The sequence below is a fragment of the Salmo salar genome, chromosome 08, assembly GCF_965601325.2.
Source record: "Salmo salar chromosome 08, fSalSal1, whole genome shotgun sequence".
Lineage (NCBI taxonomy): Eukaryota > Metazoa > Chordata > Actinopteri > Salmoniformes > Salmonidae > Salmo > Salmo salar.
In genome coordinates this window covers 24,958,930-25,031,018 of record NC_138298.1, presented here as the reverse complement: position 1 = coordinate 25,031,018, position 72,089 = coordinate 24,958,930, and the positions used below count along the sequence as shown (strand labels likewise).

Genomic DNA, 72,089 nt, shown 5'->3' with positions numbered 1-72,089 from the left:
TTATTGGCCTAGTACACTCAAGCTCACTTCTGGACCTCGAAGCCAGTTAAACACACTTCCACTGCATTTTTTAAATTGTTCCCCTTTAAAAATCGGGGACTGGTTTAGACCTGGGACACAAGATGGGTGCTATTAATTATCAGGAAGAACAGAAAAGAGTTGAATACACCTGGCCTGGTAGATAAAATGTTTAGCTCTAAAGACTCAAGTTCTGCGTCTCTTTTGAATGTTCAAAAATAACAGGGTCTCTTATTAATCACCAGGTAGTTTTGATGTTACTTTGAAAATGTAGTTCACTACAAGTTAAACCAACTACACTATACACACAAAACTATGTTGACAGGCCTTCAAATTAGTGGATTCGGCTATTTCAGTCACACCCTTTGCTGACAGGTGTATAAAATCGAGCAAACAGCCATGCAATCTCCATAGACAAACATTGGCAGTAGAATGACCTTACTGAAGAGCTCAGAGACTTTCAACGTGGCACTGTCATAGGATTTATTCCAGTGTAAAGTAATTGGTAGCTTGGTAAACTATATTTCAGAGTAGCTTCCCCAGCACTGCTGGAAAGCAGGTAGTCATGACAGTATATTTGTTATGAGTGGCCATCATATTCATTACATCTGATACATGTCAAGTTCTAGTTCAAATGTATATTATAATCATCAAGTTGCAGAAAGAAATACTATACTTCTAAAAAAAAACTACAAAAAAACTGCTCCAAAATCTACTACTGGTCAGTGGCACTTATCAGTGTCATCAGCACTTATAAGTGTCATCAGCACTTATCAGTGTCATCAGTATCCTATATGCAATCTCCTACTTTCTTGGTTTCTACATGATTCCATATCTGTTTTTCTATAGTTTTTATGTCTTCACTGTTACTTTGATTTTGACTCCCCTTTGTTCAGGGACACGTTAGTCACATGTCTGTGGAACTTGTTCAGTTTATGTCTCAGTTGCTGAATCTTGTTATGTTCATACAAATATTTACACATGTTAAGTTTGCTGAAAATAAACGCAGTTGACAGTGAGAGGACGTTTCTTTTTTTGCTGAGTTTATATATATATATATTGTAAGGCTCTGGGTTTAGTGGGTGCGAAGTCAGGCACAGGAAGCAGAGAGTACCGGGTAGTGCTTTAATAGGCACACAAAACAAATGCCCCAAACTCTGGGGACTGAAACAGTCCGGAGAAAAGCCCACGACCGAACACCCGAAAAACTCAAGCGTGCACAGTAGCCACACACAAACAATCCCGCACACAGAGCAGGCGGGCCTACTGGCTAAAATAACCAAACTAATCAGCAAAACAGGTGAGACCAATAAACAGAAAGGGGGAAAAGGAATCAGTGTCAGCTAGTAGGCCGGTGACGACGACCGCCAAGCACCACCCGAGCAGGAAGGGGAGCTACCTTCGGTAGGAGTCGTGACATACAGTGAGGGGAAAAAAGTATTTGATCCCCTGCTGATTTTGTACGTTTGCCCACTGACAAAGAAATTATCAGTTTATAATTTTAATGGCAGGTTTATTTGAACAGTGAGAGACAGAATAACAACAAAAAAATCCAGAAAAACGCATGTCAAAATGTTATAAATTGATTTGCATTTTAACCTGTTAGCGCTAGGGGGCAGTATTGACACGGCCGGATAAAAAACGAACCCGATTTAATCTGGTTACTACTCCTGCCCAGTAACTAGAATATGCATATAATTATTGGCTTTGGATAGAAAACACCCTAAAGTTTCTAAAACTGTTTGAATGGTGTCTGTGAGTATAACAGAACTCATATGGCAGGCCAAAACCTGAGAAGATTCCATGCAGGAAGTGGCCTGTCTGACAAATTGTGTTTCATCTTGGCTCTTTTTATTGAAGACTGAGGATCTTTGCAATAACGTGACACTTCCTACGGCTCCCATAGGCTCTCAGAGCCCGGGAAAAAGCTGAACGATATCGAGGCAGGCTCTGGCTGAAACACATTAGCGCTTTTGGCAAGTGGCCGATCAGAGTACTATGGGCTTAGGCGCGTGCCTGAGTCGACCCCATGCTTTATTTTCTTTCGTCTGTTTACCTAAACGCAGATTTCCGGTCGGAATATTATCGCTTTTTTATGAGAAAAATTGCATAAAAATTGATTTTAAACAGCGGTTGACATGCTTCGAAGTACGGTAATGGAATATTTAGAATTTTTTTGTCACGAATTGCGCCTTGCTCGACACCCTTATTTACCCTTTCGGATAGTGTCTTGAACGCACGAACAAAACGTCGCTGTTTGGATATAACTATGGATTATTTTGAACCAAACCAACATTTGTTATTGAAGTAGAAGTCCTGGGAGTGCATTCTGACGAAGACAGCAAAGGTAATAACATTTTTCTTATAGTAAATCTGACTTTGATGAGTGCTAAACTTGCTGGGTGTCTAAATAGCTAGCCCTGTGATGCCGGGCTATCTACTGAGAATATTGCAAAATGTGCTTTCACCGAAAAGCTATTTTAAAATCGGACATATCGAGTGCATAGAGGAGTTCTGTATCTATAATTCTTAAAATAATTGTTATGCTTTTTGTGAACGTTTATCGTGAGTAATTTAGTAAATTCACTGGCAGTGTTAGGTGGGAATGCTAGTCACATGCTAGTCACATGCTAATGTAAAAAGCTGGTTTTTGATATAAATATGAACTTGACTGAACAAAACATGCATGTATTGTATAACATAATGTCCTAGGGTTGTCATCTGATGAAGATCATCAAAGGTTAGTGCTACATTTAGCTGGGGTTTGGGTTTATGTGACATTATATGCTAGCTTGAAAAATGGGTGTCTGATTATTTCTGGCTGGGTACTCTGCTGACATAATCTAATGTTTTGCTTTCGTTGTAAAGCCTTTTTGAAATCGGACAGTGTGGTTAGATTAACGAGAGTCTTGTCTTTAAAATGGTGTAAAATAGTCATATGTTTGAGAAATTGAAGTAATAGCATTTCTAAGGTATTTGAATAACGCGCCACAGGATTCCACTGGCTGTTACGTAGGTGGGACGATTTCGTCCCGCCGACCCTAGAGAGGTTAACGTATAGAGGGCTTGCAGTTTATGTACGACACCTCCTGACGGCCATTTTGGAAGATCACCACATTAATTCTAGAAGTAGAGACTTAATGTATAGTAGACCTACATAGAAAGAAAGACCCAGGTATTGTTAAATAGCCCATAGAGGTTAATAAGGGAAATAAGTATTTGACCCCCTCTCAACCAGAAAGATTTCTGGCTCACAGGTGTCTTTTATACAGGTAACGAGCTGAGATTAGGAGCACTCCATTTAAGAGTGTGCTCCTAATCTCAGTTTGTTACCTGTATAAAAGACACCTGTCCACAGAAGCAATCAATCAATCAGATTCCAAACTCTCCACCATGGCCAAGACCAAAGAGCTCTCCAAGGATGTCAGGGACAAGATTGTAGACCTACACAAGGCTGGAATGGGCTACAAGACCATCGCCAAGCAGCATGGTGAGAAGGTGACAACAGTTGGTGCGATTATTCACAAATGGAAGAAACACAAAAGAACTGTCCATTTCCCTCGGCCTGGGGCTCCATGCAAGATCTCACCTCGTGGAGTTGCAATGATCATGAGAACGGTGAGGAATCAGCCCAGAACTACACGGGAGGATCTTGTCAATGATCTCAAGGCAGCTGGGACCATAGTCACCAAGAAAACTATTGGTAACACACTACGCCGTGAAGGACTGAAATCCTGCAGCGCCCTCAAGGTCCCCCTGCTCAAGAAAGCACATATACATGCCCGTCTGAAGTTTGCCAATGAACATCTGAATGATTCAGAGGACATCTGGGTGAAAGTCTTGTGGTCAGATGAGACCAAAATGGAGCTCTTTGGCATCAACCCAACTCACCATGTTTGGAGGACGAGGAATGCTGCCTATGACCTCAAGAACACCATCCACACCGTCAAACATGGAGGTGGAAACATTATGCTTTGGGGGTGTTTTTCTGCTAAGGGGACAGGACAACTTCACCGCATCAAAGGGACGATGGGCGGGGCCATGTACCGTCAAATCTTGGGTGAGAACCTCCTTCCCTCAGCCAGGGCATTGAAAATGGGTCGTGGATGGGTATTCCAGCATGACAATGACCCAAAACACACGGCCAAGGCAACAAAGGAGTGGCTCCAGAAGAAGCACATTAAGGACCTGGAGTGGCCTAGCCAGTCTCCAGACCTTAATAATCCCATAGAAAATCTGTGGAGGGAGCTGAAGGTTCGAGTTGCCAAACGTCAGGCTCGAAACCTTAAATGACTTGGAGAAGATCTGCAAAGAGGAGTGGGACAAAATACCTCCTGAGATGTGTGCAAACCTGGTGGCTAACTACAAGAAATGTCTGACCTCTGATTGCCAACAAGGGTTTTACCACCAAGTACTAAGTCATGTTTCGCAGAGGGGTCAAATACTTATTTCCCTTATTAAAATGCAAATCATTTTATAACATTTTTTGACATGCGTTTTTCTGGATTTTTTTGTTGTTATTCTGTCTCTCACTGTTCAAATAAACCTACCAGTAAAATTATAGACTGATCATTTGTTTGTCAGTGGGCAAACGTACAAAATCAGCAGGGGATCAAATACTTTTTTCCCTCACTGTGTGTATATATATATATATATATATATATATATATATATATTCACCCAAAAAATATATGGGGGGTTGGAAATGATGCAAACAATTACATTGATGGAAGCAACAATCTACCTGCAATATTGAAGCTGATCGACCCCCCCCCCCCCCCCCAAAAAAAGAACACTAAAGAAATAAAAATATACTGCTCAAACAAATAAAGGGAACACTTAAACAACACATCCTAGATCTGATTGAAATAAATAATCTTATTAAATACTTTTTTCTTTACATAGTTGAATGTGCTGACAACAAAATCACACAAAAATAATCAATGGAAATCCAATTTATCAACCCATGGAGGTCTGGATTTGGAGTCACACTCAAAATTAAAGTGGAAAACCACACTACAGGCTGATCCAACTTTGATGTAATGTCCTTAAAACAAGTCAAAATGAGGCTCATTAGTGTGTGTGGCCTCCACGTGCCTGTATGACCTCCCTACAACGCCTGGGCATGCTCCTGATGAGGTGGCGGATGGTCTCCTGAGGGATCTCCTCCCAGACCAGGGCTAAAGCATCCGCCAACTCCTGGACAGTCTGTGGTGCAACGTGGCGTTGGTGGATGGAGCGAGACATGATGTCCCAGATGTGCTCAATTGGATTCAGGTCTGGGGAACGGGCGGGCCAGTCCATAGCATCAATGCCTTCCTCTTGCAGGAACTGCTGACACACTCCAGCCACATGAGGTCTGTCATTGTCTTGCATTAGGAGGAACCCAGGGCCAACCGCACCAGCATATGGTCTCACAAGGGGTCTGAGGATCTCATCTCGGTACCTAATGGCAGTCAGGCTACCTCTGGCGAGCACATGGAGGGCTGTGCGGCCCCCCAAAGAAATGCCACCCCACGCCATGACTGACCCACCGCCAAACCGGTCATGCTGGAGGATGTTGCAGGCAGCAGAACGTTCTCCACGGCGTCTCCAGACTCTGTCACGTCTGTCACGTGCTCAGAGTGAACCTGCTTTCATCTGTGAAGAGCACAGGGCGCCAGTGGCGAATTTGCCAATCTTGGTGTTCTCTGGCAAATGCCAAACGTCCTGCACGGTGTTGGGCTGTAAGCACAACCCCCACCTGTGGACGTCGGGCCCTCATACCACCCTCATGGAGTCTGTTTCTGACCATTTGAGCAGACACATGCGGCATTTGTGGCCTGCTGGAGGTCATTTTGCAGGGCTCTGGCAGTGCTTCTCCTGCTCCTCCTTGCACAAAGGCGGAGGTAGCGGTCCTGCTGCTGGGTTGTTGCCCTCCTACGGCCTCCTCCACGTCTCCTGATGTACTGGCCTGTCTCCTGGTAGCGCCTCCATGCTCTGGACACTACGCTGACAGACACAGCAAACCTTCTTGCCACAGCTCGCATTGATGTGCCATCCTGGATGAGCTGCACTACCTGAGCCACGTGTGTGGGTTGTAGACTCCGTCTCATGCTACCACTAGAGTGAAAGCACCGCCAGCATTCAAAAGTGAGCAAAACATCAGCCAGGAAGCATAGGAACTGAGAAGTGGTCTGTGGTCCCCACCTGCAGAACCACTCCTTTATTGGGGGTGTCTTGCTAATTGCCTGTAATTTCCACCTGTTGTCTATCCCATTTGCACAACAACATGTGAAATTTATTGTCAATCAGTGTTGCTTCCTAAGTGGACAGTTTGATTTCACAGAAGTGTGATTGACTTGGAGTTACATTGTGTTGTTTAAGTGTTCCCTTTATTTTTTTGAGCAGTGTATATATGTAATTATAAAAAATGTTAGATGAGCAACTCACTCGAAAAGCACCCTGGGAAATACACCCTACAGTGTTAAAACAACACCCCCCCCAAAATACTGTAACTATACATGTGTAATTCCCTAACACTGGGCAAGTGTAACAGCATCAGCTCTAATAAAGTGCTAATTTAAGTCAGAGTTTGAAACACCCATAGTGTTAGCGACCCAACACTCTGGGGTGTTAGTTCATCAACATATTGAAAACTGTTAGTTTAACACCATTTCGGTGTGTCAAATAGAATTTCTAAGAAAGTATTATATTTAACACTGTGGGTGTTCAAATTGTAATCTCATTTGCTGTGTACTGGGCCAAACCGAGCCAGGCCAAACCAGGCTGTACTGAGATGGCCTGGTTACGTTGCTGGAACCAGTTTGGTTTGGGTCGGTTTGATAAAGACGACTTAAAAAAACGTAATTGTGAGTTGTGCTATAATTTCATAATTTCATAATCGTTTTATGCATGTATTTTTTTATTTAATACATGAGGGAGGTAGACAGCGCTTCAACCTAAATGAGATGAGGTGCAGGCAAATATCACAATAAGACCGGAGATAAAAAAATTATATTCGCTTTAAATTGCAAACGAGAGTCACACCTATTGTTCTCTCATATTATTCTGACACTTCTTTACCGTTAATCAACATTTCAGTGTCACATCATTTAGCAGGAGAGCTCATTTTTGCCAGCAGTCCCTGTAGTCCGTAGTTATATGGCACCAGAAATGAATCTGTAAAAAATACACTGTATCTATTAACATATAATAACATCAACAAGTTTTCTTTGTCCGTGAGAGGGACACCATGTGGAGGTGTGTGTTGGTTTAACACAGTTAACACTCATGAAACAGCGATAACATTCTGACTGAACCCATAGTGAGATTTCCATTTATCTGATAGAAGTGGGACAGTTTAGCAAAGCTCTAAAACATTGTCTAGATTGAAGGTGTGGCATGTTTACTAGTGTATGCCTCCAGAATCATTACAAGTCCTGGGTCGTGTTCATCAGGGCACACAAGTTTTTAAAAAGCTACACAAAGGACAACGAAAATAAACCTTTCTTATTGGAAAAATCCAGGTAGTTCCTCAGTTTTCCTACAATTAGTCCCTAATGAACTGGACCCTGGTCTAGGCCCTTGGCTTATCTAAATGGCCACTGTGTTCTCCACCACAGAAGGGTCCATGTAGGTGTATGGCACTGGTAGCCCAAAGTTCCAGGCATTGACGATCTCGCTGAAGACTTTCAGCTCCACTTGGAATTTCTTGATCATCCTGCAGGGTGGTACCTGCATATGGAGACCTTCCTCTGGATACTGGCCAAAGGTCACCTGCATATGGAGAATAATCAAAGTTAGAGAAATATTGCAAGTTACAATATCATTAACATTAAAAAGCACACGTAAATAGGATATTTTGTACCTAAAACCTTGCAACATTTAACATTTTAACATTCTCTCAACCAGCTTCATCAGGTAGTCACCTGGAATGCATTTCAATTAACAGGTGTGCTTTGTTAAGTTAATTTGTGGAATTTCTTTCCTTCTTAACACGTTTGAGCCAATCAGTTGTGTTGTGACAAGGTAGATGTGGTAAACAGACGATAGCCCTATTTGGTGAAAGACCAAGTCCATATTATGGCAAGAACAGCTCAAATAAGCAAAGAGAAACAACAGTCCATCATTACTTTAAGACATGAAAGTCAGTCAATCTGAAAAATATCAAGAAGTTTCTTCAAGTGCAGTCAAAAAAAACATCAAGAGCTATGATGAAACTGGCTTTCATGAGGACCGTCACAGGAAAGGAAGAACCAGAGTTACCTCTGCTGCAAAGGATAAGTTCATTAATTGCAGCCCAAATAAATGCTTCACAGAGTTAAAGTAAGACACATTTCAACATCAACTGTTCAGAGTAGACTGTGTGAATCAGGCCTTCATGGTTGAATTGCTGCAAAGAAACCACTACTAAAGGACACCAATGTTAAGAAGAGACTTGCTTGGGCCAAGTTACACGAGCAATGGACATTAGACCGGTGGAAATCTGTCCTTTGGTCTGATGAGTCCAAATTTGAGATTTTTGGTTCCAACCGCTGTTTCTTTGTGATGCAAAGTAGGTGAATGGATGATCTCATGTGTGGATCCCACCGTGAAGCATGGAGGAGGAGGTGTGATGGTGTGGGGGTGCTTTGCTGGTGACACTGTCTGTGATTTATTTAGATTTCAAGGCACACTTAACCAGCATGGCTACCACAGCATTCTGCAGCGATACGCCATCCCATCTGGTTTGCTCTTAGTGGGACTGTCATTTGTTTTTCAACAGGACAATGAACCAATACAGCTCCAGGCTGTGTAAGGGCTATTTGACCAAGAAGGAGAGTGATGGAGTGCTGCATCAGATGACATGGCCTCCACAATCACCTGACCGCAACCCAATTGGGATGGTGTGGAATGAGTTGGACCGCAGAGTGAAGGAAAAGCAGCCAACAAGGGCTCAGTATATGTGGGAACTCCTTCAAGACTGTTGGAAAAGCATTCCAAGTGAAACTGGTTGAAAGAATGCCAAGAGTGTACAAAGCTGTCATCAAGGCAAAGGGTAGCTACTTTGAAGAATCTCAAATATAAAAAATATTTTGATTTGTTTCACACTTTTTTGTTTACTACATGATTCCATGTGTTATTTCATAGTTTTGATGTCTTCACTATTATTCTACAATGTAGAAAATAGTACTAATTAAGAAAAAACCTTTGAATGAGTAGGTGTGTCCAAATTTTGGACTGGTACTGTATGTGAATCCATTCAATTTACTTTGTTATTAAATACTTGATATTCGCTTCTCATGACCATTCAAACGTTTGCTAGACTTTGTATATGCAAATTACATAGTCGGATTATGGATCTTGTTGAGGTTATTTTCCACTCGACTACATCATCTATCTAATACTAAGCATTGGATTCAATACCCATGTTTTTCGGAGTTTATGTTTACCTAATGCCTCTCTTTTTTCTGGCTCCCTCTGGCCTCAAGGGAAAAATGTACTGGAAACTGATCTTACTTTTGATAGGCAAGATCTCAAAGAGATGCTCTGTGTACTCTAGGTGAGAGTGTGGAGATGGGTCCTTTTGAAATGCTTGTGCTTTCTGATAAAATAAGCATTGGTCATAGGAGGGTTTTTCATCCTATTTAATGGGACCCATGTCATCCAAAAGGTTGACTCAAATTTGTCAAAAAACACCTGGAAGACCTTGGATGAACATCAAGACTATTGGAAGAATGTTCTATGGACAGATGAGTCAAAAGTATAACTTTTTGGACGACATGGGTCCCATTATGCCTGGCGAAAACCAAACACTGTATACAAAAGGTCAAGCATGGTGGTGGTAGTGTGATGGTTTGGGGATGCTTTGCTGCCTCAGGACCTGGACGACTTGCCTTAATAGAAGGAACCATAAATTCTACTCTGTATCAGAGAATTCTACAGGAGAATGTCAGGCCATCCGTCTGTGAGCTAAAGCTGAAGAGCAGCTGGGTAATGCAGCAAGACAATGATCCAAAACACATAATCAAGTCTACATGAAATACCTAAAAAGCAAAACATTTGAAGGTTTGGAATGGCCTAGTCAAAGTCCAGACCTAGTCCCACAATTGAGATGTGGCAGGACTTGAAACGAGCAGTTCATGCTTGAAAACCCACAAATGGTCGCTGAGTTAAAGCAGTTCTGCATGGAAGAGTGGGCCATAATTCCTCCAAAGCAACGAGAAAGACTGATAGACAACTACAGGAAGTGTTTGGTTGGAGTCATTTAAGCTAAAAGGTGGCACAACCAGTTAAGTATAAGTTGGCAATGACTTTTTCACACAGGGGCATTGGGTGTTGCATACCTTTTGTTTATGAAGTAAATCAAATAAATATGCAATTGCTGTGTTATTTGTTCACTCAGGTTCCCTTTATCTAATATTAGGTTTTGGTTGAAGAAGGCAAAAAGCAAATGCTTTTTCACGCCACTAGAATGTTCCCAGGACTAATGGAAAACTGGACACTCAAACATCAGGGGAACATTACAAAAATGTTCTCTCTCCCTATACTTGCTAGCTGGTTAAGCCCCCATTTACACCTTGCATAAACATGCAACATGTGATAGGAACATGTGGTGCATGGATCATGGCCACGTTTGACCAAATTCGGGGACATATTCATTAGCAAAATGTTTCACAACGGAAACGAAAAGACACATTTCTTATTGGACAAATTCCGCTTGGTTCGTATACGACCCTGGTGTTGTCTAGAAACATAAAGGATGCATTATGATCTGAAGAGACATATTTTAATACCAAATGTAGATACTTAAATGTGATCTAATAGTGATTCTACTTTCTTGGTGTGATAACAGTTGTTAATATAGTCACATGTGTACTGTAAACTGGGCCAACAGTTTTTTTACACTACAACAACAGGACATGATAGGTGATACGTTGTGTTGAAATCATCTGGGAGGCATGTTGGCACAAGTTAGATGAGCTCCAGAAAACAGGTGAAAACAGATTTATAAAAAGAATGGGAGTGGATAAGGAAAGAAGGGGAGATCTGGTTCTCAATATGACTAAAAGAGAGGGATGGGCAACTGACTATTTCTCATTTCAGTTGAGTCAAACTTCCACTAAACCATTCAGATCCAACAACCTTCAAGTGATGCTCTAGCTTAAAAATGTAACAATTAAACAATAACAAGTATAGTTTTTTGTTTGAAACCAAAGAGCCTTGATTGGGTTGGCATGTCATCATTTTACATTTTAATGCCACTGAGTTGGTTCCAGGCATCCTTTGTGTCAAAAATATCTCCATGTCAATTTGTGTCAAATCTTTGTATCCATTCCTAGAACTTATATGAAAGCATTTCTATGTTGAAAAGGACATTATTTTCATGAGTGTATGAGTTCAGGTCTGTGCTCTGTCTGCATAGATTGCTTTCAAGGTAAGGTTTTGCATTACCCAGAAAATGCATCAAAATAGGTAGGACATATATTATTGCAGTGTATCTCCTGCGTCGTTTTAGATTGCTACACTGTTCTCTACAGTCTCAGAGTTCACATAGGTGTAGGGCTTCATTACAGACAGAAATACTCCTCAGTTCCAACAGCTGTTCAGGTGGCTGGTCTCAGACAATCCCGCATGTGAAGATGCAAGATGTGGAGGTCCTTGGCTGGTGGGGTTATACATGGTCTGTGGTTGTGAGGCCAGTTGGACATACTGCTAAATTCTCTAAAACGACATTGGAGGCAGCTTATGGTAAAAAAAATGAACATTAAATTATCTGGCAACAGCTCTGGTGGACATTCCTGCAGTCAGGGTACCGATTGCATGCTCCCTCAAAACTTGAGACATCTGTGGCATTGTGTTGTGTGACAAAACTGCACATTTTAGAGTGGTCATTTATTATCCCCAGCACAAGGTGCACCTGTGTAATAATCATGGAGTTTAATAGGCTTCTTAATATGCCACACCTGTCAGGTGGATTGATTATCTTGGTAAAGGAGAAATGATCACTAACAGGGATATAAACATTTGTTCATGAAATTTGAGAGAAAGTTTTTAGTTCAAATGGAACATTTCTGGGATCTTTTATTTCATTTTCTGAAACATAGGATCATCATTTTACATGTTGCATTAACATTTTTGTTCAGTGTATTTGCCGCCATCTTTTCGAGGTCTAATCTCCTGTCATTGATCGAGACAGGTGGGTGTCATTCAAAGCGACTCTTGATTTCTGAGTCAGGCTCATGACATGCAGCACTTTAGGGTGGACCGTCTGTGGGGTGAACACCCATCTGTCTTGACCATGGAAGTGTAGAAGACACTAGTGCCTTCCAAGTTGAGAATTAGGTATCACCTAGTAAAGGTTCGTTGAAAAATGGTCCCCTATTCAATATCCAAAGCCATGACCCTGTTCATGGGAGTATAATCAATCACATTACAAGTTATTTCAAAAGCTGAATCATAGTGTAACATGAAGAATAATGACTGACTACTGAAAGGTATTAACCACTATAGTCTGGTGGAGATATACACGTTTCACCATCTTCACCTTTTATATCCTTGTGTGCTACGCAGTATAAGGCACCGGTGTGTAAAGGTCAACCAGTTTAACAAAACGCCTTGGGCAACATGGACAATGAACACTGACAAGGATGAAAATTAACTAAGACTTTATTGCATGAAATCAAAAAGCTGTTGATCAGCCAGCAAATAGAGTTACAAATCAGAGTTAGAGATTATAACTTTATCTTGGCTGTATGGACAGGAGTTTCCTTTTGGCTCTCACACAATTGAGTGGGTTCAAGCTACACTGCTAATAAATCAGGAACGTCACATGCAGTTCTCTCTCAGCAGCAAGGCCCTATGGGAAGTGAGGTCTGTAGGTGTTGTCCATTTGGTAGTTTACTCTCAACACTCCCCTTTTAGAGGGAGGCAGGTAGCTGAAAGAAGTTCTCCTTAAGGTCACCTGTCTCTATGGGAACCATATACCAGACCTCCTGCTGGTTTAGCTGGAAAATGGAAGGCCATGGGGAGCAGCTACAGTAGCTTCCTGTTTTGCATGTAAGATTAGGTTTTACCAATAACAGGAAGGGACCCGAGGCACAAACATTCAGTTATACAAGGGTGAAGAACCCAACTAAATACTTTGATAAAAAGGGATCAGCTAGTGGCATACAAAACAACACAGAAGTAGAAACATTTAACTTCTTATCTTGGCTGCATGTGGCTATTAAAAAGGAAAAGTGGACTGAACCGCAATAGAGTAAACTGCCTGGGTTGTAATGATTAGGGCACACCATAAGATAAATGTTTCAAAACATGTTTCAACAGAAAACAAGTTAGTCTCTCCCTGTATCAGCAAGTTTTTTTTCCATTTGGTGCCTAATAAATACGACCCCCGACTCATTTTACAGGGCCACACTGTTCTCCACATTGTTGGGATTCAGGTAGGTATATGACAGGGGCAAAGAGACATTCCTGCCTTGGATTTCAAAGTTGTATTCCTTCAGCACATTTTTAAATTCGTGAATCAGTTTCAGAGGGGTCTTCTCACTGAAGTGATCCTGATAGCCATTTCCAAGAGCAACCTAAGGAGGCAAGAGAGTTGATGAAATTTGAAATTCATGAACCACTGATATTAATTATGACTACTGAGGAAATTATTTGAGATTGTCATGAAATGCTTTAATGTCATATATACATTTTTAAATACAGTTTCTCGTATACTCACAAAGTCAGTGGACTGCGAGCTCAGAAGGTACACCGCTGCCATGCCATGGACGGTGGTATTGATGTCAGGGAAGGTCTTCAGCATGGTGCTCTCAGTACACTGCCCCTTAGTGGTGGGAGGTGGCTGTTGCAGAGCGATGGCGAAGTTGGGCATCCAGCCGCCAAAATCAAACTGGAATGACAATGGCAAAATAGAACAAACCACTGCTTTTCCAATATAATTCAACAGAAACAAACTAAAATCACATTTTGAATAACAGCGGAGAATACAGCACACAGGTTTTTGATGTTTAAATGTTCAATACCTGTCCATTGTTGACTGCAGCATGTTTGACAGTCACTGTGAAGATCACCATGGTGAGAAACTTGACCAGCTCTGTCACCAAACTGAAAGACTGAGGGATTCCTGCACAGTGGAGACAGTATGCCACAATGATCAGACACCGAATTAACAAATGATCCAGAATATAGTTTGGGAATGAGAAGCATAAGGGAATGGACACGTTTATTATCAGAAATACTGGAAGTGTAGTCTGTCAAATTGCACCCTTTTCCCTATATAGTGCACTACTTTTGACATTTGTGACGCAGATTGTGTCTTTAAATGAGAAAAGTGTAACCTGTGCTGGTTTCTGCCAGGAACCCATGGAAGAAGATATCCTTGATCCAGTTCTGCAGTTCACAGTCCTTCTGGACGTCTGAGTCACAGGTGTAGTAGTGACCAATCATATCCTGAACAAACCTATACAAAATATCAGGCATTAGCCAAAACACAATGACAACATGGCAAAAGAGCACAGATGCATTTTAGAAAACCAGGTACTAAGAAGTGTTTTTCAGTTCTCTTTTGGTGAAGACATTCTTGAGTTTACTAGCAATTATAAATATTTGGGTCTTTTTATTGATGAACATATTACCTTTCTATACGGAACATCAGCCCTAGCCAACTCAGCAAGTAGAGCTCTTGGAGTTATAGGAACAACAAAAACTCAAAGATATTGGTTATGCTACGTATTCCAAACTGTATCAGATATGTGTGTGTCCTGTTCTGGACTATTCAGCAGGAGTGTGGGGTGCTAAGAGGTATTTTAAAAACAAACATGTCCATAACAGAGCAGTACGTTACTTTTTAGGTGTTCACAAGTTTGCACCTATACTTGCAATAACTGGGGACGTGGGCTGGAAACCCTGTGAGGTGAGATGGAAGGTGTGTATGGTGAGCTTTTGGAATAGACTGATGGATATGCCAACTGTCAGAATAGCTAGTAACGTTTTTCAATGGGCTCTATCCATAGGGGGAGCCTGGGCAACTGAAATGTCCAACCTTTTTCAAGAGTCTGACTGAACATCTATACGAAAACCAAATTAAGGGAGACATAGATTATTAAAAAACAACTGTTGATGCAATATGAAAATAAATGGGTGGAGAAGATTAATTATAAACCCAAATTGAGAACCTTGTTTGATTAAAGGTGAATTTGTTTGTGAGAGATATTATGTATAACCTACCTAAAAGCAAGAGATCGCTATGTGCACTGGTAAGATCAGGGATATTGCCTCTGCGTATTTAAACAAGTCGGTATTGTGGTGAAATGGAAGAGGAAAGACTATGTAACTATTGTGACCTCGAAGAAATAGAGAATAAAACTTATCTTATCCTCTATTACGCTTTCTACCATGATATACACTTGCTCTTATTCCAGAAAGCACACCAGATATACCCTGGTATTATGTGGCTGAGTGATGAGGAGAAATTGTCCATTGTGTATTTCCATTTGCGTAATATTTAAATAAAGCTTGGACTAGAAGAAAGGGCTACCTATAATTAAATTGTAAAAATATTTAGCTGCTATGTGGTTAATGGCGTGTGTATATAGATTGTGTATACTGTAGGCTTGTCTCCCATATGAATCTTCTTTGTGCCAGACTAGGTTCAAGTGACTTCAGTTTTTTTTTCCTGTATTTATTTATATGTATATGGTATGCATGTATATTATTTTACTGCTCTAGGGATGTAATTTACTATGTATTGATTTTTACCTTTTTTTCTTTATTTTATTTTTTACTCTTTATGCAATGAGCAATGCAGAGAACACCGGAAGAAGAATTATAATTTAATTACCATAGTGAATTATTGTAATGATTGTGTCAACTATGGATGGGTTGCCAATTGAGGATTGGGGGGTGGCAGATTACAGTTTGGTAAACTGACCAATTCAGTTGCATGAAATTTTTTGCACCATGAAAATCTATAGGCCTGTACAAACATTACCTGTGGACGATGTCCCACAGCCTGAGTCCATCTTCCCTGAAGAAGAAGTTGGGGATTGACTCCAGACCGCGTGCTGTGATGTCCTCCGGCATACAGAGGGAGCTGTAGGTCAATGAGGCCACCGCTTTCTTCAGGAACTCCATCATCCCTGGACCTCCTACACTGGCATTCTTCAAGATGGGTTAAAGGAGTAGTTAACCTTGTTTTGAAGGTCTAGTTTAGGGCAGACAGAGCAAAAACTCTAGTGTGCCTGGGGACTCGCGATGAGCATTTCTAAAATCGCAGATAAAGTAAACTCAGAGGCAAACATTACATCGCAGCCCACTTTCCTGGAATTTAGATTTTTACGGGCTCCCGAGCACTCTATAGCATCCCGGTAATTTTTTGACATGTTCGAAAAATTCAGCATTATCTACAGTGTGAGTAGTACTAATCTAGTGTCAGCCATTAAGATACTAATAATTACAGTAAAACTTCCATTTCACAAGTTTAAGGACCAGACATGAAAATGGGTTTAGAATATTTGAGGATTAGAAATTAATGAGGATTAAGGAGGGAAATGAGAATGGACCGGGGGAAGCTAAAGGCTGCAGATGAAGTACCCGGAGAGGTTGACTGTAGGTTTGGCTTGGAGTCTCAGGTAGACATCAGTCAGGCCATGGTAGATAGGAATTGACTTCACCACAGAAGCCTAATAAGAGAACTCCATGTGAGTCGGACCCTGGAGGGGAAGTGAGCTGTTCTGGACTGTAGGTGCTGCATGGTTGGCGATATAGCGGAGGTAGTACAAGATGCCCATGAGTGAGCCAACCGACCCAAGGAGCAACCGTGGTAATTCCCTTCAAGTAAGGAAACCATGAGGAACCAGGCACAGCTGGGGAGCCATTCCTCTTTTGGCTGGTTGGGTACGATATGGTGCGTGAGGTAGATGGTGTGCGTGAAATGAGGCATAGACTGGAGGACTGTGCCAGAGTTAATGCAGGTTCTGAGAGACGAGAATGTTGTGGGCTGTCCTGATGTTGATGTCAGAAGAGATGTAGGAATGATAGGCTTGAGAGGACCAGCGACCAAGGAGTTGTACGGTGTTGTCTTACAGTGAGGGGGGAAAAAAGTATTTGATCCCCTGCTGATTTTGTACGTTTGCCCACTGACAAAGAAATGATCAGTCTATAATTTTAATGGTAGGTTTATTTGAACAGTGAGAGACAGAATAACAAAAAAAATACAGAAAAGCACATGTCAGAAATGTTATAAATTGATTTGCATTTTAATGAGGGAAATAAGTATTTGATCCCCTCTCAATCAGAACGATTTCTGGCTCCCAGGTGTCTTTTATACAGGTAAGGAGCTGAGATTAGGAGCACACTGTTAAAGGGAGTGCTCCTAATCTCAGCTTGTTACCTGTATAAAAGACACCTGTCCACAGAATCAATCAATCAGATTCCAAACTCTCCACCATGGCCAAGACCAAAGAGCTCTCCAAGTATGTCAGGGACAAGATTGTAGACCTGCACAAGGCTGGAATGGGCTACAAGACCATCGCCAAGAAACTTGGTGAGAAGGTGACAACAGTTGGTGTGATTATTCGCAAATGGAAGAAACACAAAAGAACTGTCAATCTCCCTATGCCTGGGGCTCCATGCAAGATCTCTCCTCGTGGAGTTGCAATGATCATGAGAACAGTGAAGAATCAGCCCAGACCTACATGGGAGGATCTTGTCAATGATCTCAAGGCAGCTGGGACCATAGTCACCAAGAAAAGAATTGTTAACACACTACGCCGTGAAGGACTGAAATCCTGCAGCGCCCGCAAGGTCCCCCTGCTCAAGAAAGCACATATACATGCCCTTCTGAAGTTTGCCAATGAACATCTGAATGATTCAGAGGACAACTGGGTGAAAGTTTTGTGGTCAGATGAGACCAAAATGGAGCTCTTTGGCATCAACTCAACTCGCCGTGTTTGGAGGAAGAGGAATGCTGCCTATGACCAAGAACACCATCCCCACCGTCAAACATGGAGGTGGAAACATTATGCTTTGGGGGTGTTTTTCTGCTAAGGGGACAGGACAACTTCACCGCATCAATGGGACGATGGACCGGGCCATGTACTGTCAAATCTTGGGTGAGAACCTCCTTCCCTCAGCCAGGGCATTGAAAATGGGTCGTGGATGGGTATTCCAGCATGACAATGACCCAAAACACACGGCCAAGGCAACAAAGGAGTGGCTCAAGAAGAAGCACATTAAGGTCCTGGAGTGGCCTAGCCAGTCTCCAGACCTTAATCCCATAGAAAATCTGTGGAGGGAGCTGAACGTTCGAGTTGCCAAACGTCAGCCTCAAAACCTTAATGACTTGGAGAAGATCTGTAAAGAGAAGTGGGACAAAATCCCTCCTGAGATGTTTGCAAACCTGGTGGCCAACTACAAGAAATGTCTGACCTCTGATTGCCAACAAGGGTTTTACCACCAAGTACTAAGTCATGTTTTGCAGAGGGGTCAAATAGTTATTTCCCTCATTAAAATGCAAATCATTTTATAACATTTTTGACATGCGTTTTACTGGATTTTTTTGTTGTTATTCTGTCTCACTGTTCAAATAAACCTACCATTAAAATTATAGACTGATCATTTCTTTGTCAGTGGGCAAACGTACAAAATCAGCAGGGGATCAAATACTTTTTTCTCTCAATGTAGATGCCATGGAAAAGGCTCCAATGCGGAAGGATTGTCCGGAGAATGGGTCAGCAGGATAGCCGGACAGGTATAGTATTAGTCTCAGATGGGAATGGAACCAGAATCTATGATGAATAGTGGATCGGATGGAGAGGCATTTTGAGATTGAGCTGCAGGAAGCAGAAGGGTGGTTCGATGGTAGACGGCAGCCAGAACAGGTAGACTACTGTGGTTCTGCCAAACTGATCGGTTTTGCTGTGTTTGATGGTGAAGTCTTTGTTGAGGATAGTTACATCTGATGTCCAGATGGAGGCTGGTATGTCCAGATGGAGGCTCTCTGCATGGAGAGGGGTGACAAAGGCAGGTAATAGATGGTATGGAAACATCTCCAGGCTGTCCAGTAAGAGGACAGTGTCCTTGGTGCAACGGCAGATAGGATGGAGTGGCTGGGAGATTAGGAGAAGGTTCACGGAAAAGTCGTCATGGTTTAAGGAGGGATTAGGGTTGGTAGGGGTTCTCCATACGGGGCCAAGCACCTGCATCTCTGAAATTGGAGACGGGACAGAGAATCAGCGAAGGAGTTACATTGACCGGGTACATGTGCAGCTCTGAGAAGGAACTAATGGGTGACGGATGGCCAGGTTAGACGTCTTAAGAAACTCATGATAGGGAGGTAGTCAGAACGGCCCTTGTTAATGAACCATGGAAGATTGTCAGAATGGATGAGTATGGCCCTTCGACCATTCGTTCCTCCAGAGAGAAGCAGCTACGACAATTAGGTACAACTCGAGAGGGGCAGAGGGGGCTGCAGGAAAGGAAGCAAGTTTGGCAGGCCATGCTGCAGCAAACCAACAACCACTGCAGAAATCCCCGTAAGGGACAGCATCGGAAAGATCGATGATACGCTTCTTGCCTGAATAGTTTTGGGTGGCAATTCCGAGGGGACTGATGCGGTAGGTGGAGAATAGCGGGAAGGAAAAGGGGCCAATCATAAACCCCTGCTTCACCTCCGTGACCAAGAGGGAGGAGACTGGCTCGTCAAGAGCAGAACAGAGGTTGGAGCAGAAGTGAGGAGACCAGAAAAATATTTCAGGCCATCAAGCAAATAAATATTGGACAAAGGATGGGTCAGGGTGAAAGTCCAAGTCCCCAGCCATGGCGGTGAAGTTGATGGAGCTGGTGAGGTTGGCTAACAGTCATTTATCAGTAGAAGGAGTGGGATTAAGGGCAGGATTTTAGAGTCCCACTACAGAATGTGTACGAGCTTGCATGACGATGTGCTGCAACCGTAGTTATTGAAATTTTGGCAGATTATGCGACCGGAGAAGAGCACAGGATGACCACAGTGGTCCTTCCTCCCACAGGACACGGCAAACGCATAATATCGTCTAGCAGGAGGAAGAGGGTATGGCGGAACAGCGAGCAGAGGCAGGGCATTTAACACTTCAGGGGCCGCTGAGCAGAAAGAGAGCATGGTGCCAGGGTGGGATGGGCAACCACAGAGGTGGTAGGCGAAGGATACTTTGCCAGCAAATATGCAACAGTAGAGCGCCACGTCAAGGGCGCCCCAGTATGTCATGATGTTCCACTGAAGGAGCCTGGAAGCAACGGCTTCCGAGAACCGGCAATGGAAGTCGTAAAAGGTTGCACCACCGAAATGGACAGCCAGATTTGTGATGATTGATGGGTAGTCATCCAACTCTAGGCGGTGAGAAGGATGGGCTGAGCAGATGACGTCTCTGTAATGGGATAAAGCCAATCAAAACTCTGGGACAGAGATCCTGGAGTGGTGAGGGTCAGTGGAGCGCAGGGGCACTTGGAAGAGGTCACGGTTGATAATGCTGGGTATGGCCTGTGCGGGAGAAGAAGTGAGGAGAGAGGCACGATTAATACCTACACCTTGTAGTATCTTCTGGCAGAGAGGGGAAGAGACTGCAGGTTGATTGAAGATCAAGGCGTTGGGTGGAGAATGAGCCGGGGTGGCCATAGAGAGAAACTGGTTGGCCAGAGCACACACAGAGAGAGATGGAAGGCGGGGGGGATGTTGAACTCCAGCGTGCAGGGCGGTGGGGAGAATGGCCTAGAGGCCAGCCATGGCATTGCAGTTATTTTTAAGGCCTGAAACAGTGATAGGACACTGAAACAATGGACGGCAGCCATCTGGTTAAAGATGGTGTGTCCTTGATAATGGAGAGTCTAGAAATTGGTCTGAAAACACATCGGAATCCGAGGCAGTGAGCTCAAACTCCATAGTAAACAAAGTAAGGACGCTAACTTAATTAATTAGAACTACGATAAAACGAGGCTTATCACATTCAGTGTCTTGCATGTGACGCAAAACAGAGAGGATGAATGACTGTTAGGTCAGATTTAAGTAAGGTGGTAGTGGTGATTAAGGAGAGTGAGAACAGGTGTTGAGGCTGAATAGCAGTTAGTAGCAGCTGGAGCTTGTTTGAGGAGTTACGTTCAAGGCAGCTAGTGTAGCCAACATTAGTTGAGGCTGATTGGCAATGGTTAGCTGCTGGTGCTTGTTGAATTGGTAGGGAGCTGCATTCAAGGCAGCTAGTTAAGTGTTACGTTCAAGTCTGGTCCTTTCTCACAAATTTTTGTTAATCATTAGCACCACTCTCTTATAAACGGCCGGGCATCATTTCATATTTTAACAAATAACACACAAGTGTAATTAGGCTTTGCATGACATATTTTGGCGGTCTGCTCCGGTGGAATCTAACAGCATTTTTATCTCATGCTGAATGATTGATTCCTGCCAAGCCAAAACGCAACTTTGTCTATAGCTAGGTTTCCATCCACTTGTCGAAAGATTTTCAAGCGAATGTTCAAATATTCACCTACAAAATAAGTGCATTTTAACTAATAGGAGTGTTTCTATCAAACTGGCTTGATTTCCATCGAAACTGGGATTGATGACCTAGTGCACATAAAATAAATTGTTTTCATGTACTGAGTAAAAAACAGAAGTTCAATGTGTTTCCATCACATTTTCAACTCTATGGTTTTGCCACCAAAACTGTTGAGATAAATAGCAAACCTCGTCTTGGCGCATGCTCTCTAGTCTAGATAACAGTTTGCTGATAAAGTGGGGAGGGTAGGATACATGATGAGATATGGATAAAAGCAAGATCATTTTTACTTGAAAATAAGTATTGGCAGCCGTGCACTGATCATCATGTCATCAGCATACACATAATACCCAAATAATACCCTTAAATTCGCATCTAACTCATCACCGTGCACTTAACCAAAATGCGTAATTCATCATAATTTATTTAATCTGTTGTCTAATAAACTCTTCATGCTTTTCCACGCTGTGGTGGGAGGACAACAAAACATATCATTGCATGTTTACTTCACCATGATAGTTATTATATCAATATTTGAGCATAAAAGCCTTTCCACAGCAATTGTGGCATAATCTATTTCACCGACAAAATTATCCACCCTTGTCTAGCATATTTTGTTTTGTCAATATTAGGATGCTTTCCTGAACATTTTGCTATTTCCTTTAGGCCTGTCAGGATTTTTTTATGCGTCAGCCAATTCAGTGTTTTCTAACGGTGATCAGTGTTTTAAAAACATCAAACGGGGTTATCGATTACAGAACATGTGAATGACCGATTCCAGGGCTGCTCCGTGGTTGAAGCAAAAACATTACAGGCTATTAATTGCATGTTTATGGCTGAGAGGTTCACATAAATGTGTCAAAACAATGCAAACCTGAAAGAGTTCAGCCCGATGATAGAATCACTCTACTGAGGTATGTGTTGCTAGGTGTACATCTCATAACGATAACCAGCTCATTACGATTTGGCTTGACTGATTCGTCAAATGTGAGATGTACCCCAATATTGAGATCGTATAATCGTATAGTCTTCAGAAGGCCTTATTTTAGATTTACCTAGTGTTGTTTCATCCTAACAGTTTTTAAACCTCTACAGGCTCGGTGTCCCCACCGCGGGACGGTTGAGCTGCCGTTCTGTACCTTGTCAGACCACCCTGGATTACTGACCTCTGCCTGCCATTGACCTGTCGTTTTGCCTGCCCCTGTTCTAGTAATAAACTTTTGTTACTTCGACACTGTCTGCATCTGGGTCTTCCCTAAAACATTATAAGCACTTGATGGTTTTTGACTGGTACTGTATATTTTCAGAGCTTTCTTAAATATCCTAGATATAGGACAGACAGTTAAAAATCGTATTCATTATGATTTATCAGCGTTTCTATGGGCAACAGTAAAGGCCAAATTCAATATTTTATGAAATAATTTGTACATATTTTGTGGGATAGCTAAAGTGGTCCTATAATTCTACCAGGTAAGCCTACTTTGCATGTAACATTTAATTAAGAAGGTTTATGGGAAAGTATTTCTGTCAACCCACAATACGGTTATCACAACTGGCTATACACGGACACAGTGATAGACAAACGCACGCGTCACACAAACAGACGGGAGCAATATTGCTGGAAATTAATTGGCAGATATTGTTTTAGGTTTCGCCTTTTAAGCCAATGGTGGCGAACCAGGGGTGAGATAATGTTGCATTGATTAGATGGTGTCTAATACTTGTGAGATTTTTTAATTAATTGTTTGGCGAGCTACTCATGTGGTCTGCGAGCTACTGGTATCTTGCGATCGACCTGTAGGAGACCCCTGTGCTAACTGATACAATCAGTTTCCACTAGCATTCAGACATTCCATAAGTATTAGCGTATTATAGAACATAACACTATAAGAATGGAAAAGGCAGTACCTCTGTGATCACCCCATTCTCTGATATGAGGGCCTGTCTAGCCAGAGTGTTGATCTGCAGAGTGTAGCGGAAGTGAGAGATCAGGAGCTATGGAGAAAGATGGAACGATCGTACATGAAATTCACACCTAAAGAAGCTATGTACTGTAGTGTACTAAAACCTACTGCAACTTTCAATTATAAAAAAATACATGCATTTTCTATAGAATTTTTTCAAATTCTTCAAGTTTCTCTTGAATTATCATGTTAAACATATTCAGTTGATTGGAAAATAACTCACACAGATATTGTTTAATAACAGTTGAAAACATGCACAGCAGTAGGTATGTACCTTGTAGACGGGATGCACCATTGGTAGATTGCGCAGTGTCGACACGGCAAACACCTCAGCCAGCAAGTGAGTCCTCAGCAGGTGAAAGTTCAGCTCGTGTTCAGCGAAGTCAGCACTCCTCACAAAGATCTTGGCCAGGAGCCAGTCATACTCAGAGTCAGTAGGAAGGAAGATGGGGTTGTCTTCTCCAGGCTCCTGCTTCAGCTGTGAAAGGAAACACAAAACACAATCATAGCTTGTTTCATTAATTGAGAATGTGTATATTATTACTATAATTAATTTAAAGACAGTACCAGTCAAACGTTTGGACACACCTACTCATTCAAGGGTTTTTCTTTATTTTACTATTTTCTACATTGTAGAATAGTAGTGAAGACATCGAAACTATAAAATAACACATATGGAATTATGTTATAAAGGGAATTGTAATTTTTGTGCTTTTCTTATAACTAATTTCTGTGTTCTATTCATGTGCTATTCTATAAACCAATTTCTGTGTTCATGCAATTAGCTGACTGTACAAATCCTCTCAGCAGCTGCAATTTGCCCAGACAGTGTTTTGAGAACAAACAAAAGATATCTGTTTCAGCTTAGAGAGAAAGAAGCCTCATGAGGTATTGGTCCGTCACATGTTATGAACCAGTATTGGTCTGTCACATGAATTAAACAAAATGGTCATGATGAATTAATTATGCTAAATCATGCAAATATAACTTGTCTGTGTATTGCCGTATATACGTAAGACAACTTCTGGGTCTGCACAGGCAGAGCTCCTGGTTGACATGTGTTCTATGGTGCATTGAGTTGGTTGGAACCTCTCCAGCGCGCTGACAAACAATGATTCATTTAATATTAATTTTGAGTGTCCCTGTGAAAGAATTTCCACAACAATGTAGTAACCAAAAAAGTGTTAAACAAATCAAAATATATTTCAGATTCTTTAAAGTAGCCATTGTCTCCTCAGACAAAGGAAATCTGTCCTTTGTCTGAAGAGTACATTTTTGATTTTTGGTTCCAACCGCCGTGTCTTTGTGAGACGCAGAGTAGATGAACGAATGTTCTGTGGGCTATTTGATCAAGAAGGAGAGTGATGGAGTGCTGCATCAGATGACCTGGCCTCCACAATCACCCAACCTCAACCAATTGAGATGGTTTGGGATGAGTTGGCCCTTTGAGTGAAGGGAAAGCAGCAAACAAGCGCTCAGCATATGTGGGAACTCCTTCAAGACGGTTGGAAAAGCATTCCTCATGAAGCTGGTTGAGAGGTTGCCAAGAGTGTGCAAAGCTGTCATCAGGGTGGCTACTTTGAAGAATCTAAAATATATAGTATTTTGATTTGTTGAACACTTTTTTGGTTACTACATGATTCCATATGTGTAATTTCATAGTTTTGATGTCTTCGCTATCATTCTACAATATAGAAAATAGTACAACTATAGAAAATACCCTTGAATGAGTAGGTGTCCAAACCTTTGACAGGTACTGGACATAAGTTTAACTGTTTACTGAAAACTTTGTTTTGAGTGTTGTCTGTATGGTACATAAGGTCATATCATATAACATTAATCAAATTCTTAACTCTTTAGTTTTAGGCTAACAGTATATGCTGTTATGTAATTTCTGGGTAATATTTCTGTCCATTTAGGGGACCCCTTTTGGTTCAAGAGCATCCCCAGTGGAAAATGTTCTGTTAAGCTTCTTCAATGTAGAGTTCGGAACTCTAAATTTGCTTCATGTGAGATGTACCTGGATTGCGATGGGCATGAGCTTATCTTCTGGAGTCATGTAGAGCAAGCAGAGAGGAGCAGCCAAGAAGTGCTGTTTCCCATTGATCACATTTGCAGTCACTCCATGCAGGTGCTTGTAGTCAACCAGGAAGATGTTGCGATTCGACATATTCTAATGGATAACAAAATAATCAAATAATGAGATGCTAATGGTTCCAGTAAACCATTTGAATCCATGACTTATTCAAGACAGACACTACTGACCAGACCTTACCATAAACATCAGTCTTGTGGCTATTGAAGACGTGACTGAGTTCATCTAGGCTCTTCCATTGCTCCTTGTTGGTGGACAGTCCTGCTAGATTCAACTCCACCAATCTGCCGGGACAGAGAAGGAAATTAACTTCAACAGGCAAAAGATTTTGTCGGATGGTGCAGTTGGTTAGAGAATGGTTTTAACAACACCAGAGTGTCCCCCAGGTGTCTGTGTTGGTTCCCTTACTCTTCATCCTCCCCCTTGGGTGGTTGATTCATGCACGGGCCACATATATTGAATATGTGTCAATCACGATTTGATGAAAATGTCTGCTCTTTGGGTTAAATGTGTTCCTATAGTCCTGTGTGGCCAGTTGGTAGACCATGGCTACAATGATAGTGGGTTTGATTACTGCTGGGGCCACAAATATGAAAAATGTATGCACACACTTTAAGTTGCTTTGGCTAACGTGTCTGCTATATGGCATATATTAATGTATTATATTTATATAAGAAATAAACATACCATATACATATCAAATCAAACTTTGTTTGTCACATGCGCCGAATACAACAAGTGTAGACCTTACCGTGAAACCCTTAACAAACAGTGCAGTTCAAGAAGAGTTAAGTAAATATTTACCAAATAAACTAAAGTAACACAATAACATAACAATAACGATGCTATATACAGGGGTTACCGGTGCCGAGTCAGTGTGCGGGGGTACAGGTTAGTTAAGGCAATTTGTATATGTAGGTAGGGGTGAAGTGACTATGCATAGATAATAAACAGTGAGTAGCAACAGTGTACAAAACAAAATGGGGAGGGGGGGGGGGGGGGGTCAATGTAAATTGTCCAGTGGCCATTTGATTAATTGTTCAGCAGTCTTATGGCTTGGGGTAGAAGCTGTTAAGGAGCCTTTTGGTCCTAGACTTGGCGCTCTGGTACCGCTTGCCGTGCGTTAGCAGAGAAAACAGTCTATGACTTGGGTGACTGGAGTTTGTGCCAATTTTATGGGCTTTCCTCTGACATCGCCTATTATATAGGTCTTGGATGGCAGGAAGCTTGGCCGCAGTGATGTACTGGGAGGTACGCACTACCCTCTGTAGCGCTTTACGGTCAGAGGCCGAACAGTTAACATACCAGGTGGTGATGCAACCGGTCAGGATGCTCTCGATTGTGCAGCTGTAGAACCTTTTGAGGATCTGGGGACTCATGCCAAATCTTTTCAGTCTCCTGAGGGGAAAAGGGTTTTGTCGTGATATCTTCACAACTGTCTTGGTGTGTTTGGACCATGATAGTTTGTTGGTGATGTGGACACCAAGGAACTTGAAACTCTCGACCCGCTCCACTACAGCCCAGTTGATGTTAATGGGGGCCTGTTCGGCTCGCCTTTTCCTGTAGTCCACGATCAGCTCCTTTGTCTTGCTCACATTGAGGGAGAGGTTGTTGTCCTGGCACCACACTGCCAGTTCTCTGACCTCCACCCTATAGGCTGTCTCATCATTGTCGGTGATCAGGCCTACCTCTGTTGTGTCGTCAGCAATCTTAATGATGGTGTTGGAGTCGTGTTTGGCCACGCAGTTACGGGTGAACAGGGAGTACAGGAGGGGACTAAGTACACACCCCTGAGGGGCCCTAGTGTCGAGGATCAGCGTGGCAGACGTGTTGTTACCTACCCTTACCACCTGGAGGCGGCCCGTCAGGAAGTCCAGGATCCAGTTGCAGAGGGAGGTGTTTAGTCCCAGAGTCCTTAGCTTAGTGATGAGCTTCGTAGGCACTATGGTGTTGAACGCTGAGCTGTAGTCAATGAACAGCATTCTCACATAGGTGTTCCTTTTGTCCAGGTGGGAAAGGGCAATGTGGATTGAGATTGCGTCATCTGTGGATCTTTTGGGGCGGTATGCGAATTGGAGTGGGTCTAGGGTATCCGGGAGGATGCTGTTGATGTGAGCCATGACCAGCCATTCAAAGCACTTCATGGCTACCGACGTGCTACGGGGCGGTAATCATTTAGGCAGGTTACCTTCGCTTCCTTGTTCACAGGGACTATGGTGGTCTGCATGAAACATGTAGGTATTACAGACTCAGTCAGGGAGTCTGTAATAACATACACTGAACAAAAATATAAATGCTACATGTAACAATTTCAAAGATTTTACTGAGTGACAGTACACATACGGAAATCAGTCAACTGAAATACTTAAATTAGGCCCTAATCAATGGATTTTACATGACTGGGAATACAGATATGCATCTGTTGGTCACAGATACCTTACAAAAAAGGTAGGGGCATGTATCAGAAAACCAGTCAGTGTCTGGTGTGACCACCATTTGCCTCAGGCAGCACGACACATCTCCATCGTTGATCACACTATTGATCATTGCCTGTGGAATGTTGTCCCACTCCTCTTCAATGGTTGTGCGAAGTTATTGGATATTTGATGGGAACTGGAACACGTTGTCGTACATGTCAATCCAGAGCATCCCAAATATGTTCAATGGGTGACATGTCCGGTGAGTATACAGGCCAAGGAAGAACTGGGACATTTTCAGCTTCCTGGAATTGTATATAAATCCTAGTGACATGGGGCTATTCATTATCATGCTGAAAAAATGAGGTGATGGTGGCGGATAAATGGCACGAAAATGGGCCTCAGGCTCTCGTCACTGCATTCAAATTGGCATCGATAAAATGCATTTGTGTTTGTTTGTTAGTTTGTTCGTAGCTTATGCCTGCTCATACCATAACCCCACCGCCACCATGGGGCACACTGTTTACAACGTTGACATCAGCCAACCGCTCGCCTACACAATGCCATACACACAGTCTGCCATCTGCCCGGTACAGTTGAAACCGGGATTAATTTGCAAAGCAAAGAGCACACTTCTCCAGCGTGCCAGAGGCCATCGAAGGTGAGCATTTGCCCACTGAAGACGGTTATGACGCCAAACTGCTGTCAGGTCAAGACCCTGGTGAGGATGACAAGCACACAGATTAGCTTCCCTGAGACGGTTTCTGACAGTTTGTGCAGAAATTCTTTGGTTGTGCAAACCCATAGTTTCATAATTTGTCCATGTGGCTGTTCTCAGATGATACCGCAGGTGAAGAAGCCGGATGTGGAGTTCCTCAGCTGGCATGGTTACACGTGGTCTGTGGTTGTGAAGCCGGTTGGACATACTGCCAAATTCTCTAAAACAACGTTGGAGGCGGCTTATGGTAGAGAAATTAACATTAAATTCTCTGGCAACAGCTCTGGTGGACATTCTTGCAGCCAGCATGCCAATTGCATGCTCCCTCAAAACTTCAGGCATCTGTGGCATTGTGTTATGTGACAAACTGCACATTTTAGAGTGGCCTTTTATTGTCCCCAGCACAAGGTGCACCTGTGTAATGATCATGCTTTTTAATCAGCTTCTTGATATGCCACAACTATCAGATGGGTGGATTATCTTGGCAAAAGAGAAATGCTCACTAACAGAGATGTAAACAAATTTCTGCACAAAATCTGAGAGAAATAAGCTTTTTTGGGCATATGGAACATTTCTGGAATCTTTTATTTCAGCTCATGAAACATGGGACCAACACTTTACATGTTGTTTATATTTTTGTTCAGTGTATATAACCTATATAACATTTCTGCTAAATGTCTTAATGGCTTGTTAGATATAGAATTTTAGACATGATTTGAGTAGCTAAATACTGTATATAAATAATTTAGGCAAACCTAGCCTGAGATGTCATTCTTGGCATCGTTGCCATATTCCGCGCTTCACACTCCTGGCGGCCAAATTCCCCTCTTCTCGGGATCTTGCAATTACCTAAACAGGTCTAGGAGAATCACACCTCATTTAAAAGGAAATATTTTCCCAGGTATGTTGGGGACATGCCAACATAGATTATGACAGATCGAATACATTTCCTGGTGTTGCCTCATGGTTCTCAACCTGGGGTCCATGTACCCCTGGGGGTTCTTGGCCTGTACTTGGGAAGATTCATAAGAAAATAAGCCTAAAGCTGAAATTCACACAAAAGGGGTACTTCAGATGTACTCCACAAAGAGCTAAATGTGATTGGAGTACAGTAAGCAGAAGAAGGTTGAGAACCAGTGATATAACTTACGCTGCGGCTAATGTGAAGTTGAACTCCAAGTCCTTGGTGAAAGAGAAGCGGACCTCAGCAGGGAGATCAGAAGCACTGTCACATTTCATTATTTGGGGTACACCCTCTGCATATATACTCCAGCTGAAGGGAATAGAGATGGTAAATCAAGACGGGATACACAGCCTGTCATTCACTATTACACAACACACTACCATACCAGACCTGGGTTGATTCTTTTAAGTGCAAACCCCGCCCACCTGCTACTCCAGGCAGGCTAAACTAAATGCTCAAAGTATTTGAAAGATTTCCAATAGTATTTGAACCCAGGCCTAAACCATGCAAAAAGGGAGGGGGCTTAAATAAAAATGATGTCGTTAATAAGCAGACACTTATCCAGAGCAATTAGGGTTAAGTGCCTTGCTCAAGGGCATATCAACAGATTGTTCAACTAGTCAGCTCAGGGATCCAAACCAGCAACCTTTCGGTTACTGGCTCAGCGCTCTTAACAGCTTGGCCACCCGCCGCTTTTATTACAATTGCACATCAATTTATCTGTGTGTAAGGGTTATGTTTTTATTTGGATGTTGTTTAAAGTTGTTATTGTATCTTTACAAATTAGTAATGTTTCCATAAAGCTTACCAGTACACCTTACAGCGACTCTGCAGCTCCTTCTTTCTCTCCTCTATGGCCTCTGGGCAGGTCTCATTGAATATTAGCTTACCTTATATACAAAAGACCAGAAATGTTAATCATTTTCATGTTTTTATGGATTGGTCAACATCTTAAGAAATCCACTGTATACACTACTGTTCAAAAGTTTTGGGTCACTTAGAAATGTCCTTGTTTTCCATGAAAATATACATGAAATTAGTTGCAAAATGAACAGCAAATATAGTCTAGACGTTGACAAGATTATAATGATTTTTTTTTTTTTTTAATAATAATTGTCCTTCAAACTATGCTTTCATCAAAGAATCCTCCATTTGCAACAATTACAGCCTTGCAGACCTTTGGCATTCTAGTTGTCAGTTTGTTGAAGTAATCTGAAGAGATTTCACCCCATGCTTCCTGAAGCACCTCCCACAAGTTGGATTGGCTTGATGGGCACTTCTTACGTACCATACGGTCAAGCTGCTCCCACAACAGCTCAATAGGGTGAGATCCGGTGACTGTGCTGGCCACGCCATTATAGACAGAATACCAGCTGACTGCTTCTTCCCTAAATAGTTATTGCATAGTTTGGAGCTGTGCTTTGGGTCATTGTTAGGAGGAAATTGGCTTCAATTAAGCACCGTCCACAGGGTATGGCATGGTGTTGCAAAATGGAGTGATAATCTTCCTTCTTAAAGATCCCTTTTACACTGTACAAATCTTCCACTTTACCAGCGCCAAAGCAGCCCCAGACAATCACATTGCCTTCATGACGCTTGACAGATGGCATCAAGCACTCCTCCAGCATTTTCTCTGCATCTCACGAATGTCCTTCTTTGTGATCCGAACACCTCAAACTTAGATTTGTCTGTCCATAACACTTTTTCCAATCTTCCTCTGTCCAGTGTCTGTGTTCTTTTGCCCATCTTAATCTTTTCTTTTTATTGGCCAGTCTGAGATGGCTTTTTCTTTGCAACTCTGCCTAGAAGGCCAGCATCACGGAGTTGCCTCTTCACTGTTGACGTTGAGACTGGTGTTTTGCTGGTAGTATTTAATGAAGCTGCCAGTGGAGGACTTGTGAGGAGTCTGTTTCTCAAACTAGACACTCTAATGTACTTGTCCTCTTGTTCAGTTCTGCACCGGGGCCTCCCATTCTTTCTATTCTGGTTAGAGCCAGTTTGCGCTGTTCTGTGAAGGGAGTAGTTCACAGCGTTGTACGAGATCTTCAGTTTCTTGGCAATATCTCTCATGGAATAGCCTTCATGTTTCAGAAGAAAGGTCTTTGTTTCTGGGCATTTTGAGCCCAGAAACATTTTGAGCCTTGAACCCACAAATGCTGATGCTCCAGATACTCAACTAGTCTAAAGAAGGCCAGTTTTATTGCTTCTTTAATCAGAACAACAGTTTTCAGCTGTGCTAACATGATTGCATAAGAGGTTTCTAATGATCAATTAGCCTTTTAAAATGATAAACTTGGATTAGCTAACGCAACGTGCCATTGGAACACAGCAGTGATGGTTGCTGATAATGGGCCTCTGTATGCCTATGTAGATATTCCATAAAAAATCATCCATCTCCAGCTACAATAGTCATTTACAACATTGATAATGTCTACACTGTATTTCTGATCAATTTGCTATTATTTTAATAGACAATTGTTTTTCTTTTCTTTCAAAAACAAGGACATTTCTAAGTGACCCCAAGCTTTTGAACGGTAGTGAATATCAACCATTATTCCATAAATATGGCCCCTTTCACACACATTTCAAAATAAACTATGACTACCCAGACTATTTGCAATGAACCCCTCTTTATTCTTATTAATACATCCACATACACTGCTGCTATTCTCTGGTCATTATCTATGCACTTTACACCTACTCTTCATGTACATAGTACTTCAATGACCTCGACAACCTGTACCCCTGCACATTGTGTCACATCCTGACCAGCAGAGGGAGCAATTGGATTAGTTTTGGTCAGGATGTGGCAGGGTTTTTGTGTGTGTAAATGGTTGTGTTGGTGATTAGGATTCCCAATTGAAGGCAGGTGTGTTAGGTTGCCTTTAATTGGGAGTCCTATATAGGAGTGTGTGTTTTTCTTTGGGGTTGTGGGTAATTGTTTCTTGTTTAGTGTGGTTGCACCTGACAGGACTGTTGGCTGTCAGTTTTCTCAGTTTGTTTTTGTTATAGTGTTCTTTCTATTAAATTCAAGATGACGAACACTAACTCTGCTGCATTTTGGTCTTTTCCTGAAGACAGCTGTGACAGAATTACCCACCAAACCAGGACCAAGCAGCAGAGGAACGAGGAGGAAGGATGGACGTGGGCAGAGCTAAGGAGGAGTGTTTCCAGGGCTATGGAGGAGTTTAGTAAACTCGAGAGGCAGCCCCAATATTTTTTTTTGGGGGGGCACAAGGGCTGTTTGGCGGGGCGAGATGGGAGCCCCAGGCCAGCTCCCCGTACCCTTGTAGGGCAGAGACAGACTGGACAGGCCCCGTGCTTTGGGGTTGGGGCTGTGGTGAGGCCTGGGATTTTCAGGCCAGTAGGCACAGTACCAGCACCCCGCATGTGCCAGGGCGAGGTGAGCATCGAGCCGGAAGGGGTGATGCCAACCCTGCGCTCAAGACCGCCAGTGCGCCTCTACGGTCCGGTGTTTCCCGCTATACACACTAGCATGGAGGTGCGTGTCTCCAGGCTGGCACATCCGGTACCAGCCCCACGCATCAGGCGTCTAGTGCGTCAGCCCAGCCTCGCCAGTCAAGAGTCACCAGAGCTGTCCGCCAGTCAAGAGTCCCCAGAGCTGTCCCGACTGCCCGGAGCCGCCAGAGCTGTCCCGACTGCCCGGAGCTGCCAGAGTGGCCCGACTTCCCGGAGCTGCCAGAGTGGCCCGACTGCCCGGAGCTGCCAGAGTGGCCCGACTGCCCGGAGCTGCCAGAGTGGCCCGACTGCCCGGAGCTGCCAGAGTGGCCCGACTGCCCTCCGGCCCAGCCCGGCCCGACTGCCCTCCGGACCAGCCCGAGTGGCCCGCCTGCCCTCCGGCCCAGCCCGAGTGGCCGGCCTGCCCTCCGGCCCAGCCCGAGTGGCCCGCCTGCCCTCCGGCCCAGCCCGAGTGGCCCGCCTGCCCTCCGGCCCAGCCCGAGTGGCCCGCCTGCCCTCCGGCCCAGCCCGAGTGGTCCGTCTGCCAGGGTCAGCCCGAGTGGCCCGTCTGCCCGGCGCAGCTATCGGCACCACCGAAGTGGGCGACGCCGAAGGTGGAGAGAGGTCCACGTCCCGCACCTGAGCCACCTCCAGGATAGGTGGGTTGGGGAGGGAGGGTGTAGCACAGTGCCGTCGTTGACGGCAGCCACCCTCCCTTCCCTCCCTTATTGTTTAGGGGTTATTGTTTATTGGTTTTGTTGGGGTATTGGGGATTTTTTGTTGTGTTTTCTTTTTGTAAGGTGCATTACGGGGTCTGCACCTTGAGGGGGGGGGGGGGGGTACTGTCACATCCTGACCAGCAGAGGGAGCAATTGGATTAGTTTTGGTCAGGATGTGGCAGGGTTTTTGTGTGTGTGAATGGTTGTGTTGGTGATTAGGATTCCCAATTGAAGGCAGGTGTGTTGAGTTGCCTTTGATTGGGAGTCCTATATAGGAGTGTGTGTTTTTCTTTGGGGTTGTGGGTAATTGTTTCTTGTTTAGTGTGGTTGCACCTGACAGGACTGTTGGCTGTCAGTTTTCTCAGTTTGTTTTTGTTATAGTGTTCTTTCTATTAAATTCAAGATGATGAACACTAACTCTGCTGCATTTTGGTCCTTTCCTGAAGACAGCTGTGACACATTGACTCGGTACCGGTACCCCTTGTACAGTGGCTTGCAAAAGTATTCACCCCCCTTGGCATTTTTCCTATTTTGTTGCCTTACAACCTGGAATTAAAATAGATTTTGGGGGGGTTTGTATCATTCGATTTACACAACATACCTACCACTTTGAAGATGCAAAATTTTGCAGCAATTACAGCTGCAAGTCTCTTGGGGTATGTCTCTATAAGCTTGGTACATCTAGCCACTGGAATTTTTGCCCATTCTTCAAGGCAAAACTGCTCCAGCACCTTCAAGTTGGATGGGTTCCGCTGGTGTACAGCAATCTTTAAGTCATACCACAGATTCTCAATTGGATTGAGGTCTGGGCTTTGACTAGGCCATTCCAAGACATTTAAATGTTTCCTCTTAAACCACTCGGGTGTTGCTTTAGTAGTATGCTTAGAGTCATTGTCCTGTTGGAAGGTGAACCGCCGTCCCAGTCTCAAATCTCTGGAAGACTAAAACCGGTTTCCCTCAAGAATTTCCCTGTATTTAGCGCCATCCATCATTCCTTCAATTCTGACCAGTTTCCCAGTCCCTGCTGATGAAAAACATCCCCACAGCATGATGCTGCCCCCACCATGCTTCACTGTGGAGATGGTGTTCTCAGGGTGATGAGAGGTGTTGGGTTTGCGCCAGCCAGCGTTTTCCTTGATGGCCAAAAAGCTACATTTTAATCTGACCAGAGTACCTTTTTCCATATGTTTGGAGAGTCTCCCACATGCCTTTTGGCGAACACCAAACGTCTCTTTGATTAATGCCCTCCTTGCTTGGTCTGTGAGTTTTGGTGGGCGGCCCTCTCTTGGCAGGTTTGTTGTTTTGCCATATTCTTTCCATTTTTTAATAATTGATTTAAATGGTGCCCCGTGGGATGTTCAACATTTCTGATATTTTTTATAACCGATCCTTGATCTGTACTTCTCCACAACTTTGTCCCTGACCTGTTGTTTGGAGAGCTCCTTGGTCTTTATGGTGCCGCTTGCTTGGTGGTGTCCCTTGCTTAGTGGTGTTGCAGACTCTGGGGCCTTTTAGAACAGGTGTATATATACTGAGATCATGTGACAGATCATGTGACACTTAAATAAAGTCCACCTGTGTGCAATCTAACTAATTATGTGACTTCTGAAGGTAATTGGTTGCACCAAATCTTATTTAGGGGCTTCATCGCAAAGGGGGTGAATACATATGGACGCACCACTTTTCCGTTTTTTATTTTTAGAATCTTTGAAACGTTATTTTTTTTCATTTCATTTCACCGACTATTTTGTGTATGTCCATTACATGAAATCCGAATAAAAATCTATTTAAATTACAGGTTGTAATGCAACAAAATAGGAAAAACGCCAAGGGGGATGAATACTTTTGCAAGGCACTGTATATAGCCTTGTTATAGTTATTTTATTGTGTTATAGTTTATTTAGCAAATATTTTAAAAAAAATTACAACTCAGATTTGTTGGTTAAGGGCTTGTAAGTAAGCATTTCACGGTAAGGTAGTATTTGGAATTTGAAGAGTAGCCAAATAAATATTTGATGTAGTATTCGGTAAGGTAGTATTCGGCATAGTATTACCTGTTGTATTCGGCACGTGACAAATAAAATTAGATTTAAACTACAAATGACATTCAGCTAGCTAGCACAGTAGTTCTACCCAAAACTAAACCTACACAATGATCTATACTGTATACCAACATACTGACCAGTGGCCTCTCTGAACACCAGACGCTCATAGCCTGAGATCCAGTGGTAACAGGGGAAGTTGGCCGTGTCTCCCTCTGGTGTGGTCACCACTACTTTAGAGCAGAACCAGTCATCGTTGATGTAGGCGAGCAGGGCATACGGCTCTGTTTCCAGCACTACAAACTCCAGAGGGCCCAGGGAGGAGGGACAGGACACATCGTGCTCAATCACCTACAGAGAGATAGATGACATGCTAGAATGATCCCAGCAAACACACAACGTTCTCTAAACGTCGACTAAGTTGAGCCTGTTTGTTTTGTTATTTTTCGAATCCCAGAATGGAGCTTTCATTTGGTATTCGCAACACCCAGATGGATTGTGGTATAATACAACTTTTCTGAGAACTTACCGATCCTTGGCAGGCGGTTTTAGGGATGTACACGCGTTTACTATTTCCCTTTGTGCCGACCAGTTTAACGTAGACACTGTTCAATGTGCCGGCAAGCAGCATTTCTCCAGTAAACACTTTCACTGTGTACTTCACCATGATGATTCTGACAAATAATCGTACACATACAGCGAGACAACATATTAGACATACAGCATTACAACTTAACTAGAACCAACTCAATGGAACCACATAAGACGATCAACTGCAACCAAATGTTTGCCACAGTAAATATTCGTAGTCTTTTTCAAGATGAAGATGTACCATACAACTTTTTCCACATTTTGTTGTGTTACAGCCTGAATTTAAAATTGATTAAATTGCGATTGTGTCACTGGTCTACACACAATACCCCATAATGTCAAAGTGGCATTATGTTTTAGAAATTATTACAAATTAATTAAAATGTAAAATCTGAAATGTCTTGACTCAATATTATATTCAACCCCTTTTTTTAGGGCAAGCCTAAACAAGTTCAGGAGTAAAAATGTGCTTAACAAGTCACATTATAGGTGACATGGACTCACTGCGTGTGTGTAATAATAGTATTTAACATGATTTTTGAGTGACGACCTCATCTATGTACCCCACACATACAATTATCTGTAAGGTCACTCAGTCGAGCAGTGAATTTCAAACCCAGATATAACCACAAAGACCAGGGAGGTTTTTCAATGCCTCGCAAAGAAGAGCACCTATTGGTAGATGGGTTCCTTTGAGCATGGTGATGTTATTAATTACACTGTGTCAATACACCCAGTCACTACACTGAAAAAACGGGACAAGGTGTGCTGTCAGATTTATGAAAATGTGTGATTTACTCAAACATGTTTTGTTTCTTCTCTCAATGCGATTTCATTGCTTGCAATCAGTGCAACACGAAGCAAAATCAGATCTAATAGTTTGAATCATGTAGGGGGACTGTGAACCAATAAAGTTAATTAATGACAAGTAAAGAGGAACGATTCAAACAGCACTAGAGAAAAATCTTCCAGAAAGAACGTTGGTGGGTTAGTGGAGAAGACAGTACCTCGAGAAGTTTGGTCAAGGTAAGCATGGTGATTGATGTTATTCAACGTTTGTCTGTGTGGTTGTTGTCAATTATAAGCAGTAACGTTATTAGTGATTGCTCCATATCCTAATTTTGTGCTCTTGAGTCTGAAACATATTGGCATGGCAGCTAAAGGTAAAATACCATGTTGCTAGCTAGCTTCTATGAACAGTAAAACAGGACTAGGTCAAGATTAACATTTTCCAAGGAGGTAAAGTTAGGTGGAGAAACACCATGATATTTACCTATTGTTCAATAACTTAGAATTTACCAAGCCAAGAACTAATTAAGTTTTGCTGAGGAGTGCACACCGCTTGAGCTAGCCAACTTGCTAGCTAACTAATGCTTTGGTGCTTGTTCACGACATCGTCTGCAATCACTTTGCAGCAGCATTTAGTGCACCAAATAGTTTTTTTGAGGTAAAAGTTAAACATCAAAACAGACATTTAAAAAACATGTTTTTCATGACATATATAAGATCTAATGATTATACACCTAATCCAATGAGATTGGTGCTTTCATGCATTTAACAGTTTTCCCATGGCTGCCTCCAGGTGACATACATACTTATTGAAATGGGATGTGGAGTTCATTTTAGCACTTGAACAGTGTTACTTTATATTATGGGTGTCCATTTATCAATACATTCAACGTATGTGAATGTGAATGTGGAAATGTAAGGGGTGTTCAGAATTGGTGTCAAGTAGGTCCCAACTTTTGCATCATTACAAGTTAAAGCACCCACATTACGGCCGTACTGTCCGTTACCCATGTACATACATTGACTGTCCATGCGCATTTAAGACCTGGAATGCCTTAATTGTGCACCAAAGTAATGTTCACTCAACACAGGTTACTAAAAATCTGACTGAGAAGTGTTCCTTCACTGTATGTGGAGGATGGAAAACCAGTTTGAAATACAAACTGGCAAACTACCGCACTCGCCTGAGAAGACTGGAATATCCAGAGGTGACAATAAACTCCTTGAAGCACAAACCTGCAGGGAAGTCTAGTGCAGCCTATGGTGTTAAAAAGCCAAAGAGAGCAGAAGTGAACTTTTGCCCCACATATCCCTCAAGAGAAACAGAAGAGAGCCTCGAGGACATGCGGAAAGCTCTGCTGTCCGATGTGAAGAAAAGGAAAAACAGAGAGACAATGAAGTTCAAAAATGGAGAATACATTTGCATACCGGAGACATGAAGTTGTGGCCCGTGATGCACCCATGGCAGAGGACTTCATGGCAAGATGGCCTGCGCTCTTTGAAGTCATTGTGGTAAGTTAGCCATACTTGTCTTATTGTTGGGTATGTTATCTGGGATTTGTTGGTGAAGGTAGAAGATTATTTTCCTTCAGCTTGCCACATAAGTGAGCCTTAATCAGAGTTATCACCATTTGTGCCGACTGCTTAGTTATTTCTCTCCCTATAGAGAACCCTCTTGTTTACTGCATGTGTGATCATCTCCAGTCTATTTTCCTTTCTGCTTTTTTTAATCTAATTTGTTTAACTACCATTTTCACGTCAATGCTGAGTTTAAGAGAATCACCACAACCCCACTCCAGTCCAAATGTCTTTCTCAACGTGATATACACTCAGTTAACCTGCTGAAGTTGTTCCAAAGAAGGAGGAGGACAGCTGGGCAGAAGACTCATATCAAGCATGGCACCTATGGCTGATGTAAGAATTCCTTATGCTTCAAAAGACATATTCATATGTGGTTCTACACCAAAAGTTTATTTAAAAATTAGACATAAATAAATAAAAAATCCTTCTCTTTTCTTAGAATAGCAATATAGATGTCGGACGAGAGTGCATCATAAAGGAAGTGTGGGTGTATATGGGTGAAGACCCAGAAAACCTTGTTCTGGAATATGTGGTATGTTATTGTTTTTATTTTTTATTATTTCACCATTATTTAACCAGGTAGGCCAGTGGAAAACAAGTTCTCATTTACAACTGCGACCTGGCCAAGATAAAGCAAAGCAGTGCGACAAAAACAACAACACAGAGTTACACATAAACAAACGTACAGTCAATAAAACAATGTTATTGTGTGTTAATAGATTGAAGCGTTTCCTTCTTCCTTCCTTTTCCTTTCCTGTTCCGTGCCACCATCATATTCTATCACTAGCTATTCTATTACTGTGTCATCTCCTCTGTCTGCCATCTTATTTCAATAGCAGTGGTTAGATGCACTTTTTTTAAATTCAGAATTGTATTATTCAGATTAGACTCCATGTCTTTTTTTGTTGCATGAATGCTGAATACAGTGATCACATTGGCTATGTCTCAAATGTAATCTGAATAGAATGAAAATCTTGGTTAGAACCACTTAATTTTAGCCTTGTAATAGGCGGTGTTCAAATATTACCAGCAGTTCTTGATTTAGTTGACACTTAAAATGACTCCAGTCTTGATTTATTTCTGTCTGTATCATACTCTGGTGCTTCATGAGCTATACTTTTTTGCAATCTAGAGTCCCTAACTGTAAACACTTCATTGATGAATGATTAATTTTGTATGATTGACAAATGTTGCCTTTGTGTCTTGTTCAGGGCATGGATGAAGAGTCCACCAAGGCAGCCATTGAGGAAACTACTGTGGGGGATCTACATTATCGAAGACCATTGCCGCGAGTGAGGAACCAGAGGATGCTAGGATTGTCCTTGAAGGCGTCAAGGTGGTGCAGGATCTGGGCAACGTAGCATTTGCTGTTCGGCCTGATGTATGGCATGAACCTCAGTTACCCTACTGAGCTCCGCCACACCTTTGAAGTCTTTCAGAAGGTTTTAATGGAGCTGAATAGGAACAAACTTTCGAACAAAGCTGTTGCATTTAAAAACAGGCTGTTTCAGTGAGTTGTTTTGTTGTGTGTTTCAGACTGTATGTTGTGTTTCACACTGTATGTTTGACTTATGTTGAACTTGTTCACAAACACTCAAAACAGAATGTGCATGTCCAAAGATGTGATTTTGTTAGATATTTTGTATAGATGCCCTTAGTTTTCTGCTTATGGAAAAAGTTCAGCTTCACTTTGTAATGACTTTTAGTCAATAGAACTAACATGAACAAATATGTACACATACCTACCTCATTCTTTGTCTGTTACTCCTTATGAAAAATAACTACTTCATTTTGTAACAAAATACATTAGAGAGAGTGCCCAATCATTGTTAGGCAACTCTTTTTTTTTATACAGTCATATAGCCTACAGCACTGTGATTTAGACCTGTGCAATTCATTGAACACTGAATGTCAGTGAATTTACATACAGTATAATTTTTGAAACGCATGCCTTTTGCCTTTGTCACTGATGCAAATGGTCTCTTGCTCCTTGGTTACACATATTTAGCATGTATTTTATATTTCCCTATTCATTTGTATGAATACAAACACTAAGGTAGAAAATGGCAGCATTTAATCTTGTGCTTACATTAATAATTATGTAGAACCTTGTCCATAATACAGAGTAATGTCATCAATAAAAGAATGTTAGTTATTAAGTAGTTATCAGGTTTAGGGAACATGATCAAATCCATTTGAAGCTACACATTTAATTCAAATAAAATTAGCTTTACCAAATCATGTTAAATTGATTTTATTCCATTACAATGCATTTATGAAAATTATTATATTTGCTTCACAAAAAGATACATTTGTGTATAACATGTTTCATTCATGTGGAACCGATGTACACATTTGAATTAAGTAAATTCAATGCACCATTCTTTTTCAGTGTACCAAGATGCAGTCATCCTTCCTAACTCAGTTGCCGGAGAGGAAGGAAACCACTCAGGGATTTCACCATGGGGACAATGATGAGTTTAAAACAATTACCGTTCATCAAAGGCTGTGATAGGAGAAAACTGAGGATGGAACAACAACATTGTAGTTACTCCACAATACTAACCTAATTGACAGAGTGAAAAGAAGGAAGCCTGTACAGAATACAAATATTCCAAAACATGCATCCTGTTTGCAACAAGGCACTAAAGTAATATTGCAAAAAATGTGGCAAAGCCATTCACTTTTTCGCCTGAATACAAGTGTTATGTTTGGGGCAAATCCAAGACAACACATTACTCTTCATATTTTCCCTTTATCAATGGTCTTGACTAGCCTATTTGATCACATTGGGCAGGACAAAAAGAAAACAGCCTTCATTGAGAAGAGGGGAGGCAATGTATGGTTTTTAATTAAATAAAATGAAATGGGGAAAAATCATTAGTCTTTGATGTTTCTAAATATTAAGTATACAGGCACCAAAAGCACATCTCGTTCCATACACATATGGGCAATGTGCGTCATGGCTGTATAACCTGCATTTCCGATGTCAAAATTCATGCCATGACCAACTGCGTTACCACTAAAACCAGCTTTGGTTGGTCTTAAATATCCCTACCAGCGCTGCCTGAAATTAGCACTTTGAATCATATTTTTAAGGACACACATCAAATATTTCCACCCCTCCCATCTGAGCGCTGATGTTAAACAGGTACATTTTTTTCTGGCAATGTTCTTATCCCTTGCTTGCTAGCTAGCCAACTTTGGCTAACACAGTCATGTCAAACAGCGCAGCCAGAATAACAACAAAGTAGCTTCATATTCATTTGTTCAAGCTGTTTTCTAGTGATGTATTTTATATACATCCATAACAATCAGCTAATGATGTGCCATTTCGCATGGCATAGAACATTTGCTCTTTCGCCAGGCCACTGTTCTTAAGAGATTGCCAACTACACAGCTAACACAATCACTTCAAACTGAAGCTGGAATGACAGCAAACTAGCTGCATTTTGTGTTTTTCTATTGATTTCTTTGTATATATGCATAAAACTCATGCTGATTCATGATTTCGCTTGGGCTGAGAAAAGCTGCCAGCCTGTCTGTCTTGTCCCGACACATTCATTACCATAGGACAGCTGGAGATCGATATTTGCAACAGTGAAATTCAGAGAGACAGACAGCAAGGTTACCACAAATCGCCGCTGTTGAAAACCAAAATGGTAGTCTAAAAGAAATGGGAGATAATGTCTAGATGCTTTTTACAGTGTAGATCTAGTATATACATTGCCTGGCTGAGCTGATGAGACAGTGGATTGTGCAGTCAGATGGAACAGAGTAATTAGGCATTTCAACATCAGATTTAGCCGGTGACTTGTGTAATACACACCAGCTGGAACGCGGTTTTAACAAATGAGCATCCAGGATTAGACCCACACGTTGTATAAAATAAATGGTATATTTAATTGAGAGACTGATGACCAATCATTTTGTTTAGCTATTGTGTCAGAAAAGGCCACACAATGATCCAAAAGGATTGTTATCTTAGTATTTTTGTTTTCTAAAACCATATGGATGACAATCAGTACAGTATACTTTATACAAAGATCCACAAATATTAGGTACAAGTAAAAAATTTGAGTCAACACTTATTGCAATATAAAGTTAAAAGTTAGTCGTATGTACGGGATACGCATGGTATACACGTCCAACGAAATGCTTACTCGCAGGTTCCTTCTGACAATGTGAAACGTTATATTCAACAGCAAAGTCAAATTAGAAAAGGCCATGGAATCCATCTATTACATGTCAAATAATAAAGAACGTTATGAATATATAGGTTCATATAAGCTTTCTTACCCCGATAAGATGCAGTAATTCAGCAATGAGAAATCGTAGTTCCACTGTACTCAGCATCTCAGACGTCGTGGCTCTTTTATATGGTTTGTTATCTCGTATGGACAATGAAAAGAGTTCATTGACACACCTTTCTGATTCAGTGGAAAAAGGACCATTTTTATTTGCTTATGACAAATGGACATTCTCTAGAACCAAGACAGAACAAAAAAACTATCCTGCTTCTGCAATGTATTCAGAGTAGTAAGACAAGATGTGCTCACAACCCAACCCCCCCGAGAAACAAAATGTTGCAACTTTGTATGAATCTTGTCAACCAAGCCCCTTAGTGTGAATTGTATTTGCTCAAGCTTAGAAAATGTTATTGGTCACATACACATACACACATACACATATTTATTGGTCACATAGACATATTTAGCGGATGTTATTGCAAGTGTGTCACGACTCCTACCTAAGGTGGCTCCCCTCCTGCTCGGGTGGCGCTCGGCGGTCATCGTCACCGGCCTACTAGCTGCCACTGATTCCCTTTTGTTTTCCCCCTTTTCATTATTAGGTGCACCTGTTCTGTGTTGGGGTGATTAGCGGGCTTTATTAGCCAGTAGGCCCACCTGCTCTTTGTGCGGGATTGTTTCTCTGTATGCTGTGCTTGGTGACACGCTGATTTGTATTTTGCCTTAGTGCGTGTGTTTGCGCCAACAGTGTTTTGTCCCCTGTGTTTGGGGCACTTTGTTTGTGTGCGCTCTGATCGCTGTTTGGGGTGGGTTGTGTTTTAGCCATTGTGCTCATTAAAGCCTCTACCCTGTATCGCTGCTTCCTGCATTTCATTCCTCGCCAGCACGACACCCAAGCCTTACAAAGTGTAGAAACATGCTTGTGTTCCTAGCTCCAACAGTGCAGTAGTATCTAACAATTCAAAACAATACACACAAATCTAAAAGTAAAAGAATGCAATTAAGAAATATATAAATATAAGGATGAGCAATGTCGGAATGACATTGACTAAAATACAATAGAATACAGTGTATACATATGAAATGAGTAAAGCAGTATGTAAACATTATTAAAGTGACTTCTGTTACATTATTAAAGTGACCAGTAATTCCATGTCTATGTACATAGGGAAGCAACCTCTAAGGTGCAGAGTTGAGTAACTGGGTGGTAGCCGGCTAGTGATGGCTGTTTAACAGTCTGATGGCCTTGAGATAGAAGCTGTTTTTCAGTCTCTTGGTCCCAGCTTTGATGCACCTGTACTGACCTTGCCTTCTGGATGATAGCGGGGTAAACAGGCCGTGGCTCGGGATGTCCTGATGATCTTTTTGGCCTTCCTGTGACATCGGGTGATGTAGGTGTCCTGGAGGGCAGGCAGTGTGCCCCCGGTGATGCGTTGTGCAGACCGCACCACCCTCTGAATAGCCCTGCGGTTGTGGGCGGTGCAGTTGCTGTACCAGGCAGTGACACAGCCCGACAGGATGCTTTCAATTGTGCATCTGTAAAAGTTTGTGAGGGTCTTAGGGGACAAGCCGAAATCTTCAGCCTCCTGAGGTTGTTGCGCCTTCTTCACCACACTGTCTGTGTGGGTGGACAATTTCAGATTGTCATTGATGCGTACTTTGAGGAACTTTTCACCTTTTACACTGTGGTCCCATCGATGTGGATAGGGACTTACTCCCTCTGCTGTCTCCTGAAGTCCATGATAAGCTCCTTGGTTTTGTTGACGTTTAGGGAGAGGTTATTTTCCTGGCACCACTCCGCCAGGGCCCTCACCTCCTTCCTGTAGGCTGTCTCATCATTGTTGGTAATCAGGCCTACTACTGTTAAGTCGTCTGCAAATTTCATGATTGAGTTGGAGGCGTGAGTGGCCATGCAGTCATGGGTGAACAGGGAGTACAGGAGGAGGCTGAGCATGCACCCTTGTGGGGCCACTTTGTTGAGGATCAACATAGTGGAGGTGTTGTTTCCAACCTTCACCACCTGGGGGCGGCTCGTCAGGAAGTTCAGGACCCAGTTGCACAGGGCGGGGTTCAGACTCAGAGTGCAGTGCGATGGCGATTGCATCGTCTACGGATCTATTGGGGCGGTATGCAAATTGAAGTGGGTTTAGGGTTTCAGGTAAGGTGGAGGTGATATGATCCTTAACTAGCCTCTCAATGCACTTCGTGATGACAGAAGTGAGTGCTACAGGGCAATAGTCATTTAGTTCAGTTACTTTTGCTTTCTTGCATACAGGAACAATGGTGGACATCTTGATGCAAGTGGGGACAGCACACTGGGATAGGGAGAGATTGAATATGTCCGTAAACACTCCAACCAGGTGGTCTGCGGATGCTCTGAGGACACAGCTTGGGATGCCGTCTGGGCTGACAGCCTTGCGAGGGTTAAATGTCTTACTCACTTCTGCCATGGAGAACGAGAGCCCACAGTCCTTGGGAGCAGGCCGAGTCGGCGGCACTGTGTTATCCTCAAAGCAGGCGAAGGTGTTTAACTTGTCTGGGAGCAAGACGTCGCTGTCCACGACGTGGCTTGTTTTCCCTTTGTAATCCGTGATTTGCCTGTTTGATTGCCTTACAGGGGGAATAACTATACTGTATTGTACCATATTCCCAGTCACCTTCCTGTGGTTAAATGCGGTGGTTCGTGCGTTCAGTTTTGGGCAAATGCTGCCATCTATCCACGGTTTTTGGTTTGGATAGGTTTTAATAGTCACAGTGGGAACAACACCCCCTATACACTTCCTGATGAAAGTCACCGTGTCAGTGTATAGGTCCAATGTTATTCTGAGGCAACCCGGAACATATCCCAGTCCACGTGATCAAAACAATCTTGAAGTATGAATTCTGATTGGTCAGACCAGCATTGAATAGACCTTAGCACGGGTACTTCCTGTTTGAGTTTCTGCTTGTAGGAAGGAAGGAGCCGGATGGAGTCGTGATCTGATTTGCCAAAGGGAAGTCGGGTAAGGGCCCTGTAGCCATCCCGGAAGGGGGAGTAACAATGGTTGAGAGTTTTTGATGTGCGAGTACTAGAGGCAATGTGTTGATGTAACTTCGGTAGCGTTTTCCTCAAATTTGCTTTGTTAAAATCCCCAGCTACAATAAATGAGGCCTCAGGATATGAAACTCATTTCAGGAAACTAGGCATATGTCGTGAGTCACTACTTCACAGGAGAGCCATTTGAACATTAACTTTGTTTTTTATCAAAATGCATTTATGTCAGAAATGCCTTCTGGAACATATTACATTTCATGTGACTTACTAACAAAATTGTATGCCAACTGTAAATATGAATAAAACATTTAAATTCCGAGCCTAGTTGGTCTAGCCACGTAAAAAGTCAGCAACCTTCCCGCTAGCCATGATTGGCTGAGATAATGAGTGGGCTGGACATGCCGAGAGATCGAGTTTTGAAACCAGTGGAATTAGAGTATGATAGCTAAGGAGATGGAGAAAACACCTGTCTCCGGATTACATCTTCAAACTAAGGGCAACCATGGCATCCGTTACAGAGAGGGAGAAGATAGCTAGACTAACTACATTTTCTGATATTACACGTTTCTAATGTTGTCAGAAAGTCGTTTTCAGTTCAAGTACTGTTAGCTGGCTGGCTCGCTAGCCAACGTTACGTGTGTGATCTGTGTAGTAATATTATTCGTATCTCAGAGCCATTTGCTTTGCTAGTTATAGCCTAATGTCAGCTAGCTAATATTTAACCTGGTTGGTTAGCTACCTGCAGATTTATGCAAGGTAGTAACGGAATGAGTTGAGAGTATGGTTAATTGTTTAGCTAACATGTCTTAACAAAATACTCCACTATGCAAGTAACCATTTCAATAGAATGTTCATGATGTCACTGCGACAACTGTTGATAGACGTAGCTGGTAAATTCGCGGTGGCTATCTACTCCGACTTCAGAGCACTCTCGTCTGAGTGTGCCAAAGCTTAAGATCCATTGAATATGGAGCAGTGTCAGTAAACGTTGGCAAAAAAGCGTAATTCAATTGTTGCCAGCAGCACAGTAGCAGCCACCAACACTCTGGATAACATAAAAACAGCCTAACCAGCTCTGCTAGGGTGAGTAAAAAATGGTCAGAGTGAGCTGTTCTCTCATTTGTGTCTGAAGTAGCAAGTAAGCTAGCCAAGATTAGCCAGTTAGCTTGGGTGCTTGACTGCTGTTAGGACAGAACGCTCGGTTCAACCCTACTCCTCGGCCAGAGCGTCCAGTGTGCGCTTTGAACGTTCCTGAGATCGAAACGCTATGAATTTATGAATGGACAAACTGACAACGCTCTGAGTTTACGGGCTGGGCAATAAATGAAGAGGGTGTGAACGATGCTGAATGGGCATATACAAACAAGAGCTCTCCAGTGGGTGCACCAAAACATTCAAAGGCCATTTTCTCAAAAGTGAGTTTACAAGTTTATCAACTTTCAAAGCAGAAATACTTTTCCATTGATCCTCAAATGTAATGTATGATATGCCCTTTTCTAGCTCCAAGTCTACTTTTATCCAATGTGACAAACACAGTTTCAAATTCTGCTACATATGAACGAATCGAGCCGTTTGGTCACATATGTGATTTCCAGTTTGCACAAAGTCCAGTGTAGTTCCTTGAGGGCCGTCGTGGTATCGGTTTGAGGGGGAATATACACAGCTGTGACTATAACCAAAGAGAAGTATCTTGAGAGTAGTTAATCATGAAACAAACACCACTGTCATGACGCTAGCCTGAGGAGGGAGGTTTATGACCCCCATAAATACCTTTCCCCTTTTTCCTCTCTCTACTCTACCGATGTGACTATTGAAAATCCCGTTGTTAAGATTGAGAGAGAGACTGGTGACATCAAAAGATGGGAAACGGAACAATATTTCGGTAATCCAACCAGTTGAAAATATGCGTTGGTACTGTTTTATTTATTTTTTATTTCACCTTTATTTAACTAGGTAGGCAAGTTGAGAACAAGTTCTCATTTACAATTGCGACCTGGCCAAGATAAAGCAAAGCAGTTCGACACATAGAACAACACAGTTACACATGGGATAAAACAAACATACAGTTAATAATACAGTAGAAAAATAAGTCGATATACAATGTGAGCAAATGAGGTGAGGTAAGGGAGGTAAATGCAAAAAAGGCCATGGTGGCGAAGTAAATACAATATAGCAAGTAAAACACTGGAATGGTAGATTTGCAGTGGAAGAATGTGCAAAGTAGAAATAGAAATAATGGGGTGCAAAGGAGCAAAATAAATAAATAAGTAAATACAGTAGGGGAAGAGGTAGTTGTTTGGGCTAAATTATAGATGGGCTATGTACAGGTGCAGTAATCTGTGAGCTGCTCTGACAGCTGGTCCTTAAAGCTAGTGAGGGAGATAAGTGTTTCCAGTTTCAGAGATTTTTGTAGTTCGTTCCAGTCATTGGCAGCAGAGAACTGGAAGGAGGCGCGGCCAAAGGAGGAATTGGCTTTGGGTGACCAGAGAGATATACCTGCTGGAGCACGTGCTACAGGTGGGTGCTGCTATGGTGACCAGCGAGCTGAGATAAGGGGGGACTTTACCTAGCAGGGTCTTGTAGATGACCTGGAGCCAGTGAGTTTGGCGACGAGTATGAAGCGAGGGCCAGCCAACGAGAGCGTACAGGTCGTAGTGGTGGGTAGTGTATGGGGCTTTGGTGACAAAACGGATGACACTGTGATAGACTGCATCCAATTTGTTGAGTACAGTATTGGAGGCTAATTTGTAAATGACATCGCCGAAGTCGAGGATCGGTAGGATGGACAATTTTACGAGGGTATGTTTGGCAGCATGAGTGAAGGATGCTTTGTTGCGAAATAGGAAGCCAATTCTAGGTTTAACTTTGGATTGGAGATGTTTGATGTGAGTCTGGAAGGAGAGTTTACAGTCTAACCAGACACCTAGGTATTTGTAGTTGCCCACATACTCTAAGTCAGAACTGTCCAGAGTAGTGATGCGGGCAGGTGCAGTCAGCGATCGGTTGAAGAGCATGCATTTAGTTTTACTTGTATTCAAGAGCAGTTGTAGGCCACGGAAGGAGAGTTGTATGGCATTGAAGCTTGTCTGGAGGGTTGTTAACACAGTGTCCAAAGAAGGGCCAGAAGTATACAGAATGGTGTTGTCTGCGTAGAGGTGGATCAGAGACTCACCAGCAGCAAGAGCGACATCATTGATGTATACAGAGAAGAGAGTCGGCCCAAGAATTGAACCCTGTGGCACCCCCATAGAGACTGCCAGAGGCCCGGACAACAGGCCCTCCGATTTGACACACTGAAGTCTATCAGAGAAGTAGTTGGTGAACCAGGCGAGGCAATCATTTGAGAAACTAGGGCTATTGAGTCTGCCGATGAGGATGTGGTGATTGACAGAGTCGAAAGCTTTGGCCAGGTCAATGAATACGGCTGCACAGTATTGTTTCTTATCGATGGCGGTTAAGATATCGTTTAGGACCTTGAGCGTGGCTAAGGTGCACCCATGACCAGCTCTGAAACCAGATTGCATAGCGGAGAAGGTGCGCTGGGATTCGAAATGGTCGGTAATCTGTTTGTTGACTTGGCTTTCGAAGACCTTAGAAAGGAAGGGTAGGATAGATATAGGTCTGTAGCAGTTTGGGTCAAGAGTGACCCCCCCTTTGAAGAGGGGGATGACCGCAGCTGCTTTCCAATCTTTGGGAATCTCAGACGATACGAAAGAGAGTTTGAACAGCCTAGTAATAGGGGTTGCAACAATTCCGGCAGATAATTTTAGAAAGAAAGGGTCCAGATTGTCTAGCCCGGCTGATTTGTAGGGGTCCAGATTTTGCAGCTCTTTCAGAACATCAGCTGACTGGATTTGGGAGAAGGAGAAATGGGCAAGGCTTGGGTGAGTTGCTGTGGGGGGTGCAGTGCTGTTGAGCTGGGTAGGGGTAGCCAGGTGGAAAGCATGGCCAGCCATAGAAAAATGCTTATTGAAATTCTCAATTATAGTGGATTTATTGGTGGTGACAGAGTTTCCTATCCTCCGTGCAGTGGGCAGCTGGGAGGAGGTGTTCTTATTCTCCATGGACTTTACAGTGTCCCAGAACTTTTTTGAGTTTGTGTTGCAGGAAGAAAATTTCAGCTTGAAAAGCTAGCCTTGGCTTTTCTAACTGCCTGTGTATATTGGTTTCTAACTTCCCTGAAACGTTGCATATCACGGGGGCTGTTCGATGCTAATGCTGAACGCCACAGGATGTTTTTGTGTTGGTTAAGGGCAGTCAGGTCTGAAGAGAACCAAGGGCTATATCTGTTCCTGGTTCTACATTTCTTGAATGGGGCATGGCACTGTGAATATGATGGAGGGTTGTTAACTTAATGAATATGATCTCAGATCAGTTGTTGTCTGAGACATTATTACTAATGACAGGATGACATAAACTGTATCTTGGAAAATCGACACATTCTATCAGATTCACACGGAATTGTTGTGCAATTTAAGTGTTTAAATATGAAACTATTTGTGAAAAGATTAAATGTAATTTTAGCTTCTTAATGAGAGAACAGTTTGTCATAGAGTAAACTCTGCCAACTCAGTGGCCCCGCCCATGTGAACAGACAGTGGTTGTAAACTGTGAAACACGGCCCTCTCTCCCAAACCTATATAAGCCCCTTTACGAAAATGTAACTTTCGGTTCCAAGGACGTGAGGACTTACCATCCCCACGTTGAAAGGACAAAGACCACCTACAGAACTAAGCCAACCTCAGCAAGAACCTAATGAAATTGGCATCGAATTTCAATGTGAAGGTGACGACCTACAAGGCGGAAGGATGAATTTTGACTATACCAGCCAGAATATAGCATGAGCTTAGAGTATGGCAACTTGATATGAACTTTGAACTCTTATTCACTAAAGAAGTGATTCATCCTAGCCGTCGCGTTAGCGCAGCAACTGTAGACGTGGGCGAGGAGAGGACGGACAGAGTAACTGTTCTACCACATGACGACGGTACTACCAAGTATCCATTCTACCACCAGACATTCTTCAAAGGACAACCCGGCCTCCTATCTACGACCAACCGATCGAAGCGCAGCTCAGTGTAAATATTTACTGCATTTTCCTTTTCCAAATGGGCGGTTATTTAGAATGCATAAGATTCTGTATTTACGATAGAGTAGCTGCCTACGGCCCGACAGAGACATAGCTTCTCCCTTTGTTCCTCAGTCTTCCCGCTCTTTCATTCAAAACCCCACCCCCTTTCTTTGTGTAACCAGCTGTCATATCTGTTCCGTCCGCTAGGGACGTTTTCCTTTATGACATATTTTGTTATCAATGTATGATACATTCTGTGTATATGTAATTATTTAGGTATTTAGTAAATAAATAATTAAACCAAATTTTGTATTGCTGATTCAACTTGTTAGCCAGGGTTCGTGAAGAATTTACAACTTTCAGATGAGACTAAACAAGGTGATGATTAAATATTGACTGCTATTGATGTAAAAGATTACTAGGTCTTTAAGAGTTTATTCGGAAGATAACAGCTCTATAAACATTCTTTCGTGGTGCCCCGACTTTCTAGTTAATTATTTACCTGATTAGCTTAATCAGGTAATATTAATTACAGAGAAATTATTTTATAGAATAGCATGTCATATCACTTAATCCGGCATAGCCAAAGACACGACACCACCGACTTTATTTTTTCTGTAGAGTTCTTTATTCCTGTCTGCACAATGTACTGAGAACCCAGCTGGCTGTATGGATGGGGACAGTATATCCAGAGAGAGCCATGATGTCTCTCTGGAAGGAGATCCTCGGCCTGAGCGCTTCAACTTTATTGTATGTAAAATCGAGCACACCGCCATGCAATCTCCATAGACAAACATTGGCAGTAGAATGGCCCATACTGAAGAGCTCAGTGACTTTCAACGTGGCACCATCATTGGATGCCAACTTTACAACAAGTCAGTTCGTCAAATTTCTGCCCTGTTAGAGCTGCCCCGGTCAACTGTAAGTGCTGTTATTGAAGTGAAGTGGAAATGTCTAGTAGCAACAATGGCTCAGCGGTGAAGGCCACAGAAGCTCACAAAACGGATCCGCCGAGTGATGAAAAAATTGTCTGTCCTCAGTTGCAACACACTACCGAGTTCCAAACTGCCTCTGGAAGCAAAGTAAGCACAAGAACTGTTTGCCGGGAGCTTCATGAAATGGGTTTCCAAGGCCGAGCAGCCGCACACAAGCCTAAGATCACCAGGCACAATGCCAACCGTCAGCTGGCGTGGTGTAAAAGTCGCCGCCATCTGGAATGATGAATCACGCTTCACCATCTGGCAGTCCGACAAATTAATCTGGGTTTGGCGGATGCCAGGAGAACGCTTCTGTGCCTGCCTCAATGCATAGTGCCAACTTTAAAGTTTGGTGGAGGAGGAATAATTGTCTGGGCTGTTTTTCATGGTTTGGGCTAAGCCCCTTAGTTCCAGTGAAGGGAAATATTAACGCTAAAGCATACAATGACATTGTAGACGATTCTGTGCTTCCAAATTTGTGGCAACAGTTTGGGGAAGACCCTTTCCTGTTTCAGCATGACAATGCCCCCTTGCACAAAGCAAAGTCTGTACAGAAATTGTTTGTCGAGACCGGTGTGGAAGAAGTTGACTGGCCTGCACAGAGCCCTGACCTCAACACAGAACAACTTTGGGATGAATTGGAACGCCGACTGTGAGACAGGCCTAATCGCACAACATCAGTGCCCAAACTCACTAATGTTCTTGTGGTTGAATGGAAGGAAGTCCCCACAGAAATTTTCCAAATTCTAGTGGAAAGCCTTCCCAGAAGAGTGGAGGCTGTCCATCTATTAACTTCTATGGGCTACGAGGGACGCTAGCGTCTGCGGGACACAGCCAGTGAAATATCAGGGCGGCAAATTCAAAACAACAAATCTCATAATTCAAATTTCTCAAACATACGACTATTTTACACCATTTTAAAGATACACTTGTCCTTAATGTAACCACATTGTCCGATTTCAAAAAGGCTTTACAGCGAAAGCAAAACATTAGATTATGTTAGGAGAGTACATAGACAAAAATAACCACACAGCCATTTTCCAAGCAAGGACATATGTCACAAAAACCCAAAACACAGCTAAATGAAGCACTAACCTTTGACGATCTTCATCAGATGACACTCCTAGGACATCATGTTACACAATACATGTATGTTTTGTTCGATAAAGTTCATATTTATATCCAAAAACAGCATTTTACATTGGTGCATGATGTTCAGAAAATGTATTCCCACCAAAACGGCCGGTGAATGTGCACATCAATTTACAAAAATACTCATAAACGTTGACAAAATATATAACAATTATTTAAAGAATTATAGATACTCCTGGATGCAACCGCTGTGTCAGATTTTAAAATAGCTTTACGGAGAAACACATTTTTCAATATTCTGAGTACATAGCTCGCAATCACAGCAAGCTATACAGACACCCGCCAAGTTCGGGGTCAGCTAAACTCAGAATTAGTATTAGAAATATTCTCTTACCTTTGCTGATCTTCGTCAGAATGCACTCCCAGGACTGCTACTTCCACAAGAAATGTTGTTTTTGTTCGAAATAATCCATATTTATGTCCAAATACATCCGTTTTGTTCGTGCTTACAGAGCACTATCCAAAGGCATAACGCGCAAGCGCAGTACCAGAGACGAAAAGTCAAAATGTTCCATAACCGTTCTTAGAAGCATGTCAAACATTGTTTAAAATCAATCTTTATGGTATTTTTAACGTAAAATTGCGATAATATTCCAACCGGACAATAGCGTATTCATTCAAGGAGAAAAAGAAGGAACAGCGCGCTAGCGGGACCGCGCATATCCAATCCCTTTGTCCCCAGGCAGTCCACTCAGTGACTGAGCTCCTATTATCTGCCTAGTAACAGGAGACAGATGAAACAACTTTCTGAAGGCTTTTGACAGCCAATGGAAGCCTTAGGAAGTGCAACGTGACCCCACAGACACTGTAGTTTCGATAGAGATTCAAAAGAAGAACTATAATTCTCAGACTTTCCACTTCCTGGTTGGATTTTTCTCAGGTTTTGGCCTGCCATATGAGTCCTGTTATACTCACAGACACCGTTCAAACAGTTTTAGAAACTTCAGAGTGTTTTCTATCCAAATCTACTAATAATATGCATATTGTAGTTTCTGAGCCAGAGTAGTATCCAGTTTAATTTGGGTACGTTTTTCATCCGGCCGTGAAAATATTGCCACCTATACCTTAAGAAGTTAAATGCCAAATAATAAAGAACGTTATAAATACATACAGATATCAGCTGATGTAAGAAGGGCTATATAAATACATGTTATTTTATTTTATTTGATAAAACATACATACATACATACATACATACATACATACATACATACATACATACATACATACATACATACATACATACATAACTTTGTTTATGAAAATATGTCATTGTTGTGATATTTGTTCACTCAGGTTCCCTTTATCTAATATTAGGTTTTGGTTGAAGATCTGATAACATTCAGCATCAAAAATGTGCAAAAGTTGAGAAAATTTGGCCAAATACTTTTTCACGGCACTGTAGAATGTTCCAAGGACTAACGGGAAACTAGGAATTCAAACATCAGGGGAACATTACAAAAATGTTCTCTCTCCCTATACTTGCTAGCTGGGTAAGCCCCCATTTACAACTTGCATAAACATGCAATGTGATAGGAACATGTGGTGCATGGATCATGGCCACATTGGTCCAAATCGGGGACATATTCTTAGCAAAATGTTTCACAACGAAAAAAGAATAACACGCATTTCTTATTGGACAAATTCCGCTTGGTTCGTATACGACCCTGGTGTTGTCTAGAAACATAAAGGATGCATTATGATCTGAAGAAAACTATTTTAATGCCAAATGTAGATACTTAAATGTGATCTAATAGTGATTCTACTTTCTTGGTGTGATAACAGTTGTTAATATAGTCACATGTGTACTGTAAATTGGGGCAACAGTTTTTTTACACTACAACAACAGGACATGATAGGTGATGCGTTGTGTTGAAATCATCTGGGAGGCATGTTGGCACAAGTTAGATGAGCTCCAGAAAACAGGTGAAAACAGATTTAAAAAAAGAATGGGAGTGGATAAGGAAAGAAGGGGAGATCTGGTTCTCAATATGACTAAAAGAGAGGGACTGGCAACTGACTATTTCTCATTTCACTTGTGTCAAACTTCCACTAAACCAGTTGGCTATTTGACCAAGAAGGAGAATAATGGAGTGCTGCATCAGATGACCTGGCCTCCACAATCAACCGACCTCAACCCAATTGAGAAGGTTTGGGATGAGTTGGACCGCAGAGTGAAGGAAAAGTTGCCAACAAGTGCTCAGCATATGTGGGAACTAATTCAAGACTGTTGTAAAAGCATTCCAGGTGAAGCTGGTTGAGAGTATGCCAAAAGTGTGCAACGCTGTCATCAAGGCAAATGGTGGCTACTTTGAAGAATCTGAAATATAAAATATATTTTGATTTGCTTAACACTTTTTTGGTTTCTACATGATTCCATGTGTTTTTTTCGTAGTTTTGATATCTTTACTATTATTCTACAATGTAGAAAATAGTAAAAATAAAGAAAAGTTGCAATGAGTAAGTGTGTCCAAACTATTGACTGTTACTGTAGGTTTGGGAGTGTCAGGTATTGGCATGGAACTCTTCTGAGGAATACAATCATTACACAAACATGTCTTTCTGAGGAATATAATCATTACACAAACATGTCTTTCAGAGGAATACAATCATTACACAAACATGGGAGTGTCAGGTATTGGCATGGAACTCTTCTGAGGAATATAATCATTACACAAACATGTCTTTCTGAGGAATTCTGCCTATCTGCATTGTTCCCACCTCTGGGGAGTAGACCTGTTTTGATCACATCCTGTAGGTCTGGTGATCTGATTGGAAGTTAACTTTTACAGGATTCTATTGGTCAACAACTCATAGTTTGAATACCAGCAGAACAAACGGTTTTAAAAGGTTCTCAGATCTCTTTTTGATGCTGTCCTGAGGTTTTCTCTCTCTAAATGATCATTCATTTAAACGTATGCTTTTGTGTTGTATAATGGAATTCATTCATTTTACAATGTTATTATATGCCTTTGATTTAACTTTCAGACCAATTTTTTATAGTCAATTATAACTCATAGCCTAATACTTTATTGTGCATTGCCAATTACCTATGGAATGTACTAGACTTTGTTAATATACAAATGAAATTGGTCTGACTATGGCTCCTGGTGAGGAATATATTGTTACAACCCTACAAACAAACTATTATTTCCTTGATAAGATGATGAGGGACATGCTGGCTTCACAAACATGACTATGCAGGAATACAACATCTTTTCTCATCAATCAAATTCCATGCACCTGATTTTTGGAGCTGGTGTTCACGTAATGCTTCTCTTTGGAAAATCTTTTAAGTCTTACTGGAAACTGGAATGCTTTACATACTGTAGGTGAGAGTGTGGAGACTGGTCATTTTGAAATGCTTGTGCTTTCTGCGGCCGTTCCAGAAATAGAGTAGACTTAGCGTCGCCTTTGAAATTTTAAGAAGATATTGTGCACTCAATTTTAAAATGATGTTATATTAAATGAAGTGCCCTTTAATATAGACCACATGGACAATTCTATGCATCAGATTTTGTTATGTGAATAAAGACATTTCTGTCTCTCCCAGCAATCCATGGTCTGGACAACACGATCCATCGTGGCACCAAGATGTTGCAGCATTGCCGAGTGTTCCCGGACGCGCTCCTCGACTCCTCTGACCGAGGTACCTGCTCCTGCTGACTCCATGGGTGGTGTGAAAATCTGTCAAGGTTGTGTGCTACAGGTGGAGGAGTCAGGTGCAGGAGAGCAGAGAGTTGTGAACAGGCGCACACTTTATTTAGGCAGAGGCAATAAAACAGACAGATGGCACTGCGTCAAAACCTCCAGCCAAAGGTAAAAAGTGCAAGGCGCGAAATAGTCACAAAAATAAGCAAATGTTTAACAATTAAACATCCCTCGTGAAATACCACAGAAATACAGGGGAAAAACCCAGCCTGGCGCATAACACAAAACACGACAAAAACAATTTCACACAAAGACATGGGGGGGAACAGAGGAATAAATACATGCAGTGTGATTAGGGAATGTAAACCAGGTGCGCAGGGAAGACAAAACAAATGGAACAATGAAAAAAAATGGAGCGGTGATGGCTAGAAAGCCAGTGACGTCGATCGCCGAACGCCGCCCGAACAAGGAGAGGAGCCGACTTCGGCGGAAGTCGTGACACCATCATAATTAGAGTTTTGGGGAAAACTGTGCAAGGTGTGTGTAGATTTACACTAGGCACTGCAGTTCAGGGGTTTCCATTTCTATGAAAAGTTAAGAATGTCCTCGAGAGATCTCTGATTCAGTGGAATGAAAACTTTTTTTTAATGAAGAGAGGAATGAGGAAAGCATTTTTTAAAGTCTAGGCCAGACATCATACACAGGTATGTTTACATCATACATGGTCAACAAAATCACATACCTGGTTTAACTTAATTCAAATCTTCGTAGTGTTTGCAGTAGTTAATTACTTTTGGCAAAACATTTAAGTAAAATAATATAATTAATGTGCCGTGTGAATTAAAAACTCTGCTCAGACAACTAAGTTGATAGGACCACTTTGAAAAAGAGAGTTATTGGCCTAGCAGATAAAATGTCTAGTTCTAAAGACTCAAGTTCTGTATCGTGAAGGTTCAGAAAGAACAGGCCCATTGGGCACAGACATCAGTTCAACATCTAGTTTTGATTTACACTAACCTTGAATTCAACAACAAATGTCACCATGTCATTGGATTTATGTTAAAGGTTGATAAAAAAAAAAAAAAAAAAGTAATCCTTAGGTTGATGACTGTTTTCAAATCCAATCAGTTTTCCACAATGAATCAATGTAATAACACAGATTTTTTTGGTTGAAATGACGTGGAAAGAACATTGATTTAACCAGTTTTATCCCAGTGGGGTGTCTCATTAAATCACCAGGTAGTTTTGATGTAGTGAACAACATGGGCACAAACTGGTTGAATCAACTTTGTTTCCACGTCATTTCAACAAAGGATGTCACTGTCACATAATTGTATTTGAAAAATATTATCAACGTAAAGGAACATTTGGATTTTTAACCTAAAACCAATTACAAGGTTCACATTTTGTTGGATTTCACGTTGAATTCTGACAACTCAATCAAATGTAAATGAAAACTAAACGTTGAACTAATGTCTGTGCCCAGGGGGATGTCTCTCTTTCTTCCCTCTGGCCTCAGAGAAGAACTGGACTTTTGGCCAAGCAAGAATATTACATTGGATAATATTTGGAAGAGCAAGATTTCAAAGGGATGCTCAAAATACTAGAGAGTGAGTGAGTTAGTGGGAAGATAAGTTATTTGATATTAAAATACAGGACATACGTTGGCTTTAGAGCAGGAATGAGAGTGGCGTAACAAAAACATCTGGAATTTATCTAAGCTCATGATTTTCTTTGTATTGACAGGTTTTTTTAAATTGAGAGACAAGCTTAAAGTTTTCTTTGCTGACCATAATTTTCACTTGTCTGACCCCTTGCATGATAATGAGTTTCTCACACGACTGGTCTATCTGGGTGATGTTTTTTTATCTGAATCTAGGATTACAGGGACTCTCCGCAACTATATTCAATGTGCGGAACAAAATTGAGGCTATGATTAAGAAGTTGGAGCTCTTCTCTGTCTGCATTAACAAGAACAACACACAAGTCTTTCCATCATTGTATGATTTTTTGGTGTGCAAATGAACTCAAGCTTATGGACAATGTCAAATGTGATATAGCAAAGCACCTGAGTGAGTTGGGTGCGCAATTACGAAGGTACTTTCCTGAAACAGTTGACATCCCTTCCATGCCCTGCCTCCAGTCCACTTACCGATATCTGAACAAGAGAGCCTCATCGAAATTACAACAAGCGGTTGTGTGAAAATTGAATTTAATCAGAAGCCACTGCCAGATTTCTGGTTTGGGCTGTGCTCAGAGTTTCCTGCCTTGGCAAATCCCGCTGTTAAGACACTGATGAACTTTGCAACCACGTACCTATGTGAGAGTGGATTCTCAGCCCTCACTAGCATGAAAACTAAATACAGGCTGTGTGTACACTGTCTGTGGAAAATGATTTAAGACTGAGACTCTCTCCAATACAACCCAACATTGCAGAGTTTTGTGAATCCTTTCAAGCACACCCTTCTCATTAACCTGTGGTGAGTTATTCACAATTTTTCATGAACAAATAAGCTTTTATACAGTGAGGGAAAAAAGTATTTGATCCCCTGCTGATTTTGTACGTTTGCCCACTGAAAGAAATTATCAGTCTACAATTTTAATGGTAGGTTTATTTGAACAGTGAGAGACAGAATAACAACAAAAAAATCCATAAAAACGCATGTCAAAAATGTTATAAATTGATTTGCATTTTAATGAGGGAAACAAGTATTTGACCCCTCTGCAAAACATGACTTAGTACTTGGTGGCAAAACCCTTGTTGGCAATCAGAGGTAAGACGTTTCTTGTAGTTGGCCACCAGGTTTGCACACATCTCAGGAGGGATTTTGTCCCACTCCTCTTTGCAGATCTTCTCCAAGTCATTAAGGTTTCGAGGCTGACGTTTGGCAACTGGAACCTTCAGCTCCCTCCACAGATTTTCTATGGGATTAAGGTCTGGAGACTGGCTAGGCCACTCTGGCTAGGCCACCTTAATGTGCTTCTTCTTAAGCCACTCCTTTGTTGCTTTGGCCGTGTGTTTTGGGTCATTGTCATGCTGGAATACCCATCCACGACCCATTTTCAATGCCCTGGCTGAGGGAAGGAGGTTCTCACTCAAGATTTGACGGTACATGGCTCCGTCCATCGTCCCTTTGATGCGGTGAAGTTGTCCTGTCCCCTTAGCAGAAAAACACCCCCAAAGCATAATGTTTCCACCTCCATGTTTGACGGTGGGGATGGTGTTCTTGGGGTCATAGGCAGCATTCCTCCTCCTCCAAACACGGCGAGTTGAATTGATGCCAAAGAGCTCCATTTTGGTCTCATCTGACCACAACACTTTCACCCAGTTGTCCTCTGAATCATTCAGATGTTCATTGGCAAACTTCAGACGGGCATGTATATGTGCTTTCTTGAGCAGGGGGACCTTGCGGGCGCTGCAGGATTTCAGTCCTTCACGGCGTAGTGTGTTACCAATTGTTTTCTTGGTGACTATGGTCCCTGCTGCCTTGAGATCATTGACAAGATCCTCCCGTGTAGTTCTGGGCTGATTCCTCACCGTTCTCATGATCATTGCAACTCCACGAGGTGAGATCTTGCATGAGCCCCAGGCCGAGGGAGATTGACAGTTCTTTTGTGTTTCTTCCATTTGCGAATAATCGCACCAACTGTTGTCACCTTCTCACCAAGCTGCTTGGCGATGGTCTTGTAGCCCATTCCAGCCTTGTGTAGGTCTACAATCTTGTCCCTGACATCCATGGAGAGCTCTTTGGTCTTGGCCATTTTGGAGAGTTTGGAATCTGATTGATTGATTGCTTCTGTGGACAGGTGTCTTTTATACAGATAACAAGCTGAGATTAGGAGCACTAACCTTAAAGAGTGTGCTCCTAATCTCAGCTCGTTACCTGTATAAAAGACACCTGGGAGACAGAGAACTTTCTGATTGAGAGGGGGTCAAATACTTATTTCCCTCATTAAAATGCAAATCAATTTATATCATTTTTGACATGCGTTTTTCTGGATTTTTTTGTTGGTATTCTGTCTCTCACTGTTCAAATAAACCTATCATTAAAATTATAGACTGATCATTACTTTGTCAGTGGGCAAACGTACAAAATCAGCAGGGGATCAAATACTTTTTTCCCCTCACTGCATGTAAGACGGTTAAATAAAAAGCAAAATTAATGATTATTATTATGTTATTATTTGTGCCCTGGTCCTATAAGAGCTCTTTGTCACTTCCCACGAGCCGGGTTGTGACAAACTCAAAATCATTCTTATATGTTTATTCAATTTATGGTATAGGGTGTGAGTGGTAGGCTTACAATGATGTCAAAAAACGACATTTGAGAGTGTGCTGACCCTGGTGCTAGAGTGGGTACGCAGCTGGAGGTTGAATGTTTGAAGGGGACTATAAAACGTTTGGGAACCACTGCTTTAGACCATGCGTACTCACAGTTTCTAGTGGGGATATGATGACATGCTTATTCATAACAAACGAAACAGGTAAATATAATTATAAGATGCAATCATTTGCCGTTAATGAGCAGAGCGAGCATATTTTTTGCCGTCTTTGTATTCTAAAATAGTTAGAAATAGACAACTATTTCCTATTTAATTTCCATGAGTTCCTCACCTTTTCTGACTGTGATGGCTACTCAAGTATAGGCAGTTAGCTGATGCTTGATAGATAACCAGTTAACTCATGCTAGCTAGCGCCTGAAGTTGCAATTTTCCTTGTTGTAAAACATTACTGGATATTGTACTTTTAGTTATTACTGGAGTCATCATCTTATCCACACATGATGGAGATAGGCACAGCTAGGCAGGCTTGCTAGCATTGGCATAGACCTCTTCTTATGAGATATTTATTTTGTATGCACCAACTCTGCCATGGCTCGTTGGCCAAAGCCTACGGGGAAATTAATGGTTTTTATTATAGGGTTTTGGATAAATTCAGAAAGAAATGTCCTGTGGTAAAACACAGGCTTAGGAGATCTTATACGTTTTGTTCTATGAGATCATCTTCAGCTGTCATCACTTTGTGAATTATGAACCATTTAGGTAATAAAAAACAAGCACATATAGCACTTAAAGGCTTCATAATTCATAAAGGTAATGTTAACCAGTTAAACTCTGAGCAGTTGTTTTGGGCCCAGTACAGGGCCCAGTGAGTTTGTGGAGTACCCCCCTCCTCCAAAAAATAACCAGAAAATAGATAGTGACATATCATTTGAAAGCTATAAGCGATGTCTTTTCAGAAATCAAACTCAAAGCTTGCTGCTGGCAATGTCATAGGAATCCCCCCCCCCCCCTCAAGGCCATAAATAATGCACTATGAATGCACTATGGACATTCTCATGGAGTATGCAATGTAGGTCAATTCACCAAAGGTACAAGATTTTAATATGAATGGAAAGGGTACACCCTGATGGTCATTGTAAAGCAATGCATTTTCGAATCCATCCACATTACCTTATATGCATCCTCCACATGCGCCATTTAGCGAGCTCATCGTTTACAATAGGATAAGTGAATAGGAAAACAAGTTTGAAGTTTCTTCACCTGTCTTTCAAAAAAATAAAAATTCAAAGCCCTGATTGCTAAGGTCATTTTAAGTTGTCAAGCTTGAAAATCTTTTCAGCAATTTTGGCAATTTTGACTCACTACCCCAACCAGACGCAACTAGTTTCAACTTTCCAGGAGACGTCATGTGATCTTTACCGCTATCTAGTGGGCGAACTGGGAATTAGGATTTATTTACATCAATGGATAGACTTCAGCTTTGTCTTCATATCTACAGTACCAGTCAAAAGTTTGGGCACACCTACTCATTCAAGGGTTCCTCTTAATTGTAATATTTTCTACATTGTAGAATAATAGTGTAGACATAAAAACTATGAAAACACACAAACCTTCATGCAGAAACCAAAAAAAGGTGCTAAACAAATCAAAATATATTTTATATTTGAGATTCTCCAAAGTAGCCACCTTTTGCCTTTATGAGAGCTTTGCACACTCTTGGCATTCTCTCAACCAGCTTCACCTGGAATGCTTTTCCAGCAGTCTTGAAGGAGTTCCCACATATGCTGAGCACTTGCTGGCTGCTTTTCATTCACTCTGCTGTCCAACTCATCCCAAACCTTCCCAATTCTGTTGAGGTAGGTGATTGTGGAGGCCAGGTCATCTGATGCAGCACTCCATCATTCTCTTTCTTGGTCAAATAGCCCTTACACAGCCTGGAGGTGTGTTGGGTCATTGTCTTGTTGAAAAACAAATTATAGTCCCACGAAGCACAAAACAGATGGGTTGGTGTATCACTGCAGAATGCTGTTGTAGCCATGCTGGTTAAGTGTGCCTTGAATTCTAAATAAATCACAGACAGCGTCACCAGCAAAGCACCCCAACATCATCAAACATCCTGCTCCATGCTTCACGGTGGGAACAAATGCATCCGTTCACCTACTCTGCATCTCACAAAGAAACGGCGGTTGGAACCAAAAATCTCAAATTTGGACTCATCAGACCAAAGGACAGATTTCCAATGGTCTAATATCCATTGCTTGTGTTTCTTGGCCCAAGCAAGTCTTCTTATTGGTGTCCTTTAGTAGTGGTTTCTTTGCAGCAATTCAACCATGAAGGCCTGATTCACACAGTCTCCTCTGAGCAGTTGATTTTGAGATTGTCACGCCCTGGCCATAGAGAGGGTTTTGTTCTCTATTTTGGTTTGGCCAGGGTGTGACTAGGGTGGGCGTTCTATGTTTTTGTATTTCTTTGTTTTGGGGCCGAGTATGGTTCCTAATCAGAGGCAGCTGTCTATTGTTGTCTCTGATTAGGAATCATACTTAGGCAGCCTCTTCCCACCTGTGCTTGGTGGGATCTTGTGTTTGTGTAGCTGCCTGTGAGCAGCCCAGAACATCACATTTCGGTTTCTTCTGTATTATTTTGGTGAGTTTCATATTTATTAAACATGTGGAACTCTAAGTACGCTGCGCCTTAGTCTACTCCTTTAGCCTGTTAGGGCTAGGGGGCAGTATTGACACGGCCGGATAAAAAACGTACCCGATTTAATCTGGTTACTACTCCTGCCCAGTAACTAGAATATGCATATAATCATTGGCTTTGGATAGAAAACACCCTAAAGTTCCTAAAACTGTTTGAATGGTGCTTGTGAGTATAACAGAACTCATATGGCAGGCCAAAACCTGAGAAGATTCCATGCAGGAAGTGGCCTGTCTGACAAATTGTGTTTCATCTTGGCTCTTTTTATTGAAGACTGAGGATCTTTGCTATAACGTGACACTTCCTACGGCTCCCATAGGCTCTCAGAGCCCGGGAAAAAGCTGAACGATATCGAGGCAGCCTCTGGCTGAAACACTTTATTGCGTTTGGCAAGTGGCCGATCAGAGTACTATGGGCTTAGGCGCATGCCCGAGTCGACCCCATGCTTTATTTTCTTTTGTCTGTTTACCTAAACGCAGATTCCCGGTCGGAATATTACCGCTTTTTTATGAGAAAAATGGCATAAAAATTGATTTTAAACAGCGGTTGACATGCTTCGAAGTACGGTAATGGAATATTTAGAAATGTTTTGTCACGAATTGCGCCATGCTCGTCACCCTTATTTACCCTTTCGGATAGTGTCTTGAACGCACGAACAAAACGCCGCTATTTGGATATAACGATGGATTATTTTGGACCAAACCAACATTTGTTATTGAAGTAGAAGTCCTGGGAGTGCATTCTGATGAAGACAGCAAAGGTAATAACATTTTTCTTATAGTAAATCTGACTTTGGTGAGTGCTAAACTTGCTGGGTGTCTAAATAGCTAGCCCTGTGATGCCGGGCTATCTACTGAGAATATTGCAAAATGTGCTTTCACCGAAAAGCTATTTTAAAATCGGACATATCGAGTGCATAGAGGAGTTCTGTATCTATAATTCTTAAAATAATTGTTATGCTTTTTGTGAACGTTTATCGTGAGTAATTTAGCTATGTAATGCTAATGTAAAAAGCTGGTTTTTGATATAAATATGAACTTGATTGAACAAAACATGCATGTATTGTATAACATAATGTCCTAGGTGTGTCATCTGATGAAGATCAAAGGTTAGTGCTGCATTTAGCTGTGGTTTGGGTTTTTGTGACATTATATGCTAGCTTGAAAAATGGGTGTCTGATTATTTCTGGCTGGGTACTCTGCTGACATAATCTAATGTTTTGCTTTCGTGGTAAAGCCTTTTTGAAATCGGACAGTGTGGTTAGATTAACGAGAGTCTTGTCTTTAAAATGGTGTAAAATAGTCATATGTTTGAGAAATTGAAGTAATAGCATTTCTAAGGTATTTGAATAACGCGCCACAGGATTCCACTGGCTGTTACGTAGGTGGGACGATTTCGTCCCGCCGACCCTAGAGAGGTTAAAACATGTTTCAACAGAAAACAAGGTAGTCTCCCTGTATCAGTGAGTTTCCTTCCATTTGTGGCCTAATAAACACAGCCCTGACTCATTACAGGGCCACACTGTTCTCCACATTGTTGGGATTCAGGGCAAAGAGACATTCCTGCCTTGGATTTCAAAGTTCTATTTCTCCAGCACATCTTGAGTTTCGTGGATCAGTTTCAGAAGGGTGTTCTCACTGAAATGATCCTGATAGCCATTTCCAAGAGCGACCTAAGTAGGCAAGAGTTGACAAAATTTGAAATTCATGAACCTCTGATATACTAATTATGACTACTAAGGAAACAATTCGATTGAGATTAAACATTTCATTACAAACGTCAAAATATAGTTTCTCTCGTATACTCACAAAGTCAGTTGACTGCATGCTCAGAAGGTACACCACTGCCATGCCATGGACGGTGGTATTGATGTCAGGGAAGGTCTGGTCTGGAGTCGTTCTGGACGTCTGAGTCACAGGTGTAGTAGTGACCAATCACATTGTGAACAAACCTATACAAAACAACATCAGGCATTAGCCAAAACACAATGACAACATGGCAAAAGAGCACAGACACAGTATGTGCAAAAGACACTGTAAATGTCAATATTATCTGGCAGCATGAGGGGAGGGTATACTAGAGTTTAGTAAACTGGGCAATGCAAAATGTAGTTGCATGAATGTACAATCCTTAATACACAAATCATGCTGCTTTATGAGGTTTACAGAATTTCTTTGTGCAGATCTGGGCTTTTTTGCACCATGGAAATCTATAGGCCTGTACAAACATTACCTGTGGATGATGTCCCGCAACCTGAGTCCGTCATCCCTGTAGAGGAAGTTGGGGATTGACTCCAGCCCGCGTGCAGTGATGTCCTCCGGCATACAGAGGGAGCTGTAGGTCAATGAGGCCACCACTTTCTTCAGGAACTCCATCATCCCCGAACCTCCTACACTGGCATTCTTCAAGATGGGTTAAAGGGATAGTTCACCTTTTTTTAACTTTAGGGCAGATAGAGCAAAAAATGTTGCAGTGTCTGTGGACTCCCGAAGAGTATTTCTGAAATCGCAGATAAAGTAAACTCAGGGGCGAACATTACATAGCAGCCCAGAATTTAGATTTTTACGGGCTCCCGGGCACTCTACAGCATACCTAAAAAAAAATTACATGTTAGAAAAATTCTGCCTCAACTTTAGTGAGAGTAGTGCTAATCTAGTGTCAGTCAATCAGATACTCAAAACTACCATACAACTTCCATTTCACAAGTTTAAGGACCAGACATGAAAATTAGTTTAGAATATTTATTGATGAAATGGATGTGAGAATGAGGATTAAGGAGGGAAATGAGAATGGATCGGAGGAAACTAAGGGCAGCAGATGAAGGGTTGACTGTAGGGTTTGGCTTTGCGTCTCAGGTAGACAGTCAGGCTAGGCTGCTGTGGTGAAGACAAATCCGCAATAAGAGAACTCCAAGTTAGATGGACCCTGGAGAGGAAGTGTGCTGTTCTGGACTGCAGGTGCTGAATGGTTGGTGATATATTTGAAGTAGTACAGACGTACGAACAAGACGCCCATGAGTGAGCCAACAGACCCCAGGAGAGCAAGCAGAAGCGACGGTGGCAAGGAAAAAAATCCCTTCAAGGAAGGAAACCTTGAGGAACCAGGCTCAGCTGGGGAGCCAATCCTCTTTTGGCTGGTTAGGTACGATATGGTGCGTGAGGTAGATGGTGTCTGTGAAATGAGGCATAGACTGAAGGACTGTGACAGAGTTAATGCAGGTTCTGAGAGACGAGCATGTTGTGGGCTGTCCTGATGTTGTTGATGTCAGAACAGATGTAGGAATGATAGGCTTGTGAGGACAAGCGGCCAAGGAGTTGTACAGTGTAGTCTTCGATGCCATGGAAGTGGCGCCGATGCGGAATTATTGTCCAGAGAATTAGTCAGCAGGATAGCCGAACAGGGATAGTATTTGCCTCAGGTGGGACCATTGGCGATGGAACCAGAATCTATGATGAATAGTGGATCGGATGGAGAGGCATGTTGAGATTGAGCTGCAGGAAGCAGAAGGGTGGTTCGTAAGGGATGATGGTAGCTGGAACAGGTACACTTGTGTGGTTCTGCCAAACTGATCGGTTTTGCAATGTTTGATGGTGAAATCTTTGTTGAGGATGGTGAAATCTGACATGCTGGGATGACAAGGGTTGTAGATAACAGATGTGAACATTGCAGGACTCCCAAAATAAACATGTATTCTAATGTGGAAGAGACTGCGATTGAGATGTAACCAGACCACAGCTTCTGGATTCAAGCAGACGATATTGAGTGTGATGGGCTGGTGACGAGGGGGGTGGTGGACTTCGGTGCATTGGAGGCCCTTGAGAAGGGAGGCTTGCGGGAGAGAGGAGGAACATGAAGACCCAGTAAGAAACTTGAAAGAATTGGATCCCGGCCAGATGTGTCCAGATGGAGGATGTGGAGAGGGATGACAAAAGGCAGACATGATGACCAAGTTGAATGCTAAAGGCAGGTAATAGGTGGTATGGAAACATCTCCAGGCTGTCCAGTAAGAGGACCATGTCATTGGTGCAACGGCAGATAAGATGGAGTGGCTGGGAGATGAGAAGGAGTGAATGGTTCATGGGAAGGTTGTCATGGAGTAAGGAGGAACTGGGGTTGGTAGGGGTTCTCCATACGGGGCCAAGCACCTGAATCTCTGAAATTGGAAATGGGACAGAGAATCAGCGATTGAGTTACATTGACCGGGAACATGTGCAGCTCTGAGAAGGAACTAATGGGTGACGGATAGCCAGGTTAGACGTCTTAGGAAACGTCTGATAGGGAGGTAGTCAGAACGGCCCTTGTTAATGTATACCATGGAAAGTTGTCAGAATGGTTGAGTGTGGCCCTTCGACCAGTCATTCCCCCAGAGAGAAGTAGCTACAACTAGGTAAAACTAGAAAAGGGCAGAGGGGGCTGCAGGAGAGGAAGCAAGTTTGGCAGGCCATGCCGCAGCAAACCAACAACCACTGTAGAAACCACCTAACCTGATGGAAGGGCGACCATCAGAACATAAATGGAAGCCTGTTGATGGTCAGCAAAATCCAAAAGTCAGGAGGACAGAAGTAGTAGTTCCCCCCCCCCCCAACTTAAGTATGATCCCCAATTAGAGACAATGATAATCAGCTGCCTCTAATTGGGAACCATACAAAAAACAGCAACATAGAAATATAAATACTAGATAAACAACCCCCCCCCCAGTCACACCCTGACCTAAAACACCATAGAGAACCCCGAGGGCTCTCTATGGTCAGGGAGTGACATAAAGGCTAAATTCAATCTTTTATTTAACCTAAAGGGGTCCTAAAATTCAAAATTCAGAAGAAGGTTTTCGGGAAAGTATTTCTGTCAACCCACAATTCAGTTATCACATCAACTGGCTACACACGGACAGAGTGATAGACAAACGCACGCATCACACCAACAGACGGGAGCAATATTGCTGGAAATTAATTGGCAGATATTGTGTTAGGTTTCGTTTTTAAGCCAATAGTGGCTAACCAGGGGTGGGATAATGTTGCATTGATTAGATGGTGTCTAATACTAATGAGATTTGTTTAACAGTTTCTGGAGGAAAACATTAAGAATGACTGAGAATTGTTTGGCGAGCTACTCATGTGGTCTGCGAGCTACTGGTATCTTGCGATCGACCTGTAGGAGACCCCTGTGCTAACTGATACAATCAGTTTCCACTAGCATTGTGACATTCCATAAGTATTAGCGTATTATAGAACATAACACTATAAGAATGGAATAGGCAGTACCTCTGTGATCACCCCATTCTCTGATATGAGGGTCTGTCTAGCCAGAGTGTTGATCTGCAGAGTGTAGCGGAAGTGAGAGATCAGGAGCTATGGAGAAAGATGGAACGATCATACATGAAATTCACACCTAAATAAGCTATGTACTGTAGTATACTGCAACTTTCAATTATAAAAAAATACATGCTTTTTCTGTAGAATATTTTCAAATTCAGGTTTCTCTTGAATTATCATGTTAAACTCATTCAGTTGATTGGATAATGACAGATATATTTTAATAACAGTTGAAAACAAACTGTCTGCAAACAGAGCACCAGGTAGGTACCTTGTTGAGGGGATGCACCATTGGTAGGCTGCACAGTGTCGACACGGCAAACATCTCAGCCAGCAGGTGAGTCCTCAGCAAGTGAAAGTTCAACTCATGTTCAGCGAAGGCAGCGTTCCTCACAAAGATCTTGGCCAGGAGCCAGGTATACTCAGAGTCAGTAGGGAGAAAGATGGGGTTGTCATATCCAGGCAAAACACAAATCATAGCTTGCTTTATTAATTGAGAACGTGTATATTACTATAATTACATTTTAAGACATACAGTACCAGTCAAAGTTGACACACCTACTCATTCGTGTTTTTCTTTATTTTTACTATTTTCTACATTGTAGAGTAGTAGTGAAGACATCAAAACTATGAAATAACAGATATGTAATCATGTAGCAACCAAAAAAAAAGTGTTCAACAAATCAAAATATATTTTATATTTGAGATTCTTCAAAGTAGCCACCCTTTGCCTTGACAGCTTTGCACACTCTTGGCATTCTCTCAACCAGCTTCAAGAGGTAGTCACCTGGAATGCATTTCAATTAACTGGTGTGCCTTGTTAACCTTTTCACATGTGAGTTCCAAATATGTCTAACGGTCACCCCAGTGTGAGTTGTTTTATGCACTTGATGTCAGAATGCACTCACTGTTTCAAAATGTGATTTTACGCAACAGAACAGTTAACATGGACTGCCTGCTAATTATCTATAGGCTGTGTTTCACCTTTTCAATTTCAAATTATTTTCTAACAAGTTGTTAGAAAATTCTTTTTTTTCTAACAGTTTGAATGGAGGTGTGTTCCTCACTTAAATACAGTTTCTGCTAAATGATTGAATGGCTTGTTAGATATACACTTTTCGATATGATCTGAGTAGCTAAAAATATAAATAATTTAGGCAAACATAGCCTGAGGTGTCATTCTTGGCATTATTGCCATATTCCACGCTTCACAAACCTGGCGGCCAAATTCCCCTCTTCACATGATCTTGCAATTACCTAAACAGGTCTAGGAGAATCACATCTCAGTTAAAATGAAATATTTTCACAGCTATGTTTGGGACATGCCAACATAGATTATGGCAGATCGAATGCATTTCCTGGTGTTGCCTCATGATTCTCAACCTGGGGTCCATGTACTGTGAGAGAAATGATGTATTTACCAGATTTGTTTCATATTAATAGATAAAATATGTACTTAACAAATAGTAAGATTTCAGCCTGTATTCCATAGGCAGGATGTGGTGGGTGTAACAGAGAGCCTGTAGGAGTGGGACCAATCCCTCGTTGTGTCTAATCATCCTTGCATCTGGGAGTCTTGTGAACTATTTTAGATCCCAACTAAATGTAGATTTTCCCTTTGGAATTGGTTGATGTATTTTGTGCAATACATGTTAATCTTATAATAATAGACATTTAATAAGTGTGAAGCAGAGGGTGGTATTCAAAATATAAAGTAATATTGTTAGGGTAGACATTGCCTTCTAGTAAGGAGAGAATAATCATTCATTTTATTTTCTAAACCTTACGATGGGAGACAGTGATGAAGACGTTGATAAGGAGGGTTGATGTAAACTTAATGAGTGTTGATAATATGTGAATGGTAATATGTTTAGTGGGTTTTTTCTATAGCTCTAATAATGCAAAATTGTATCATTTGAAGAAGCTGAGGTTTCAATACAAGGTTAAATGATTGAGCCTTGAGATGGAGATAGATTAGCTGCAGTTGAAATCGAGCGGGCTGTAAGGGACGAAGTGAGTTAAATTTGGTGTAGAGGTATGACTAAGCTGAATACGGAGATAATTTATTCTAATTATTACTAAATTCTGTAGTTTAGGTAACATCAGTGATTTAAGCAAGCAGTTAATGTATTCTAAAATGATAATCTCTTTCCATTACATGGAACATGGTCAGGTAATTGAAGTGGATTGCAGTTAGTTTTGACTATTACGCTGATGAGAGCACCAACTTTTTGAAGATGCTAGATTTGTTACAACAGGTTTTAATTTGACTAAATGAATGCATCAGGTTAAAATGATAGGATTACCAGAAAGCAGCTCTGGGATTGTTTACTTTAGAAGGTGTCTATTCCACTAAATGGAACACTGTATTATCTGATGTGTTTTGAGTAGGATTCTTTTTTTCCAGGACTGATGTCACGTCCTGACCAGTAAAAGGGGTCATTTGTCATTGTAGTATGCTCAGGGCGTGGCAGGGGGTGTTGTTTTGGTGTGTTTTGGGGTTGGTTTGTTTCATGGGGATTTGTTCTAGTTTTCATTTTCTATGTTAATTTTCTATGTGTGGCCGAGTATGGTTTCCAATCAGAGGCAGGTGTCTGATTGGAAGCCATACTTAGGCTGCCTGTTTTTTTCCTGTGGGTTGTGGGTGGTTGTTTTTTCGTATAGTCGACTGTCATTTTGTTATTTTTGTTTAAGTGTTCACTTTATACGTTAATAAAAGAAGATTAGCACTCAACACGCTGCGCTTTGGTCTAATCCTTCCGACATATGTGACAACTGATGGAAGTCCACCACAGTATGTTAAGGGTAAC

At 41.9% G+C, this 72,089-nt stretch overlaps 1 protein-coding gene across 1 annotated transcript; it reads right to left on the bottom strand.

The window, feature by feature from the left end:
- Nucleotides 1-12,630: 12,630 nt before the first annotated feature.
- On the bottom strand, nt 12,631-69,757 carry LOC106610332 (polyunsaturated fatty acid lipoxygenase ALOX15B). The gene is made up of 16 exons (XM_014209628.3): nt 69,551-69,757; nt 69,229-69,315; nt 66,200-66,369; nt 36,420-36,564; nt 36,031-36,241; nt 30,479-30,560; nt 29,857-29,979; nt 25,747-25,855; nt 25,497-25,649; nt 23,751-23,954; nt 23,421-23,507; nt 15,980-16,149; nt 14,328-14,449; nt 14,013-14,113; nt 13,709-13,879; nt 12,631-13,565 (listed from the first exon to the last, which is right to left on the bottom strand). The coding sequence occupies exons 1-16, from the start codon at nt 69,755-69,757 to the stop codon at nt 13,386-13,388; spliced, it is 2,322 nt and encodes a 773-aa protein (XP_014065103.2). The 3' UTR covers nt 12,631-13,385.
- Nucleotides 69,758-72,089: the final 2,332 nt, after the last annotated feature.

Coding starts and splice junctions, on each gene's coding strand:
- LOC106610332 (XM_014209628.3), bottom strand. CDS start 69,757: ATGATTTGTGTTTTGCCTGGATATGACAACCCCATCTTTCTCCCTACT. Junction 66,370..69,228: donor AGAATGGGGTGATCACAGAG/GTACTGCCTATT, acceptor CCCATCTTGAAG/AATGCCAGTGTAGGAGGTTC. Junction 23,955..25,496: donor TCATGCCCATCGCAATCCAG/GTACATCTCACA, acceptor TTCCTTTCACAG/CTGAAGCAGGAGCCTGGAGA.